Source organism: Colossoma macropomum, unplaced genomic scaffold (genome assembly GCF_904425465.1).
Source record: "Colossoma macropomum unplaced genomic scaffold, Colossoma_macropomum, whole genome shotgun sequence".
Classification (NCBI taxonomy): domain Eukaryota; kingdom Metazoa; phylum Chordata; class Actinopteri; order Characiformes; family Serrasalmidae; genus Colossoma; species Colossoma macropomum.
In genome coordinates, this window is record NW_023494789.1 from 43,380,414 (window position 1) to 43,452,502 (window position 72,089).

At 39.5% G+C, this 72,089-nt stretch overlaps 2 protein-coding genes across 2 annotated transcripts; one reads left to right on the plus strand and one right to left on the minus strand.

Annotated features, from left to right (window-relative positions):
- Positions 1 to 39,149: 39,149 nt before the first annotated feature.
- Positions 39,150 to 50,160, plus strand: prelid3b (PRELI domain containing 3). The gene is made up of 6 exons (XM_036571432.1): positions 39,150 to 39,328; positions 40,885 to 41,053; positions 41,767 to 41,856; positions 43,759 to 43,829; positions 45,022 to 45,124; positions 47,693 to 50,160. Exons 1-6 carry the CDS (start codon positions 39,297 to 39,299, stop codon positions 47,807 to 47,809), a joined length of 582 nt encoding a protein of 193 aa, XP_036427325.1. The 5' UTR covers positions 39,150 to 39,296; the 3' UTR covers positions 47,810 to 50,160.
- Positions 50,161 to 61,407: 11,247 nt separating this feature from the next.
- On the minus strand, positions 61,408 to 65,614 carry slc32a1 (solute carrier family 32 member 1). The gene is made up of 2 exons (XM_036571429.1): positions 64,709 to 65,614; positions 61,408 to 63,869 (listed from the first exon to the last, which is right to left on the minus strand). The coding sequence occupies exons 1-2, from the start codon at positions 65,111 to 65,113 to the stop codon at positions 62,682 to 62,684; spliced, it is 1,593 nt and encodes a 530-aa protein (XP_036427322.1). The 5' UTR covers positions 65,114 to 65,614; the 3' UTR covers positions 61,408 to 62,681.
- Between the last annotated feature and the right edge of the window lie 6,475 nt (positions 65,615 to 72,089).

The following is a 72,089-nucleotide window of genomic DNA, read 5'->3' on the forward strand; positions in this document are numbered from 1 at the left end:
TTGCCATTTCGTTGTCTGCACTGCTGTGTGACCAGCAGTCTGCGCGTCAGTCTTCAGTGTTGAGGTTGGTGAGTTAGCTTATTAGTTATGTTATTAGAATTAGTTATGCGTTAACTCCAGCGTTTGAGACCATTTATTGTGTTTGAACTGTGTGTTACAACAATTGTACAGTAAAGGAGGATTATGTTATTTTACCTAAAAATCTAGTTCTGCTGTGGAGCCACAACAGTACGACAGCAGTGGAGAGATTATTCAGCTGCACAGGCCTGATTCTCACCCCAAACAGAGCCAGGATAACTGATGAGAATTTTGAGGCTAAGGTGTTACTGAAGTTTAACAAAGGACTCTGAATGTCATGTTTGTATATATCCTGCTGAAATGTTTAAATTGGAGCAGTTTTATTTCAACAGTTGACAGTGCTTTGCACAAAATTGTTTGGTTTGTATACATTTATTTTTGTTGATTTTTTTTAGGAAAAACCTGGAATGATTGACTTTGCCTTTAGTCTAAATTTATGTTGGATATCACACCTTTGGTTGTGTAAGTTTGATTGTTGGTTACACTTAAACTTTCTTTCTGGTAATCCTTTTGTATATTTTCAACTTTTCAATTGTATGTTTCTTTCTGGCACATGATTAAATGCAGTGTCTTGTTCACACTTTCAGTTGGGCTTGTTTGGTGTGTCAGGTGGAGAGTCACAAACATTCTGACAATCGTGCTTTGAAAGTAGCTAAGAAGTAGTGCACTTGTAACCCAGGTTTCGAATAAATGACATAGAGACACTAATGAAGCTAAGAAATTGAATAAAATGGTTTAAAATGGTTTATTAAGTATAATTCATTATGCATAACCAACAGGCACTAGTGGAATGGAGTAATAAGTTGAAACTATTAGAGGCTAACAAACTTACGGTTTCCTGAAAAGTAAATAAAGGAGAAGTAAATAATAGATAAAGAATGTATATATACATATAAAATATAATAACAATTAAGGAAGAAATAAAACTCTTCTACTCACAGAAAGTCAATAGTATTCCTGGGAAAGCCCACTGCACAAAAATCTAACCAATAAGGTTTTTGGGAAAAGCCATTGCGCAAAATTTCGGCCGATTCCAGAAATTTCTCTCTGTGCCAGAAGAAAGAGAGAGAGACACGCAGAAAGTTCTCAGCTTGATAACTAAGGCTTAAAGTGAAACAAGAGTAAGTGTTTCTAATTAGAGAAACTTGCCATTAAAGAATTGTTTATAGCTGAAAGCAGAGTATTACAACTTTTGAAAACCTGCAACGAAGAGGAAAAGTAGTCACTTACCGTAAATAGTTGGGCTCTTCCAGCAGTCATTCCCGTAGAGTTGTTGTGAAGGGAGAATTTCATTTACACCTGCAATAAAAAACAAACATACTGGATTGGATTTGATTGATTTCTGAGAACATTCTTCACATCGTCCGACTGAGTGCTGCTGGTACACCGAAGAGGACGAGACGGCGAGCCAAGCCCTGTTAAGGACCACACCAGTTTGAGTTTGAGTATTCCTTTTTGCTGGACTTTGTTCCACTGATCATTCTTATTTACGCGTTCACTGACTTTTGATATTTGATATTTGAACTTTGATATTTGAGACTGAACTTTGATGCTTGAGTGAATACATTTTGAAAAAAAAAAAAACTTCATTTACCTTTAAAGCAAAGGGAGAAGATTTTGTTTCACTTGAAAGTAACTGTTTACTTATTCTTTGCTATTTAACTTGAAAGTAACAGTTTACTTATTCTTTGCTATTTAATAGTTGTTTGATATTTCTTTTCTTTGTTTTCCACTGTTAATGTCATTGACAATTGTTGGAATGTGTTTGTTGATGGTTAAATCTACAATTTCAAGGTAAGTTGATTTTGAGCTAAATAACCTAAAGGGTATTTCAAAGAAAGGCTAAAGTTAAACCAATAGCCAAGATAAACCAATAATAAGTATTAGTTTCTATCTTTAAATAGGAAATAAAATCCTAAACTCTAAAAATAAATTACAAAATAGTATTAAAAAAAAAATACCTCAAACCGCCGAGCCAAACGTAAACTGAACCTAGAACAAAAGCAATTAGTTATTAAAATAGCAAATAATTTATTTTATTTTAAATCAAGTACAAAATATACAACACAGACAATATATAAACACAAACAAAACACAAAATTTTAAGTATAGTTTGATTGCTCCATGTTTGTCTGTTCCGTCCTTTCTGGAAGCGCATGCAGTGATGTCACTTTAAAATCTGTAAAAGACTTGTAGGTACCATACACTGGTAATCTTCCACTCAAACAAAGATTATTATATTATGTATCTACATTATTATTATTATTATTATTATTAATAGGTAAAACAAGATGGTGCATGCCTATTCAAGTGAATAGAGTGAAAAGGGATTTAGAATGAAACTTAGACAATGTTCAGTGTTGTCCCACCCCCATCTCCTGGGGTAATGGCTGGAGCCTGTGCTGAAAGTCTGAGCAGTACGCTGAACAAACCTGAAACAAAGCAGTTGTTGGCACGATTAGACTTCCAACATCTGGCACTTCCAATCAGACCATCTCAACACCTGCCTCACTCTCCTTAACGTTCCAATCAGTGCTTAGCAAATATTGCTAGCCGCTTTTGGTCAAGAGATGGGCCTGTGTCACTTTTAAAATACACCCCATAACATTACAGAGAACAGGATGTTGTTTTTACCCATCTACAAACTTTAAAAATGTCAGTTTAATTGGTCTGTGTGGTAACATATGGGCACGTGCAATTTCAAAACACTGTGCACAGTTTTGCTTCGGTTTCCAGTTTGAAAGACACATTTTGCTGAAACATTGTGAAATTATATGCAATGGCCTTTGAGGTGCGTCAGAGGGGTTACTCAATCAGCAGCAATGTGTATATAAACTCCATCATATTAGTAAGTCAGTGCACAGAACAGTCCTCTATAAATGCAGCGGCTGCAGCTTAGTGTGCGCAACAACCGAACACGGTAGAAGATGTTTGTCGAAAGTATTTTAGTGTTCATTTTTTTTTAAAAAGAATAAGCTGGAGTGACACCAAGAATGGCTTTCTCAGCTGCCATAGTTGCAATGCTTGCGTAACACAACAGAGTGTTTAATGCACCACCATTTCATTTTATGTTTTGTTGAGGTGAACGCAGTCTTTTCCTGCATTTGTGAGTCATTTTATGTTCATTAAATTGGTACAGTAGTTGGTAATATGCCTGACTGAAAACTAAAGTGTGACTCCACACATGTGCCACACATGAGCCTGGAAAGCCAATGCTAAGTGGATTATTTAATTGAGACCTACTTTAGTAAGTTATATTTTAACAATGCTTTATTCACAGCTTTTGTAATTTCTTTCATTTTGACATTATAAAAAAAATATAGAAAGGTTGAATTCATAGCTATTTAAAATATTCAGGTGGTTATGTCAGTGGTCACCTCCTCCTAAAATGATCATGTTGCATTTTGGGATGCGGTATATCACTGAAATAGCTCTGGATGCATACTGACATATTTGGTTGGAGCAGTATGTCATCCAGGTACCTTTGGCATACTGGAGAAATTAATGTTGGTCACAGACTGAGTACTTTTGGTCACAAGCAGTATGCAAGCAGCATGTAGTTTCGAACGCAGTCTCTGACTTAAAGATGATTTGGTTGGTGTCTGGACAAGTTTCTCTCATCTCTTTTGGTTTTCGGATAGCTGGAAAGATAGTGCCAGGAAATCGGTTTTCAGGTCACGGAGGAGAAGAGGAGGATCAGCAGGAAAAAGGAGCAGGAAAAACTGTCAGGATTTCTGGATGCAGCCGAAGATAACTACACTGAAACTGCTATGAGCAGATCTTTGAATACTAAATTTAATCAATACCAGATTTCTAGATAGCATTGCATATTGGTGTGTATGCATGATTGATGATTTATTCATGATGGATGTTTATCAACATCCAGCAAATAGCAAACCTGTGCCCTAAGTTACATATTTTGCTCTTTATTTACAACCCCAATTCCAAAAAAGTTGGGACGCTGTGTAAAATGTAAATATATGTAAATAAAAACATAATGCAATGACTTGCAAATCTCATAGACCTTTATTTTATTATGAAAAAAATATTAAATCATTTAGAACTTGATGGCAGCGAAGCATCTCAGAAATGTTGGGACAGGGGCAACAAAACGCTGGAAAAGTAAGTGGTACTAATAAAAAACAGCCGGAGGAGCAATTTGCAACTAACTCACATGACTGGGTATAAAAAGAGCATTTTAGAGCCGCAGAGTCTCTCAGAAGCAAAGATGAGCAGAGGTTCACCAATCTGCGAAAAACTGGAACAATTTAAGAAAAATGCTCCTCAACGTAAAGTTGCAAAGACTTTGAATATCCCACATTCTACAGTACATAATATCATCAAAAGATTCTCCAGAGAATCTGGAGAAATCCCTGTATGCAAGGGACAAGGCCGACGGTCAATCGGTCAATATTGGATGCTCATGATCTTCGGGGCCTCAGACGGCACTGCATTAAAAACAGGCATGATTCTGCGCTGGAAATCACTGAATGGGCTCAGGAACACTTCCAGAAATCATTGTCTTTGAACACAGTTTGCCACACAATCCACAAATGCAAGTTTAAACCGTATAATGCAAAGAAGAAGCCATATGTCAACACCGCAATCTTCTCTGGGCCAAAGCTCATTTAAAATGGACTGAGACAGAATGGAAAACTGTTCTGTGGTCAGATGAATCAAAATTTTAAATTCTTTTTGGAATCCGCAGAAGCTGTGTCCTGTGGACTCAACAGGAGAGGGACCATCCAACTTGTCTTCAGCGCACAGTTCAAAAACCTGCATCTTTTTCAGGGAAGGCCTTGCATATTTCAGCAAGACAATGGTAAACCACATACTGCATGACTTCGCAGAAGAAGAGTCCAGGTGCTGAACTGGCCTGCCTGCAGTCCAGACCTTTCACCAATTAAAAACATTTGGCGCATCATGAAACAAAAATCCATCAAAGACCCAGGACTGTTGAGCAGCTAGAATCCTATATCATACAAGAGGGGAGAAACGTTCGTCTCTGAAAACTCCAGCAATTGGTCTCCTCACTTTCAACATCTTATCTTTTATGTTCTACTGTGAATAAAATACGGATCTCTGAGATTTGCAAATCATTGCATTCTGTTTTTATTTACATTTATTGACATTTTACACAGCATCCCAACTTTTTTGGAATTGGCATTGTATTATTATTTGCATAAATGTCTTCTTCTGTAAGTTGTGCATTTGTGTGCATGAATGTAGTGGCCCACATGCAACACACCATGTAAAATGTTTGTACGGCATTAACATTTTGGGACAAAACTGGCTCAATTGTAAACAGTTTGTCATGGCATTCAGTCTCTGGGTCACAAGTGGCCTGCATGCAGCCTACCATGTAAAATGTTTGCTTCACAAGTGGCCAGATGCGGCTGCCCAAAATTTTAAATCTGAGTGATTATATTAGTGATTGAGAGATGGGTCAGTTCTGACAGTGGTGGCTTAAAGGTGGTTGAGATGCTGACCTCTCAGACAGCTGTATTATTAAATATTGTAGATTAATATTTATTTTTATTATTCTTGTTAGAATAATAATAATATTTTATTATTGTTGTTATTATCTTTAACGGCACAGTTTAGATAAATAAAGTATTGTATTTTTTATTCAGCAGGAGTGTATAAATATCTCCACTTCTGGACCGCCATTTCATGTGATATGTTGGCCACTAATGCCGGATGTGGCCTAGGTTCATTTCAACGTTGCTATAGTTCAAGGTCACAGAGTCAAGCGTCCAAGCTAAAAAAGTTAACTAGAACCTCTAGGTAGGATATTTTGATGGGCTAAAACTCCTTATCAAAAATACTACGAGTTAAAACTACAAAGCTGAATTTAGCTTCTTTTTCGACAGGTTCTTGTTTGAATGTTCCGGTTCCACCTTAAATGGTGTAAAAGTTGTGATGAGCTATCACAAACATTAGCAAACTTGACAAAATACTGACCTGTTGGTTCTGTGAAACAGCAAAAACAAGTTAATGTTACTCAGTTGTCAAGCAACCTGCTCATATCATGCCTTTTAACTATCAATGAAGAAGAAGTCAGCTTTTTTTCACCAGATGCTTGATCGCATTTTCAATGGCTGCACCATTTAAAGTGGAACAGAAAAAGTCGAGCAAGAAGCTGTTGAATATCCTCAGAAAACGTCCTCAGAAAATATTACCAGTCTGTACTGAATTAGCCTTAGTGCGGGTACGTTTGCAGAGCTTTTCAAATCAATCTTAAAGAAAAGATCTATCATGTTTCAGTGAGTATCAGATGAAGAGCAGAGAACTGCAGGGAAACCTACTTTTTTTGTTCTGACTTCTTTTCATCTGCCCTCAGTCTGTACATGGAAATACACTATCATACTGACAAAGCGTGCTTAAGGAAGCTGCCAGTCTAATGATGTCAATTCAGTGTGCAGTAGCATTAGCTTACATGTACCAAAATTCATATTTCAATTATTTAATGACCTCCTAATTCAGAGGATGCAGTTGTATTTGAGAGAAGAATGTTTACTGGACAACTGAACATATCGGGTTCTGAACATTTTGATCTACCACAGGGTTCGATAGAGGCGATTTTTCAAAAACCCTGTTCATTCTGGTCATAGAGAAATTGAGCTTTGACCTGGAGTTCCTAATATGGGCATAAGAGCATGGCACCGACCACAAAATGACAACACGACTACAATGGTCTGTGTTTATTGATCAATTAAATTATTTTGCCAGAACCATGTTTATAATGCCTGTAACTGCAGTGCACTTCACTCGGGGGGAGAAAACAGAATTGTACACTTGATAATAATGTCGTATTAACCCTGCTAGAAAAAAAAAGCAGCAAAACCATATGTTGTGTTTTGGATGCTGTTATACTGGTCAAAGTGCATAATCATGCAGGGTGACCAGCTAAACCAGCACAAGACCAGCATGGAATGCATGCTGATTGTTATCTTGCTAGTTTGAAGAGATTATTTGGCTAGCAGACAACTCCAAGGATCTGTTTTCCTCTGGCACATCCTAACAATCAGCTCTATTTAGCTGATTCGGCCCAGATCCAGTACAAGTTTGGTCATGCAGTGGATTCACATCACTGCCGTAATATGAGATCACACAAATTAGTGAACCTCTATGCGCTATTGTTCTATACAGAATGTCATTACTGTTTCTACAACAACTCAGCAGTCAGCTCACGTACTAGGCGGCATGCTCTCTTCGTCCAAAAATATAGACCAAAAGAAAAAAAACAGTTTTGTGTTTAAATAAGGGAAATGTCTCTGTAAACAATACTTCTTATTAGGTGTCATAAAAGCAGTCATGTTTTAATTTCTGATTACAACAAAACAAAATGTTCCTGTCATAGCACACAAATGTCTTAAGTGACAGTGATGTTAGGCATCTTTTAAGCTGAAGGAGAAAACAGAAGTGAGAAAGTGAGCTGCTCAGGGCCAGGTAAACTGTTTCAACTTTTAATATATATACTTGTCACGCCTTGTAGAGACTTGTCTAGTGCTACAGACTACATTTCCCAAGACAACTTGGGAGATCATGTGACTTCCCTGTCGAATCGGAGTCCCTTGTGGACTCTATTACCCAGCAGCCATGTGCCTATCTGTGCTCACAGTCACTGGAATTCTGAATGCTTTCACCTGTGTGTGACGAGTTTAGTTTAGTATAATAGCCCGGGCTTTAGCACAGGATCTTTGTGAGGTATTGTTTCATTCTTGAACTTACTGAGCGTTTATTCTATTTTGCCATACTCTGTTTGTGACCCCGATCTTGTTAATTTTGACTCTGTTTTTGCCTTCTCCTTTTGTACCTTTGGGTGATTCTTGGATTTTTGATTTTGAACCTTTTGCCTGCCTTTTTCGACTCTGTCTTTTGTAACACATTCTCTAGAATCCCTCGCACAACAACAAGCTGAACAGCAGGCTCAGTTAACTGGTGGCTAGCATGGCGGGACTGACCGGGCAGATCCAAGCTTTGAACTTCACGGGAACCACCACTGCCACCGATATCCAAGCTGCTGCTGAGGACAATGCTCAGGCTGTTTTAAGTTCTCGGGTGACCCTGACAAAATTCAGGGGTTTTCTGTTGCAATGTTCAGTGTATTTTGACAACTCACCTGCTAGCATAGACCAAGCTAAGATCTCATACATAATATCACGACTAGCTGATAAAGCTTTAGAATGGGCTACGGCTAGCTGGGGTCACGTACACCGTCTTTCATATGTACAATTTTTGAAAGAATTCAAGACGGTGTTTGATCACCCTTATGAAGGTAAAATTAGTGGGGAGATTTTATCCAAGTTACGTCAAGGCAATCGCTCAGTGGTTGATTACTCTTTAGAGTTTAGAACATTAGCGGCTAGTAGTGGATGGAACGAGGCCGCTCTGTTGGTGATTTTCAGACAAGAACTTAATCCAGAGATACTGACTGAATTAGCCAGCAAGGATGACGAATTGTTGCTGGATCAGTTAATTCTGTTAGCCATTAAACTTCTCCTGTATCATCGAACAAGAACCAAGAATGAAAGAGCCAACAGAAGGTCACTCCCTAGAGTGAAAGCCAGTCTAGAGGTTTCAGATCTGCCAGAACCCATGCAATGTGATTCGTCATATTTGTCCCAGGAAGAAAGACAGTGCCGCATAGCCAATCAGTTGTGCCTGTACTGTGGAAAGGCGGGACATCAAGTACGTGAATGCAGAACTCGGCCACAACAAAACAAGGCGCTGACCCCTGGAAAGCATGTGAAGTGTACCTAATGTGGTGTGTGTTCCCATAAAGGGGTTGGTTTCAAAATCAGTTTTGTTGCCTGTCATTGTTTACTGTCATCCCCACTCTCTTGTAATTTCAGCCCTGATCGATTCCGGAGCCGAAGGGAACTTCATCCATGCCAGACTGGTGGAACAACTACAGATCCCCGTTCAGAAGCTCCCGACGGTGTTGAAAGTAGCGGCGCTAGACGGAGGACCAGTAGGAGTGGGCACCATTTCCAGAACCACGAAACCCATTGAAGTGCAGACCAGTGCCCTTCACAAGGAAAACATTTCCCTTTTAGTTTTGGAACAGTCAGAGTTCAATTTGATCTTAGGCCTACGTTGGTTAGAGAAACATAACCCCACTATCTCTTGGACCGATCATACTATATCATGTCTAAACACCCCTGTTTCCATTGCTTCCACTTCTATTGAGAGTCCCAATGCTGATGCTGAGCCTCGACTTGAAAGAAGTGTTTAATAAACAAAAAGATCTTATAGTCTAAGCAAGCAGAGGCAGCATTTCAGAAACTCAAAGAAGCCTTCACCACAGCCCCCATCTTACACCATCCTGATCCTAACCGGCCATTTCAAGTTTCAAATTTCAAGTTTCAAGTTTCAAGTTTATTTGTCATCTGCACAACATGCCAGTACATTTATGCATTGAAATGCTTGTGGTGAGGCTCGGACAAACACTCTACAGAAAGTAAATAAGTAAAAATAAAATTACAAGAAAAACTAACTGAAATATATTAAATATACACAAAATATAGAGAAAATACAGATAAAAATATACACAAATATAAAGAAATGTACACAAATATACAGACAATATACATTTTAAAGTGACTAAGTGACTGTTATTGTTCTTAAAGTGGCTTAGTGTTAAGGTGTTATTGTCCATAGCAGAGATGACATGATGTAATAATAATACTGACAAAAAAGACTGAGTGAAATGGTATTTAGTGAAGGACCCACAGCTTCACAGCTTGTTCAGAAGCCTGACAGCCTGTGGGTAGAAACTGTTCATTAACCGGGTTGTCCTAGCCTGTATGCTACGAAATCTCCTGCCTGATGGCAGAATGGTGAACAGGCTGTGTGCTGGGTGGCTGCTGTCTGACCAGATCTTTTTGGTCTTCCTGAGGCAGCGGGACTGGTAGACATCCTCTAAGGCTGGTAGTTTGCTGCCTATGATGGATTCTGCTGTCCTCACCGCTCCTTTAAGGGCCTTGCAGTCACAGGCAGTGCAGCTGCTGTACCAGACAGTAATGCAGCCTGTGAGGATGCTCTCTATGGTGCATCTGTAGAAGTTGGTGAGGATCTGAGGAGGCAGACCAAACTTCCTGAGCCTGCACAGAAAGAAGAGACGCTGACGGGCAGATCTTACGATAGTGTTGGTGTGGAGGGACCAGGTGAGGTCATCAGTGAGGTGTACGCAGAGGAACTTCACACTGCTGACTCTCTCCACTTCGGCTCCATTGATGAACAGGGGAGAGTGACCACCCCTCTGCCACTTCCTGTAGTCCATGATCATCTCCTTTGTTTTGCTAAAGTTGAGACAGAGATTGCTGTCATGACACCACTCTGACAGAGCGCTGACCTCGTCTCTGTAGGCTGTTTCATCTCCATCAGTGATGAGGCCTAGGATGGTAGTGTCATCAGCAAACTTGAAGATGATGTTAGACGTGTGTTTGGCTACACAGTCATGTGTATACAGGGAGTACAGGAGGGGGCTGAGCACACATCCCTGGGGAGCCCCTGTGCTCAGAGTCAGTGTGGAAGAGAAGCTGTTCCCAACTTTCACCACCTGAGGTCTGCTCGTCAAGAAGTCCAGTATCCAGTTGCACAGATGAGAGTTCAGACCCAAGTCTGTGAGCTTAGGAATGAGTTTGGCAGGGATGATTGTGTTGAATGCTGAGCTGTAATCTATGAACAGCATTCTTACATATGTATTCTTTCTGTCCAAGTGTGTCAGAGCAGTGTGTACTGTTAGTGCAATGGCGTCGCCTGTGGATCTGTTGGAGCGGTATGCTCCAGGTATGTAGTCGAAGTTGGTGCCTCCAAAACTGGAGTGGGGGCTGTCCTGTCACAGAGAGCCAGGACTCCCCAAAAACTCTACCCCATCGCGTTTCACTCCCACAAGCTGTCTCCTGCAGAAAGAAACTATGGGATAAGAGATCAAGAAGTATTAGCAGTAAAGTTAGCTTTGGAAGAGAAGAGACATTGGCTTGAAGGAGCCAAATTTCCATTCACGGTTTTGACCAATCATAAAAACCTGGAGTATCTGCGTACAGCAAAGAGACTTAACTCCCGTCAAGCCCAATGGTCTCTGTTCTTTTCACGCTTTTGTTTCAGCATTACTTATAGACCAGGATCCCAGAACACTAAGGCAGATGTGCTCTCTAGGGTTTTTCAGGAAGAAAACAACCCCAATTAGTCTAAGGTCCCAGAACACGTTCTGCCTCCTGAAGTAAACATATCCTCCATAAGTTGGGAGGTGGACGAAGAAATCAAAAAGGCTTTGCAGACCATCCAAATACCTAGCCAATATCATCCATAGAAACTGCATGTACCCATGCCCTTCCATACTCGGCTAGTCACTTGGGCTCACTCCTCGTTAACGTCAGGCCACCCTGGTGAAACTAGGACTCATAAACTTTTAGCACAAAGATATTGGTGGAAGTCCATGATGAAGGATGTTTATTCTTTTGTAGCATCATGTTCTGTCTGTTCCCAGTGCCAAACGCCTAAGACTTCAGGAAAGCTAATGCCTTTACCTGTACCAAACAGGCCCTGGTCCCATATTGCAATAGATTTTGTAGCAGATTTGCCCGTATCACAGGACTTTAATACGATACTCATAGTAGTAGTGTTTTCTAGGGGGGTAAGATTTGTGTGCATCTGTTCCCAGTGCCTTCCAGACAGCCCAAGCTCTGTTCCAGCATGTCTTTTGGGTATTTGGAATACCCGAGGATATAGTTTCAGACAGGGGACCACAGTTCACATCACAGGTTTGGGCCGCTTTCTTCGAACACTTATGAGTTTCTATCAGCTTGACATCAGGTCCCAGGACATCAGACCCTCAGTCTAACGGACAGTGTGAATGGGTAAACCAAGCACTTGGAAAGTTTTTAAGGATATTCTGTCATGGGAGCCTGTCTGACTGGTCTAAGTATCTGGTCTGGGCTGAATTGGCCCAAAATTCCCTGACTAGCTCTACCACTGGAATGACCCCTTGCCAGTGCATCCTCGGATATCAGCCGCCTCTAGCCCCATGGACTGGTGTACAGACAGACGTTGCCGTGGTGGACGAGTGGATGAACAGGAGCAAACAGGTGTGGGAAGAGACCCACCAATGGATCGAAACTGCTGTCCAGCGCCACAAGGACCAGGCTGATCGTCATAGGGGACCAATGCCAGTCTATCAACATGGGGATCGGGTGTCGCTAGCCACGAGGAACTTCCGCAACACAGAGGGAAGTTGTTGTAAGCTGCAGCCCAAATATATTGGGCCTTTCAAAGTGATTAAGAGAATTAATGATGTGAAATATAGACTTGACTTACCCCCACATTTCCGGGTCTCTCGCTCATTTCATGTCTCACTTCTCAAACCTGTCATTTCCTGTCCACCTACCTTTGGACGAGGCCACGCCGGACGTCACCCATCCGCCACCAGAGGAGATAGATGGGGCTCCGGTTTATGCTGTCCTTAGGTTGCTGGACTCCAGAAGACGCGGCAGGCTTCTACAATACCTGGTGGACTGGGAAGGGTATGGCCCAGAGGAGCAATGTTGGGTGTTGGCAAAAGATGAAGAGAACCCAGAGAAGCCAGCTCCTCGCCCTAGGGGCCACCCCTGTGGTCGGTTGACCAGTTCCCTTCCAGCCCGCCTGCGATGTTCTCAAGAGGTGGATTTAGCCCCTGTTCGCAGATCCGGTGGTGGAGGTAGGGGTCGTCCCGGTCGCCCTTGTTCCGAGGTCCGCCCAGACTCTTTGGGGGGTTACTGTCACGCCTTGCAGAAACTTGTCTAGTGCTATGGATTATATTTCCCAAGACAACTTGGGAGATCACGTCACGGCAGACTTCCCTGTCGAATTGGAGTCCCTCGTGGACTCCATTACCCAGCAGCCATGTGGAGATCATGTGATCAGTGATGTTCAGCCTCGCACCTATCAGCGCTCACAGTCACCGGAATTCTGAATGCTTTCACCTGTGTGTTTGTATCATGTGACTAGTTAAGTTTAGTATAATAGCCTGGGCTTTAGCACAGGATCTTTGCAAGGTATTGTTTCATTCTTGAACTTACTGAGCGTTTATTCTATTTTGCCATACTCTGTTTGTGACCCCGATCTTGTTAATTTTGACTCCATTTTTGCCTTCTCCTTTTGTACCTTTGCTTGATTCTTGGATTTTTGATTTTGAACCTTTTTGCCTGCCTTTTTCGACTCTGTCTTTTGACTTGCACTCTGGATTTGTTTGCCTGTTGTGATGATCACATTCGTGATCATATATCGCTTCTTGGTTTCGACTACGACTCTGCTTAGTGTTAATAAAGCCTGTCTTTTTTTACTTTTATCCGCACGCATCTGAACTTCGCTGACTGGTTACAATACTCCTCTGTGATAGAAATATGGGGTATATGATACTTAGCTAGCTGTATCCTTTTTCACTTTTTAAAATGCTGTGAAATATAATACAAGCAAGTTGTTGCACACTTACTTAGCTAATGTTAGCTAACTTATCCTAGCTAGGCTAGCTAGCTAGATAGGATAACTAACCTGATATTAAAGTGTGAGTGACAGGAAACGTTAAATTCTTATGTACCATTAGTGTACAGAACCACACTACCAATGAAATGCTGAAATATGTGCAAAATTTTATCAAACTAAAATAAGCTGTATTCTAGCTAGCTAGCTATTAATAATTACCAATGTTTACCACTCATAGGTAATGTTTTTTGCGGTGAGCCTATGTAGCTATATGGACATTTTCTCAAGTATATTATACTCATAAAAAAGTGTTAAGCATATTAATGATCTGTTTAGAAAAAAAATGTTCATTAGATTTGACCACGAATGTTACATGTACACAGCTCAAGTCAGGCTAGGGGGGATAGAGTAAAGGAGACAGTGGGATGGTGAGCAGCAAGAGCAGCACTACACAGGTAGCTAACTTTCAAAGATGTCCTGGCTGAACTTGCTTTCTCTTAGTTTAAAAGAATGCCTGGTTTGGTGATATGTGCTGTGTGCATTAACCATGTATGTGATAAGAATATCTACTATGATACCCATTGTCCAAGAAAAGCATCCAGGGTGTAGAGTAACAAGTAGGGTAGCTCACTCACCTAAGTAAGTTTGCTTAGGTGAGCAAGCTAATAAAGGGAGAGTAACTCCCATAACTCTGTTGGAGTGAGATTGTGCCATGGTGTCAGAAGTCTGGCATACCCACTGAAGAACTAGGACACAGCAAAATCAGGAGTGTGAATTGGTGTTAATTCTCTAGTGTAAATTATTTTGTGTTGATTGGTGTTAATTTGGGTGTTAACTGAGCACCTGCAGTGCTGAATCAGCTCTAATTCCACACCTGGTTTTAACACATTTTTTTCTTGAACTCACTATGAAGTCTGAGAAAACCCAGCATCTTGAATAAACTATTTACTTATACAGGATGTTATTCGTTTCATAAATAATGGGTTTGCGTCAAGTGGGGTGTGAGGCAATTTGATATGTGTGATGGCAGCTGGTAGATAGCAGAGCCATGTAGAGAGAGAGAGCTGCATCAAGAGAATTTCAAAATGCTTGATGGTCACATGATTCACATAGACTTCAGATGGTTCCAGGACGTTCCTGGTGGGCAATTTAAATCCATAAACACAGAGCAATAGAACTGCGTCTTTTGGTAATTAGCAGTCAATAAATGCATTGGTTTACAATATTTATATGGAACACCAACATGTGTATGTAGTTACATTAGTATGATATATTTTAGAGTAAAATTCGCTACTATTTGAGGATTAAACAGCTATTGTTACTTGCGTTCTTGACAGGTTAACATCAACATGGTTACAAAGTGTGTTGCCGTTGTTTATTGCTTTGAGGTTTTAGTATTATAGATATTATGTTTTTTAAGTTGGATGGTAGTTAAGATCAATCATATCCTAATGTTTATTGATATATTTAGAGGGAGGGGAAGGGAAAGAATGTTTCAAATTGAAATCAGATTAATTTTCTAACACATAATTCAAGGGGGTTTCAGTAATCCCAGGGCCTAGATAATCTTAATGACCTGATGACTAATGTAAACTTTATGAATTTCAGAAAGGACAGAAGCAGAAGGAGCCAAAGAAATTTGTTTGGCTTGCATATGCAAAAATCTGCTATTAAAAAGGGTACATTAAAACACATCACATCCAGACAGGACAGGGCATAATAAAACACATCTATTTATATTTGTTTGTACACATATTTTATTTGTATCTTGTCTTTTTACTATGCAATTATTTACTGCAATGAATTGATTAAATAAAGCTATAACAAACTCGAATATGAAAAGCACGGCAAGCAGTTTGTCTGTGCCCTTTTCTCCATGTTGTCCTTGCATATAGTCCCCAGCATGGTTTGCTCTGTTGCATCGAGATGAAAACAGAGAAAGGAGTACAAATGTATGGTTTCTCCATTGACACAGAGAGAAGAAAAAAATGCTGGCTCAAGTCAGCAGGAGCAATTACTAAATTACATACCATTACTAAAGGGTACAACAGCAAAAAGTGTGACAATGCATTGTGACACGTTTCACAAACAAAGGCCAAACCACTGGGAAGCTTAATGTTTTGTTTATTAAAAATAAAGAACAGGTAAAGAATTGCAAAACCCAGGGTGTTGAGACTCAGTGTGCAGGGTGAGTTGAATCCCCCCGTGGTTCTTGCCATTAATCCAAAATCAACTAAACTTAATGGAACTGCCTCACAAACTAAACGCGCTCAGAAAAAAAGTTGTCAGACCAAACAACCTCCCAATCCTACAATTGTACCGGCCCCGCCCCCCACGGTTAACAACAGCTTACAACACAGCCTCTAGCTTGGGGTAGATGTGCTGTGGAGAGAGGTGAGCCATATCCGATTTTAATTAACCTTAATACACTTGGCAAATGTTATATTGCCTTTTTATATTGAGAATAAACAATTGATATGTAAGTTATGTGACCCACGGTATGCTCGACCGAACTTGCAGCTGAAATTACCAGAGAACGAGGCGAGTTAGCAAAACATACATGGTAATAGGACTGTAACTACCCATGAAATAAGAAAATGCTAGACGAATACATCTCTAAAACTAATGGTCGTCTATGTGTGTGTCGTGGTGCCAGTGAAGATGGACTCAGAGAGAAGTATCCACAAAAATCTGTTTTCTGTTATCTAGTTAGTCAGCTTACTACATTTTGTGACATAGCTAGCCAACTACTGTAGGGATGGAATAAAATTTGCAGCTTGTCTAAGGCTGCTTTGTACTAACTTCGGGACTGAACTAGAACTTTTTTGTTCTAGTTCAGTCCCAACTGTGGTTCAGTACATTTTAGTGGTTTACCTGCTCCAAACGCATCTTATTCCAGTTAATAAACTAATACAGACAAAACTAAAATGTGCAGGACTTCAAGACCAGTGTTGATAATGTGTTTAATTAAACATCTAAATACGTAAATGTGTCAGTTAATTTGATTCAGATTTAATAAATCTGCACAATCCATCTAAATTTCAACCTTATCTTATTAATTGTACTATACATTAACTAATTACTTTGCTTTTTGCCTGTGGTTTTAAACAACGTGAAATACGCTCTCTTTTTGGCATTTGTGGATACAGCATCAGGAATGATGTTACTTTATCGCTGTCGTAGTTTGTGGATTTACTACAAGCAAGACAGACATTTTATTTGAAATCATAATATGAAAAAGATACTGTTTCACCATGTAAGTCACACAAGTAAGGCTACACTGCAAGCATAATTTTCTCATTTTGGAAAAGAAAATAACCTCTTAGTTTATGATGTTGTTTTCAACTAATATTAGAAGACACGAAGGGGTGCTAAGAGGCTGCTTAGTGAAATTCGGCAAGCTGTGCAGGTATGACTTAAAGCAACTTGCATTTGCAACATCATGGAACGTTGTGGTTCTCATTGTTTATAATGTCTTTATTTTCAGAGTGAGCTGAGACACTGGTCTCCTGGACAGGGGATCCGTGCAATGCTCAAAAGAGTCTGTGACATCAAAGGAGTCCAGCATTGTTACAGGTTCCTAAACTTTTTTCCATTGATGAAATAAGCATGTCACTGAACAATTCATACTTTTACATGTATGTCCATACCTTAAGTCAAAAAGCCAGTACTTGACTTAATGTCTGCAATCTGTTTTGCCTGTGTAGGAATGATGTGGGTCAAATAATGAATTAAATTGTTGGCAGTGGTCTAAACAGGAGAGATCCAGGAAAAAAAGTAGAACGCAGGAACTACTTCAGTCGTAGACCACGTGACATTTGACATATTGATGGTAAAAATACAAATACTATCTCTTGTTTTTATTTAAATAATAGAGCACAATCATTTTAGCATTCACAGTAAACACTACACATTACTACTGCTATTATAATTTGACGCAGGGAATGATAAACTGAAATTCTTTGGAATCTGGGTTCATCTGGCTGTTTATGGGTATGTACTGTGTATGTTACAACATTCAAGTCTCTCTCTCTCTCTCTCTCTCTCTCTCTCTCTCTCTCTCTCTTTTTTTAACATCCAGCAGTCATTTTTAGATAAATGCATGCATTGTTTTGCTATGTTGTAGCTATGATATGTTCAAACAGATAACCGGAAGCGAAGGTTTATCGCAAGGTACTTCTACGATGCTGTCCAGGAGCACAATGGTATGTATTTATATTTATTTGATTGGCTGCAATAACTATAAAAAGGCGCATAGATTTAAAATTTGCATTGTCTTATAGGTATGTAGTGTTTTTATGATGAATATGTTTTTACAGGTTGCCCATGTCTCATGAGAGCAGACAAAGGAAAGGAGAACATTGTTGTAGGTCAAATGCAGGTGGCATTTTACTTCTGGCAGGAAAATGACCAGGCACAGGACTGCTTCAGAATGGGGACATCAGTGCATAATCAGGCATGCTAACTTCCAGGACCTTTTATATGTGCTGTTTAATATCACAGTAATGTTTTTTTTAAACTGGTGGAATAAAAGCATAATATCCATACATGAGATAGTAATATCATGAGTTCACTTTTTACAATTGATTTGATTAATCATTTTGTGAAAGACGCATTAAAAGGGAAGAGTAAAACATGTGATGTAGCATTAAATAATAGTGATTCCATGCCAACTCATCTAGGCTATCAGGTCAGGTTGTGAATTTTAAAGAAAACATTTCGGCAAAAATGTTATTTTAATTCACGCAACCATGCTGAATTTGAAAGCAGTGTTTCAGTTAGTTTTGTAATTGACAATGGTGATATATTTGTAATTTTAGCATGCTTATGGCCAGGGAATTTATTTTGATGGCTTATAAGATGAGATAATTGATACTTTTACGAAAAATGTACATGCATAACACATGGCTCAACAACATCAAACAGAAAATCATATTCTCTCTCAAAACAGCATGAAGACTTTCTCAAGCATTAGTAAAGTTATTCTGGCAGTTTATTATTTTTTTATTTACAGTTTTTTTTCTTCTTAGTCAAATACTTCATGATCAAAATAAGCATATCATAAGCCATAGCACATATATAATTTTTAAAAATGGTACAATATGGTTTTAAATATGGTATGACAGATAAGTACAGTTTTTCATAAATAATTTTGAAAACTTCAATATTACATTTTAAAGATGAAATTTGCACAAAGTATATCCTCCAATAAATTGGACTGTTATGGGCATTTAATGACAAGAACCCAGTTGACATATTCTTCTTAGTGTTGTATTTATACCCATTTAATTATGGTCAGGTCAGTCATTCTGCAAGCAGTGAAAGTCAGTATTTAAGATGTAGTTTAGAACCTGATAGGGCAAAGTTTACAAAATTATAACAGAAAAATATAATTGGAGCACAGCTCTGAAATTTTGGATAACTGCAAAACTTTGTGATATGACTGAACAGGCTCAAAGTGAGTTGGCATAGAATGACTTAATAGTTACAGGACAGTCATGATTCAAAACACATTAATCTGCAGTATTGGATAAATGTAATATCAAGGCAATCTAGAGAGCATTTCTTCTTTAGAAATAAAATCAATTAGTATCTTGGACTGTTTTTCATATTTATTTTATTAGAGAGCTGAATGTATCAATAGCACATTGAAGAAAACCTGGATCATGAAATGGCAAGCAGCATTTGAGGTAAAAAGTAAGATGTTATTCTAGTTTTATCAGTTTTTTTGTCAGTACACTTGAAATATATGTTGACTAGTTTTATTGATTCATTACAATAACAAATTTGAATATTGATAGCACCTTAATCAAATTTATAGGCCATCCATGATGTCTGGCTTGCTGGACTTGGACAATCCTGTACACATTTAAGTTAATGCTTTTAGAAAGACAAGAAAGATGATTCTTGGGCAAGATACTTAGCTTTCTGATTTCATTTTGATCTACAGAAACTGCTTGCAATACAGACACCTTCCATTGCTCCAAAAAGAATTAATCATGGAGCAGACGATGTGAAACACGCATGACATTTACCAGCAACGCAATGTTCCAGGTCCTTTTGGGTAGCCAGATGTCCTGTTTATTTCACCACCACCTGGTATTTCTCACATTATAAATAGTTAAACAAGTACTCTAACAGACTAACATCTTTTTTTCGTCTTACAGGCTTTGCTGACATGCTTTGCCAATTAGAGAATGATCTTCTGCAGCAAGCAGAACAACTTGTGTGTTTTGTGGGTGAACCATCTTTGGTGGCAAATGAGAGACCTGGCCTCAGAGCTCCTATTCCAAATTGTATACTTTAGAGTCCAAATGGCCGGCTCATGCTACTGGACATTTGCCTGGGTGTTAGGGCTTTCATTTCAACATTATTGTTCTTGTCTTAAGGTTTGGTTCACTGTTGGTGGGCTACGGACCAAAGCCTTAGAACACAAATCCTAGACTTTAATGTTTCAAGGCTAAATGAATGAAGCTTGAGAACAAGACCCTGGGCCTGAGCTTCAGAGAACCCAACAAAATTTCTTGGTACTATTCTAAGGTTTTTATGGTGGGGGAGATGATGTTAGGATTTGGCTCCTGTTAAAATTTTCAATCTTTAGAGTCTAAATGTCTGGGTCATGGGTACTTCTTTTCCTGGGCTTTAGTAATTTCATCACACCTTCTTATCAGCCATGGAGAATAGTCCGTGATTTATTAGATTCTCTATCCTTTCATTTTTTCAAGGCAAAATGGCTGGGTATTGAGTATAAGACCAGGGCCTAGGCCTGGGCCTGGGCCTCAGCCATCCCAAACAAATTAGTTTGCTATATTCTAAGGTGTTTTGTGTTGGCAAGAAGACACAGGCCCACCCATTCCACATTACAGAATTCCTCGCCTAACATGCAGACGGTGGACCCGGAAGCTTTTCAAAAAGCTCTGAATGAACAAGGACAACTCCTTGACATCAACAGGTTTTGTCAGGAGTGACCCATTCACTAGAGTCACTAGCCCACCAGCAATCGGAACAACAAGCTCAGTTGGCTCAACTAGTTGCTAGTGTTAAGGGGTTGAGTAGTCAACTTCAGAGTATGAACCTGGCTGAACCAAAAATAAGCACGGCTACCCGACTAGCTCCAGCAGAGACCTCACATGTGGTATTCCTGGTTAGTAAACCTGATAAATTTGAGGGTGATCCTGACAAATGTTGTGGGTTCCTACTCCAGTGTTCAGTTTTTTTTTTTATTCCCCAGCCAGCTCTGACCAAGCCAAGATATCTTTTATTGTGTCTTGTTTAGCGGATAAAGTTCTTGTATGGGCTACAGCCAGCTGGGATCACATTCAGTGCCTATCTCATGTGCAGTTCATTAACAAAATCAAGACAGTATTTGGTCACCCGTACGAAGGCAAGGTTAGTGGAGAATTACTGTCCAAGTTACGTCAGGGGAATCACTCAGTAGTGGAACATTCACTTGAGTTTAGGACTGCAGCTAGCAGTGGGTGGAATGAGGCAGCTCTCTTAGTTATGTTCCATCAAGGGTTGAATGCGGATATCTTGAATGAGCTTGCTTGTAAAGATGACGAACTGACCCTGGATCAGCTCATCAATCTAGCTATCAGGCTGGATCATCTCTTGCACCACCTCAACAAACCCAAGACCGAACATAGCACCAGAAGAACACTTATTAGAGTCAGAGTCACTCAAGAACCGGCCGAGACAACCGAACCCATGCATTGTGACTCATCTCGACTATCACAAGAAGAGAGACTGCGTCAGATAAGAAACCATCTCTGCCTGTATTGTGGTAATGCTGGACATCAACTTCGTGAATGTCGAGCCAGACCACAAAAAAGCAAAGCGCCGACCCCTGGACAGCACATGCTAATGTGGTGAGTGTTCCCACAAAGGGGTTGGTTTCAAAGTCATTTCTGTTGCCTGTCACTATATACTGTCATCCCCAGTCTGTTGTCCTTTCAGCCCTGATAGATTCCGGTGCGGAGGGAAACTGCATTCATGCCCGGCTAGTGGAGCAGCTACAGATTCCGGTGGAGAACCTGAAGATAGTATTGAAGGTGGCTGCCTTGGATGGAGGACCAGTAGGCATGGGGACAATATCCAAGATGACAACACCATTGTCATTACAGACTAGCGCTCTTCCCAAAGAGACTTTGTCCTTTTTAGTTCTTGAGCAGGCTGAATTTGAGCTGATATTGGGTCTCCCCTGGCTAGAAAAACATAATCCTTCCATTTCCTGGTCCGAGCACACTATCATAAAATGGTCAGACCTCTGTATCCAGTCTTGTATTACACCACCCTCAGTCTCAGTCTTCTCAACCTCAGTGGAGAGCCCTAATGCTGATTCTATCTTTCAAATCCCTTCAGGAGGTCTTTAACAAGAAAAATGCCACCAAGCTGCCCCCTCATTGAACAGACTGTGCTATAGAGCTCGTAGAAAACCCAGTTTTTCCCAAATCTAGAGTATATCCGTTGACCCAAGAAGAACAAAAAGCCATGGATGTATATATCCAAGAAGCCCTAGAACAAGAATTTATCAGACCCTCAACATCTCCCCTAGCTTCTAGCTTTTTCTTTATCAAGAAAACAGATGGCGGTTTACGCTCATGTATAGACTATCGTGCCCTCAACCAGATCACCAAAGCTTACCCTTATCCTCTTCCCCTGGTTCCAGTAGCAAGGGGCCAAGTTCTTCACAAAATTAGATCTTAGGAGTGCCTACAATCTTATCAGAATCAAAGAAGGAGATGAATGGAAGACTGCCTTTTTGACCACTAGGGGACACTATGAATACTTGGTGATGCCTTTCAGCCTCTCTGTCGCCCCCTCTGTCTTTCAAGCTTTCATAAATGAAGTGCTCAGAGACATGTTTGGGAAATATGTCATCACCTATCTCAATGACATTCTCATTTACTCACCTGACAAGGATTCCCACGTGCAACACATCCGAGCCGTGTTACAACGCCTACTAGAAAACAACATGTGTTTGAAAGGAGAGAAATGTGAATTTCACCTTCAGTCCATGTCATTCCTAGGCGTGAGCAATCATTAGTGAGCAAGAAGTAGTAATGGATGATCAGAAAGTTGAGGCAGTTGTTCAATGGCCCTCTCCCGCTTCTGTCAAGGAACTACAGAGATTCTAAGGCTTTGCTAACTTCTGACGTCGATTTATAAGAAATTTCAGTGGTATTGCGGCACCTCTACGTGGTCCCAAGAAACTAAGATGGACAGAGCAGGCAGAAAATGCGTTCCAAAGATTAAAAGGAGCCTTTACCCCAGCCCCCATTCTCAAACACCCCGATCCTACACAGCCTTTCATAGTCAAAGTGGATGCTTCGGAGACCAGCGTAGGGGCAGTGTTATCACAGCCATCCGGTTCCCCTCAGAAGTTATAGCCTGTTGCTTTTTATTCCCATAAGTTATCTCCTGAAAGAAATTATGGTATTGGCGATCAAGAATTACTAGCTGTCAAATTAGCATTGTAAGAGTGGCAGCCTGAGGACATTGTTTCAGACAGGGGACCCCAATTCACTTCACAGGTTTGGGCAGCATTTTTTGAGCACACTGGTGTCTCCATAAGTCTTACTTCAGGATATCATCCACAATCGAACGGACAGTGCAAAAAGATGAATCAGGAACTAGGCAAGTTCTTGAGGATTTTTTTGTCATGAAAACCCTCCTGACTGGTCTCACTTTTTAGCCTGGGCAGAAATAGCACTAAACTCTTTAACCAGCTCTGCCAGGGGGATGACCCCATTTCAGTGTAGGATACCAACCACATTTAGCACCTTGGACCGGGTCTTCTACAGAGGTTCCTGCGGTAGACGCCTGGATGAAGAGGAGTGAACAGGTCTGGGAGGACACACATCAACGTATCGAAACGGCATTGCAAAAGAACAATGAACAAGCAGACCGGTACAGGAGTCAAACCCTAGTGTTTCAACCTGGAGACCTCGTGTGGTTGGCCACCAGGGACTTCCGCAGTGCTGAGGGAAATAGAAAACTCCATCCCAAATATATTGGGCCTTTTAGAATTGTGAAAAGAATAAATGACGTGACTTATAGATTAGATTTACCCCCACGTTTTCGAGTCTCACGTTCATTTCATGTATCTCTTGTTAAACCCGTTGTTGCAGGGCCTTTGGACGAGGCTTTGCCAGACATCATGCTATCCCCACTGGAGGAGATACACAAACTCCAGATTTACAAATAATTTGGAATCTGCAAATATGAAACCAAAAATAATAATAATAATAATAATAATAATAATAATAATACTACATCAAATTCACAAATGTATAGAAAGGATTTTTGAATGTGTCAAAAAGATTGGCATTTGTAAATGAAATGTTGTGAATGCCTGAATCAGTACTACTCAAATGCTTTACATTTACAAGTTCCAGGTGTGACAGCAGGCATTTTTCTGTGTGGTAGTACAAATCCGCGAACACATCTCCATTTCTGTTTATATGAACTTCTTTTTGCAACTGCAGATTTTTGACCCTGTTTTGACAGCAAATTGATAGACCAATAGGACAGCTTGAACTGGTCCAATCAGAAAGCGAGTTTGACTTATCCAATCACAACCCTGATTGGTTGCTGTCACTCAAAGCTTTGGTAAGCTGTTGGTACCCGCCTCTAATGGCGCTTTGACCGAGGGCATATCAGTATCTGATTCTAGCAGTATGTATACATAATTCACGCATTCACATTTCATTTACAAATGCCAATCATTTTTATGCATTCAAAAATCTTTTCTACATATTAAAAATATTCTTACGCATTTGTGAATTTGATTTAGAGGATACTTTCTTAGAGGATACTTTTCGATCTACTCTAGATAATGTGGCTCCATTAAAAAAGTAAAATAATAAGGCAGAAAAAGCTTGCCCCATGGTATAATGATCATACTCATGCTTTAAAACAGACTGTCAGACAACTACAGAGAAAGTGGCACCTGACCAGTGGCGGGAAGGGGGGCAATTGTTGTGATGATGGCCAAGGTGACCAGCTAGCTAACCAATTGAAATATAAATATATATAAATATTTCTCTTTACATTACATACTGTACAGTATTTGTGCACTGATATATCCTGGAGTTTACTGTAAATATCATCTTGAATAAAACTACAATGACTGAACAATCAACTGTGGTCATCTCTCAGTTTGCCCTCACAAACAACTTTGAACATGGAGAGAGACCAGATTTACAATTAATCAATAAATTGAATCTTTCACACTCTTTAATTCAGTCTTCATCAGAGAGTATTTTATTTTAGGTGCTGCAGTTCTAGAATAAAGATTGGCAGAGGCACTAGGGCTGATGTGCAATGAATAAAAACACTAACAATTAAACAATTGAGGAGATATAATAAGTGCAATTACCAATTACATTTGTCACTTGTACTGAAATTTTGCTCGTCTCTCTTTAAAAGCAGCAAAGTGATCAGTTACCCTCTCATTGAAGTCAGGCATGTTCCTGACCAGTTCTCTTTCCATTGAAAGCATGGCCAGTGCATTCAGACGTTCCTGTCCCATTGCATTTCGCAGAAATGTCTTTATCCTTTTTAAGGTTGAGAAACACCTTTCAGCTTCAGCTGTTGTCATGGAGTGGTTATGAGGATGTTCAACAGAGCCATAGTCTCAGAAAAAGTCTCCTGGAGGTTGTACCTCAGTAGAACCTGATATAGTGCCAGTGCACCACAGCAGCCTTTGAATTCAGGACTCTCATAGATGAGTGACAGCTAGGTCTTGAGCTTTGCCTTATTCAGCATGGGGTACGCCATGACGGTGGTGTTCAGAGCCTCAACAGGGAATGTATGCCAATGCTGTTCAAACATCTCTCCTTGTAGCAGTGTGGCACTGACAAGGTGGTCAGTGAAGAAGAACCTTTCCTTAGCATGAACCAGGATTGTGTCACAGACCTGTCAAAAAACAAAACAAAACAAAAAAAAAACACTGTCTCGGTTTGTGATTTACTTTGACAGATTCTTTTCCTCTATCATTGAAAGAATGATGGATCCAGATAGATGTAGTGGAAAACTACCAAATTACTACTACTACCATCCATTCCTGAATGTTACTATGTAAGGACAGGGTGATTTTACAACAGTGGGTTCTGACAGGCAGTACTTGAGTAGGCCTTCTTAAACAGTCAGTAATACATGCCTATACCTCTTTAGTCGACCTCAGTTTCTCTTCTTCTCCCAAGGACTTCCTTGATCTTGTGGTTCCTTTTGCAACTTGCTGCTTCTCATGAGATGGATCTTGGTCCCTGAAGGAAGACAGACCAATAGTGTTAATGTAATTGACAATTCCTATCTGTATTTTGTTTTTGTGCATTTGAAGTGCAAGTGTGTGTGCTGTGAGGGCGTGAGAATTAAAAATAGAAGTGTAAAAATACAAAACTAATATGTTTTATGATGTACATGTGCATCTAACTAAGCAAGACAAATATTACACAAAGGTTATTTACACACAAATATATGAGATCAAAAATGGTGGCTAGAAAAATAAGTGGCTAGTATAATTTAGAATTTAGGAGAAAAAGTTGATTTCACTGATACAGACTTACACTGAATCATGTACATCTGCTTATGACCAGGTTCTTTATGAAGACGGAATGAATAACAGTATTTGATCTTACCTTATGGCCTGCAAACTGCTTGTGAATCTCTGGAGGGCTCGTTTGATGAACACTGCATCAGTGTCCTTCTTCTGCAGCTGCTGGTACAACACGTCAACATGAGGCATGATTTGACGAAACAGCTAAAGGAAAAACTGGAAGTCATCATCCTGTAGCATCCTCAAAAAGCCAGAAGCGTCCCTCACTGTAGTGCTATCAAATGAGCTGGTTGTCCTGATTGATTCAAAACACTGTATGAGGTCATCTAGGTTTTCATAGACAGTGTTCACAATTCTGTTGTTGAAGTTCCACCTTGTGGAAGATGCTCTTGGCAGCCTTCGCGCAACAATCTGGTCAAGAATGCTAGTGCGTTTGGGCGACCGGCTAAAAAAACTGGTAATGCCGTCCAAATCAGAAAAGAAAACTTTCACTCCTGTGATGTGAGACGTGGCTTGCTGCATAATCAAATTCAACTGGTGTGCATAACAATGCACATGATGGGCATTTGTGTAATGCTCCCGCACTTTTTGCTGCACACCAGCCCGCTCTCCCCTCATCACACTGGCCTCGTCGTATGCTTGCGCAATAAGTTTTCCTTTGTCATTTTCAGAAAAAAGACTGCTTAGTCTTTCTAAAATCGCACTGGCAATCGAATTGGACGTTGCACCCAAGACAGGGATGAATTCAAAGAAACGTTCTTGCATAGCATGGTTGCCGTCAATGTATCGAAACACAAGCACCAATCGAGTCTGCGTGGAAACGTCTGTGGTCTCACCTGCTTGGACTGCTACGAATCGAGCTGACTTCACCTCCTCCATGATGCGTTCCCTGATGACTGATAGCATGCAATCCAACAGCTCATTTTGCACCGTCTTTGACGTGCCCTTGAAGACTGTGGCAGTTTTCAAGTGCTCCTGAAACACCTCGTCTAGCGACGCCACTAAATCCACCAGTCCACGAAAAATCCCAGGGTTGCTAGAGCCCTCAGTTTCATCTTTGCCTCGCAGTGCTAACTCGAACACTCCGCAGAACTTCACACAGTCAATAAGACGAGCCAGAATGTGGCGGTTCTTGCTCACCTCATCGTTGTGCCGACGAACAGCAATCCTGTAGCTCTCGTCCAACTGTGTGGCAATGTTGACCTTCCCGAAAGCTGAAAATTTCAGGCAGCTGTCCATATGCAGCTTCGAAGTTTCATGCTTTTTCACCTTCTCCGAGAGATGATGCATGTCGGTGACACCTGTAGTAGTCCATGCGGTGTCTGTGCCAGTGCCACTATCAGGATGGAACAGAATGAAGGGATAGCAGAACAGGGCGCTAGCTACTTCACATCCTGCTAGCCATGTTTTCCGTTCATACCAACTTCGCGAAAATCCCCGGTTATATGATTTCCCCCCCTTTGTAGACACTTGCTTGATGTTTAAATTTGGTCTGGGCGGCCCTAATTCCTTAGTTGCTAGTTTATCCTGATTATTACGACGACTGAATGGCACTTCTCTTAATGACACGACTGAGTTGTTCCGAATTGAGGGAACGCCACCCATGTCGACCAGATCGCTAGCTGCACAATTTTTTTGCTGCCCTAATTTTCCCTAGGTTACGTGTGACGCAAGCACGTAAGTGCGAGCCCTCCCGGGACCCGCAGAGATTGCGCTGCAGTGCCTACAATTAAAAAAAAAAACATTAATATGAGAGTCTATCAGAGCAATCAGGGCGATTTTCAGTAAGACTAAAATCACCCAAAATGGGTGATACTACAGGGAATACACCACGACGCTGATTGGACAATGACATTCGGAGGCAAGAGAAACTGTCCAGAAGAGTCATAGCTAGTTGAAGGCTGTGGTAGAAAGTGATAGAAAAAAAATCTTCCCTTTCGTCTTTTGGTGGTGCGTCGCCCGATCGCCCTAATTAACAAACCGCCCATGCACCTGACTAAACTAGAAGTGTTCCAATCCGCCTGGAAGGAGAGCCTTATAGACTATAGAAGAGCACTTGCTGCAGCACGCTCAACCTATCTCTCTTCTCTCATAGAAAACAATAAGAATAATCCTAAATTATTATTTAATACAATTTTTAAATTAATTTCGACAAGGTGGCACAATTTGTCAGAACACCCTGTTAGCTTTAGCCTTTGCTAGCTTGCATTGGCCTTTCCTTGCTAGCTTTAGTCTTATTAGCATTTGCTAGCTGTGTTTGTCTCTTCCTGTTTCATTACAGAGTGATTCTTTGTCAGTCTACAAGTGTTTGTCTGGGTGTACTGGCTTTAGATTCTCTTAAACTGGTGCTTAAGAAGGGCAGGTTAGACTGTGTGCACACCATTTACATCAGTAGGTGTTTGTCTAAACCATAGATATACATACCTAGATACCGCGTTGGGTCCAGTCAGGCACGTCAAAGGCGCCGCCATTTTAGGGTGGTCAACATCACTGATGGACTGCATTCAGTACCATTACAGACAGTTTAAGTAAAATACCGTCAAAAAGTATACTATTTCAGGAATGTTGCACTTAGAAAGCGAGATAGGACGCAGCGATCCACGCTCATGTTTGTGTGATGCGTATAGTTTGTGTGATGTTTATGTGTAGATATGGCCATGTGGTTGGTGAGGCACAGAGAACCTGTTGATGTGATTGTTTTTCCTCTGGTTTTATATTAAGCTTATTTCATTTAATAGTCTATTCAGGTGATCTTAACTTTATGTAGTAGTTATTTAATTACAGTGATGGTCAATGCTCATTCCTTAATCCGTGCAGATATTCATAATAGATTAATGTTAGCACCTTACACGAGCCTGAAGTTGTCTTATTTGCCAGCTTCTTGTTTGAACTTCCACATTAAATTATGCATCAGCCAGCATCTTTTTCGAATTCTCCCGTTCCACCTTAAATGGTACAGCTTCAGGCACCAGAAAGAAGCTGGCAAATAGGAAGCCAATTTTTGCTTCGTCCTTCTCACTGTCTTTGTTTTTTTTTTCTTAATGTGTTTTAAGATGAGAAGTGATTCACATATTAATGGATTTGCTGATTGTGAGATTGTGTTTCTACTGAAGCTCATGCTAAACTCGATTTTTAACGTCAGGTGCAGATTGAATACTATCCTGCTGGCCCGGACGGCTAATTATCACGATCAGTTATTAAATAAATAAAAGCTACTGATAGCAGCCTGTGCAGTCTTGATTAATCTGTGTCTGCGGATTAGAACAAAACAAATTTGGTGAAAATCGGTTGAGTAATAAGGAAGTTGTGGCCGATTTAATCCTGAGACTCATCATCTCTCAATACAAGTGAATTTGTTCACAAGTGGAACTTGAACGCTCCAACATGGCAGACGCGCAGACGTATCACCTTAGATAGGCAACAACAGGCAACGCAGCATCTAGGTATGTATATCTATAGTCTAAACACACTAGATTAGAGGCAGGTATCAATCCCTCCATGTTTTGTTAGCGAATAGGATGGCAGGTAAAACTCTTTAGCTCTTAGCTTAGAATAGTTTGTTTTGTTGATTTTTTTTTTTCTTTGGTACCGTCTGTAGACTGGGTAGAGTGCCCAGTCTGCCTGTACAACTTTAACAACTTTACTACAGTACACTGTTGTTCATACCAAACAGTTTCCTGCTGATGTACAGTATTGGCATCAGCTTGTCATCTTCACCCTGGAGTAGTACTGCTCTCAGTCCATTCTCTGATGCATCAGTTTGTAGTACAAAAGGCTTGCTGAAATCTGGGCTATGTAAAACTGGGTCTGAACACAAGCAGTCTCTGAGGTCTTAAAAAGCTGCATCACATTCATCTCAACATGCTGTAGGTGGTCTTGCCATGTTTGCTGTAGCGTCGTCCAGATACACCACCACAAACTCTTCTGTGCCTTTCAACACTTCGTCTATGAGGCGCTGGAATGTTGCTCCCGCCCCATGCAACCCAAATGGCATTACCACAAAATTAGGTGCTCAAAAAGCAGTCAATCCCTTGGCCGATGGGCACAGTGGGACATGCCAGTAGCCTTTGCATAAGTCCAGAGTAGACAAAAACTTCGCCTTTCTGAGCCTCTCTATCAGTTCGTCTGCTCTAGGCATCGGATAGGGGTCAAATGCTGAAACAGAGTTGACCTTTGAGAAATCCACGCAGAACCTCAACTCACCATCCTTTTTTGGTACAAGTACAAGTACAACATTTTCTCAGTGTATGTTTTGGAGCTTCTGCCTGCTCCGTTCTCTAGTTTGCTCGTTCTCCTCACCGCGTTCAGCTCGTCTCTCCATCTGGCTTCTCTGCACTTGTTCCTGGAGCAAGCTGAATTGGTGCTGCATTGAAAGCCAGCGTTGTTCCTGCCTCGCTGTTTCGCGCTGCCACCGTTCGTCTTTGCTCCGCTGTTAAAAGCATGAAAGCCTAAAGCATGTTGCACACCTTGTCCATGCTTGCATCGGGTGAAGCCACTGCTCCACCGTTTGAGGCAAGTTGTCCTTCCTTGTCGCTAAACTCTTCCTGCTGCAGCTCCTAAACTTGAGCTTGAACTTGTCTATTTGGAGCCATCTTCGTTTGCCGTCAATCACTGCTGCTGCCACCATATGTTAGATGATGATACCCCCTGGATGGAGGATTTCGGTTTTATGTGGGCTTCGTGGTTAAGCTCTGTGTGGGTGGGCCGGCGCTTACTAACGTGATTGACACCAAACCCCAACCCCGAGGTACATAACTAATACACACACACACACACACACACACACACACACAACACATACTGTACAGGAACAACATACATCTGGTTGCAACCCATGACAGTCTTACCGGTAAGTATATACAAATATTACACATAAAGATCATGATCCCTCTAACCTATTTCCTTTTCTTTACAGGACCCGCACAAGAGTGGACCACCCCACCGTCCCAAAGGAAAACAGGTAAGTAACTAATTTTATATAGTAATTTTATTTCACTTAAATGTCCATACTCCTGATGGTTATACTACCAGTCTCTAGGATGTATCAGGGCTGGTGGTGGGGTGTAAAACTCACAACTTTTTTTTGTTTAAAAAATATGTTGATGAAGGAGAAAGGGAAGGTGTGCCCACATGAATAATATGTGTTGTGACATATGTAGACTGATAATGATAATGATGTGATAATGATGACTGATGATGTAGACTACTAGATAACTTTGTTGACAGGTAACATAGTTGACAATTTCCCTATTTTCACCCTTAATTTACGGGGTGGGCCTTGACCTACTGACCACGTCATTTTCTTAAACAGGTTAATAACTAATTTGAACATATAATTAAATTATTATCATTTATAAAATTGTAACCAATAAAGTATGTAACATAGTTGATGGTCAATTAATATACTTATTGACAATGTGCTATTATAGATAAAATATTGAAAAAATGAGAAGACATTCACCACAGTGTGTTCAACATATCCACCACAGATGAAATGACATCATGTGATGCTGGTCGCATGGCATTGGGACAAATTGTGTTTGAGTTGCAGGAGGGAATTCTGCTAGTAACATAGTTGACAGAACTTTTGTGGACACTAATAAATGAATATATTTAAATTATTTTATTAAGAAAATCAAACTAAAAAATATTATTTTAGTATTCAAACTTTTGATAATAAATAAAAAATAGTTATTGTTGACATTATTTTAAAACCAAGACACCCTCAACTGAAAAACGGACATAGCAAATACTGTCAATTTAGGAACATTGTGACAATTTGCAAGCTAAATTAAATCCTGCACTTCAAGTAAAACTACATTTTAGGGGCTCTTGGGTCTATTCTGCCATATATACAATGATGTTTTAAAAATGATTTTAAAAATTGATTTTTTTTCAGATATACATGTGATATTTTCAGTACTGTCATTAATGACAGAAATAGTTTTATTATAAAACTATCATACAGGTCATTTTATTAGTTAAAACTCATAAAAATGTATGTCAAAAGATATCAGAAGCACCATTTAATTATTGTAAATTTGAAAAAATTAGATGTAACAAGTGGGGTTTTCTTACAGACTCCTACAAAGAGGTGAGATCAACAGGTCTTATGTCAATGTAATAAAAATATGACCATTTTTTAAACTAACAACCTTGAAGATTTGGTTCTTAGTTACTGCATCTTTTTATACTTTGGTGTATATATTTTGGATTATTTAAACTAAGATATTTTGAAGGTAATGTTTTTAAATCTTAGTTTATCAAGCCCAACTACATCTTGCCTTGCAAGACAGTTTAGGGTGTGTGCTGGGTTACATCCTTTACAAAACACACTCATAACAAGTTTCGAGTTTATTTGTTACTTGTTTACAGAAAATAAACAAGTAAAAATAAAAATACAAATAAAATACTGAAACTGAAATCTATGAAGAATATATACATTTTAAAGTGACTTAAGTGACTTAGTGTTATTGTTATTTAAAGTGACAGTGTTATTGTCCATAGCAGTAATATGACATAATAATAATACTGACAAAGTGACCCAGTGAAATGGTAATTGGGGAAGGACCCACAGCTTCACAGCTTGTTCAGAAGCCTGACAGCCTGTGGGTAGAAACTGTTCATTAACCAGGTTGTTCTAGCCTGTATGCTGTGAAATCTCCTGCCTGATGGCAGAATGGTGAACAGGCTGTGTGCTGGGTGACTGCTGTCTGACCGGATCTTTTTGATTTTGCTAAGGCAGCAGGACTGATAGATGTCCTGTAAGGCTGGTAGTTTGCTGCCTATGATGGATTCTGCCATCCTCACTCCCTTAAGGGCCTTACGGTTGCAGGCGGTGCAGCTGCTGTAACAGATAGTGATGCAGCCTGTGAGGATGCTCTCTATGGTGCATCTGTAGAAGTTGGTGAGGATCTGAGGAGGCTTCCTGAGCCTATGCAGGAAGAAGAGACGCTGACAGGCAGATCTCACAATAGTGTTGGTGTGGAGGATCCAGGTGAGGTCATTAGGAGGATCCAGGTGAGGTGTACGCCGAGAAACTTCACACTGCTGACTCTCTCCACTTCGGCTCCATTGATGTATAGGGGAGAGTGACCACCCCTCTGCAGCTTCCTGTAGTCCACGATCATCTCCTTTGTTTTGCTGATATTGAGACAGAGATTGCTGTCACGGCACCACTCTGACAGAGCGCTGACCTCGTCTCTGTAGGCTGTTTCATCTCCATCAGTGATGAGGCCTAGGATGGTAGTGTCATCAGCAAACTTGAAGATGATGTTAGACGTGTGTCTGGCTACACAGTCATGTGTATACAGGGAGTACAAGAGGGGGCTGAGTACACATTCCTGGGGAGCCCCTGTGCTCAGAGTCAATAAGAAGCCTGAAGACAAGACGGAGTGTGTGAAGTCAGCACAACTTCCATAATCCATTGAAAAATATAATTTAAATGGATTATGGTACAATTATGTTCCCAGACTAAAGGTACTGAGATGTACCCTTGAGTGACAAGAGGGGTACTGCCCCAGTAACAGTTTCATACCTTTTTTTTCTGAGAGTGTAGAAGTGGGACAGAGTAACATCTGTCTTTGCTACTTAAATAACCTCAGCCTTCATTGTAAGACCTTTTTCTTTTGATTAAGAAGAGAAGTTTTTTTCCACTTAAACAGAATGAAGTGCCTCGAGAAGTCACTGTTGCTGAAACAAAAGCTTACAGGCTGTTTCCACAGTAACCAGCTTTTGTAGTGAAGCCACTGTAAAACAAAGGCAGCACTGAGACTCTCTTTCAATTTGCATGAACATTTGCATGAATTCTCTGAGCCCACTGGGGCTGAAATGGTTTTGTGTTTGGCTCAGTGACATCACAGACATTGATGTAGCCAAGAATTGCAATTAAAGAATTGAATTTGGGAAGCCAGTGCCAGGGACTGTCTTTTTCCAGTACGTGTCACAATGGCAGGTGTGGCATGAATTTGGCAAAGTAGTAGGGTGCATTGATTCATCTCAGGTGCCACAGAGAATGGCAGTTTAACCCCTTAACATCCCAGGCTTGTTACATATAAAGGCTTATTATTCAGTGACTACAGGGACTTCACTGCTATTCTTAGGTTATAGAAGTGTGTAAAAAAACCTGAAACAGATCAGTATTCAGTTGATTGTGAATGGTGATAGGTGGATTGCAGAGGTTCTACAGTCATGTGATCTCCCAGGGGATTCTGGGAAATCCCTGGGAAGTGAGTCCTGGGGTGAGTCGGAGACAGAGGGATGCATGACAGTGGGCATGATGTATTTGGAGTGTTTAAAGTTTTTGTTGAAGAACTTCGGCTATTCTTAGGTTGTCTTACTTTTTTAATAATGACCATATTACTCATCTACAATATAGCTGTCAGCCTGATACAGCTGGGCTTTAACATATGCTTTCATTGAGATGGGTCCAGCTATAAATATACTTCCCCAGGCATTGGTTCCACAGGTGAGTTGAATACATCACTGTATTCATCATGATCTGTGTGAGCAAATGAACAAATGAAGCTTGACAAGAAACAATTTGGGCTTATCTTCACTTTTTCAAATGACAGTTTGTACTCCTTGCTCTGAACCACATATTTGGTGTTTACCTCCATCACATTAATATGAATGGCAGTCTGATTGGCTCTCACAGTGGGTCTTATAACTGTGTTAAGGCTATCACTAGGCTATATGGCTAGGCTAATGCTAGACTACATGTAACATGATTGACAGTCAGGTACAATGCCTCCTTGTCCTTAATTTTGTCCTTCAACACTGTCCTGCTGTTCTCAAGCTCCATTGTGTTATCCAGATGTCCATTCCCTTTTCCTGCAAGCCATGGTCTATTGGGCCTTTATAGCAGCCATAGGTCAACTATTGTACCTCAGCAAATGATGGCTCTTCGAGGGTTCTCTACTGAAGACAGTGGTTCTGTATAGAACTATGAACACTCAAAGAATGACTTGCATGCTTAAACGTTTCTTTGCATCATAAGATGGTTCTTCAGACTGATGGAAAATGTGTTGTACGTGGTTCTATATATAGCTTATATACAGAAGATTTGTTATGATGTCAGGCTTGTAATAGAAGAACCTTTCTGGTACTATTTTGTACCCTTCCCAAAAGGTTTTCAATGCAGAGAACCCTTTAAACATGCAAAGGGTTCTCTGAGTATTCATAGTTCCTTATAGAACCACTGTCTTTATGAAAGAAGAACTTGAAGAACTATCTTTTTTAAGAGTATAGGCATACCAGCTGCTACATCCTGTAGTTGTTACTGCTGCAAGAAAATATTTTCAAAAAGGTATTACATAAGAGAAGATTTTTTTTAACTACGTCATAATTAATTTCATAGAACTCTTTCTGTGCTATGAAGCAGTTAAGCAGGACAAAGAGACATATTCTTCAGTAGCACTTAATCTATTACCTTACTTTACATTGTGTGAATAAAATGCCAGTCATAACAGTTTCTGAAAACAGATATTATTACACACACACACACATTTTCTAAGCCACTTGTCCTCCTGTATCGGGTGGGGGCGGTACTGGAGCTTATCGCAAAGCTCATTGGGTGGAAGGCAGGAAACACCCTGGACAGGTCACCAGTCCATCACAGCGGAGACAAACAGACATACACATTCGCACACACAATATAGCATTTCCAGTTCACCTGACCTCATGTCATGCAGATGCTGGGAGAACATGCATACTCCATACAAAGGACCCTGGTCTTTTTGTAGACTATAGGAGAGTAAAAGAAAGATTCAGTAAGATTTAGTAAAAGAAAGACTCAATGGTGAACCAAGAGCTTCCTCAGTATCTGAAAACACGCCCACTTACTCCACCGGAGAAATACATACAGGTTATCTTAATTTCAAGATAATGATCTCACTTGGTGTTGCACTAAATTATGAAGATTAATTATTAGAGGCAGTATAGTGTCTAGGAAGAATAAACCAGTGGCAGAACATAATTCAGAAAGCAAACATTAATCCATAAGTAATTCAAAGACAATTTGCCAAATCAAAGTACAGAAGTGTAACCTATGTATTTCTTGAAGGTGGAACCTTCTCCCCCATTCCACAGACTACTCAGACTCTGATTGGCTGGCATTCTGCAGTACCAGAATTGCACTTGGAGCGCTTTGGCAAGATACACTGCGGAAAGAAGAGTTTTTAAAAGAGCTAGGTTGGGCTTTTTAAGCATACAGCTGAATCAAAAGAAACAACTAAACCTGAACCACCCCCCATTCACAACTTATCTAATGAACAATCTTAAAGATATTTCACAGCAATGTTTATAATTGGGTCTTCCTTGTTTATTAATAACATACTGTGAAAAATTACAATAACAAATAAATAAACAATATTGTGAGTATAAAATTATATATAGTTTTCAATAGTCCGTGGAAACAGCAGTTCCACTCTTATAGGACTAAAGTGCCTACTTGAGTCATCATCTTTTAAACCCTTGCACTTAAATGCAAGAGCCCATACGTCTTGACACTAGTTCTCATTTATCATCCCCATAAATATAATGTATAATATAATCTCAGATATAGGAGCTTTTTACATTTCTGTGCACTACATCTACTAAAGTTATCATTTTAGGAGATTTTAATCTTTATATTGATTACTTCTATTGTCACTTTGCAGAGTTTCTGAATTTGACAGAATGCCTTTGTATTAAGCAATACATTGATGTTCCCACACACAATGGAGGACAGACCCTTGATCTTGTCTTTACAGACTCTACTCTGGTTAACAATTTGCAGGTCTATGATCTTGAGGTCTCTGATGGTAAGGTGATAACCAAAACACTTCAGTGTCTCTCCAGTAAACCCAAGATCAAGTGTCTCATGAGTTACTACAATTGGCCAGGCATTGACCCAATTATCATGAAAAAAGATCTCCAAAATATCTCCCATCACAGCTTTACATCAGTAGCTGAATCAGTGCAATTCTACATCTCCAGGCTGTTTTTAATCATTATGCCCCAGTCCAGACAAGAAAAGGGTCTTTTTCACATTCAGCCCCATGGCTCACACCTGAATTACAGAAAATGAAAACCACTGGATGTGCTCTAGAGAGATATTTTACACACTCTGGGCTTACTGTCCACAAAATGGCTTACTGTGAGCACCAAAAGGCATACTCAAGATCTTTTAAAAAGGCAAAGTCAATTTTTTTTTCAGAACTCATTAATACACAACCTTCAAAAAGGTTGTTCACTACTATAAATCAGCTTCTCCAGCCACAGCAGTCTTCTACTACAGATATAACAAATGAGAAGTCTAATAACTTTATGGACTTCTTTGATCTGAAGTAAATAATATTCAGGGACGGATTTCCAGCTCTTCTTCCCATCCTTTGTCAGCTACAGAAGTGCCAACTGTTAGGTTTCAGCCTCTTCTTTCTTTTACCAGTGTCACCCAAAAAATGTGGAGGAAATTATAATAAAAATGAAACACTCTATGTGTGCTCTGAATCCTATGCCTGCAGCCCTAGTGAAATGATGTGTGCCTGCTCTTAGCCCTTTGATAACACAGGTTATAAATTGTTTCCTTCAAACTGGGAATGTTCCACCTGTAATTAAAACTGCCATTACCCAACCTATCCTTAAGAGGCCTACACTGGAGCTGGATGTTTTGGCTAATTACAGGCCTATCTCTAATTTGCTGTTTTTATCAAAAGTGCTGGAGAAAGTTGTAGCCGTTCATCTTCAAGAACACCTCCCTCATAACCATCTCTATGAAAAGTTTCAGTCTGGATACTATGCCTTCCACGGTACTGAAACATCCCTCGTGAAAGTGACAAATCACCTTTTGATGGTAGCAGATTCTGGATTTCCCTCTGTATTGATCCTGCTGAAACTGAGCTTTGCATTTGATACAGTGGATCATGACGTTCTTCATGCTATTGGGCTTTCTAAGACTGCTTTCAACTGGCTCCAATCTTATCTGTCTAATAGGCTTTAGGTATCAAATACCAAGGAGTTCTGCAGGGATCGGTCCTTGGCCCCATTCTTATTACTATTTATATGCTTCCCCTTGGAGATATCATTGGTTGGCATGGCATGTCATTTCACTGTTGCTGATGATACACAGCTGTATAAGAAGGTCCCTTCTACTCACTCTATAGCCATATCCAAGCTTAATACCTGTTTGGAGGACATTAACTTTTTTAGAGAAAACTTTTCTCAGATTAATCACTAATTTACAATTATCAGCATTACATATAAAAACTCAGCAGACACATGTATGTTCACGGTCATTTTGGATAGCAAGTAAAATGACTATATTGGCATTATCACCTCCACTGTAAAGAAAAAGTTTGTAGATTATATTTCTCAAAAATGAACTGAACCTACTCTGAATTACTGGTTACATCTAAACAACTGAATGATGCATACCTTTTTTTAAAATTGTGAAATTCCCCTTTAACTTTTAGGTTTAGGATTATATTTGGAGTGATATGACATCTTGAATATAATGCTAAAGAGTGATAGATGTTTAACTTTTTTTACATTGTTGTGTGCTGGGATAATCTTGATAACAGCTACTCACAGTATATTCCCACCACTTCAGTCTAGCATAAACCACTACTGAATAACAGCACAATGTACTCATATACAGTCAGCCACTTTATTAACAGCACAGGACGTATCAGAAATATAAAGTAAATAATAGTCTTGTGCACAAATTCACAGTATAAGATTGAATACAACAATTACATTTTACATGTCCTTCACTTGGTTAAAAAGAAACAAGTCAAAGACAGAGGACGTCTCTTACAAACAGTTTGCCAGAGCGAAAGCATAGAGTACAGAGTGTACCAGGCTCCACTCTCCGCTTCTGTTTTTCTTAACTCAGGACACTATGGAAACTTTCACATGTCATTGTGCCCTACAAATTGGCTCTTGGGTACAGCACTTTCTAAAGACAGGAAAGTAAAATACCTTCTCTGATGTAAGACAGCATGTGATGGGCGGAGGATTCGTTCCGTAGAACATTCTCGTCTGAAAGCACGCAGTGTCACAAGTTGCTGTGGAAGGATGGGCGGAGCATGAATGCTGTACGAGGAAGTTGTTGAAAGCGGTAACCGCAGCACTTGCCGGTCAAGTCTGTCCTGGCGGTCACCAGTCATAGTTTAGCAAAAAAAAAGAAACAACAAGACAAACAAACAAAACCATGAAGATCTGGACGTCGGAGCATATTTTCAAGTGAGTATTGAATATTTAGCGGTTTCTTCTCGACGCCAAATCATGCCGGACGACATCGTTTGGAATACTACTTGTTAGCTGACCTAGCTAGCTGTTAGAACGATGATAGTCACGTGTAACTTAAAGCCAGCTATCCTAACTTGGATCTTGAATGAATAGCCCAGTTGAAGCATTAACAGGGTAAACCGTTGGATCCCTTTGTTGGAAGTTTGTACGGTCCAATTAATTAGCTAAAAATCTTATTTTGTTAGCCAGGGAGACATGCTGATTAGCTAGCTGGCTAACCTAGCTGGAAAACCTCGACCTTTGCTGCCCCTATGGCTAGTGACTCAAGAGGATAGCGCTACATAGTTAGTTTAGCATAGTTAGCTAACGCTAACTGGGGAGGGAAATAAAGGATACACTTAAGCTGATGATGAAATATAAATGGTGAAGTCCTAATTTGAGGGTGTATTTTTGCTGGAGATTAGCTACGATAACTCATTTCATTAACTGAGTGGCTAGCTAGCTTAGCTAACTACCTTGCTAACGTAAACTAGCTAGAGGACCATGTTAGGTCGTCTAAGATCAAGTATGTTTATAATTACATTTATGATCTTGTGTTGACCCTTAAACAGAAATACTTGAACGAAAGAACCTTGAAACGTATGGTACGCTAACTATGGAACTCCTAAACTATTCTGAAGATGGAGGCCGTGCTGTAACTAAGTTGTAAAGCCTCTCAATTGGTGGACTAGAGATTAGTTTGTTCTCTAGTACAACTACTGAACCTGGAAATTGAGTTCAACTAAGTGATTATGGTTTTATGAACTAGGAGGTCTGTAAAACGGTGTTTTCAGGGGTTAGGGCATTGGTCAGAATAGCCATCATTTATATGTCTGTAACGCGTTTGCGGTTGTCTGTCTTTCTTTATTTCTACACTGATACAATCTGCATGCCGATCAAATATACGTATTTCAACAGTGTACCATAAACGGTGCGTGTTAGAGTTGATCTCTCAGCTGTGGACCCGCGTCTACAGCACGCCGTAGTAGGCTATTGTGTTTCAGTGCTATTACGCTGCATTGCATAACTATCCTTGACAGTAGTGTGACCCTTCCCCTACATGGTGACGCAGTACGACGTCACTCACCACGCGCGTTGAATATCTGCCGCAACCACTGAAACTGGGCTTGGAGGAATGTCGACGACTTTTATACAGCACACAGTTTAAACGCTAAATATTCAGAGATGTCAATTTGTTTTGTATCTGCTTGTTATTTTATTTTCTTAATATTCTGTACTTGATTCTTGTGTTACATTTAAGTAATTGCTCTAAGCTGATACTAGGCAAGTGATGGGCAGATGAAATGTTACCAGGTTTTTGCACATACGTCCTGAAATGTCCATTGTGTGTGAACAGAGCTAGGTCTTACTTATATTAGTCCTGTTTCACGTCAGACCTCTTACTCTGCTCATGTGAGCAGTGGAGAATTGAATTACTTTAAGTGAAGTCATGCTTCTTGTGGAACAAAGACAGTGTCTTTTTTGTGTTCTGTTTTTTCCTTAAAATAAAGCCATCCATGGGAGACTGTGACCAAAGCAGCCATGCAGAAGTATCCAAACCCCATGAACCCCAGTGTATTTGGGGTAGATGTGCTAGACCGCAGCGTGGACCAGCAAGGCCGCCTTCACAGCAAACGCCTGCTCAGCACAGAATGGGGCCTCCCATCTATTGTTAAATCAGTAAGAGAGCCTGTTTCTGAATGTTTTTTATTTTTTTTTTGTATTATCTTGTCCTTTCTGTTTGCTGATGAGAGAAATGGCACTAGAACGAAAATTGTTTTGTTAGGTTTCAAAAATAGTGTGGCTGCATTGTGCACATGGGGATGTGTAAACTCAATCATTAAGACTGACACATTTCACATTTTTGCACGTGTACATGCACTTATCTGATGTGGCATTTTAATCTCTGGTTGCTCCCTGCTACCCAGCCAAGTCCATCAAATTTTTACCAACCTTACAGATCTCATTGTCACCTGACATGTATTCTTTCCAGGGTGATTTCGTTAATCCTTGGGAAGTCTACAAGTTAAAAATTTTTTTTAGCAAGCTAACAAAAGTAAAGTTAACCAGAGACTGGATAACTAGTGTGAGCTTTACTTTTGTAACAAATATTTGTAGAAAACTGTGTTCAAAATGGCCAGCTGAAGTTTCCTGGTATGATGTAGCTGCCCCTCTCTCTTTCTCATCATTGCAAGAGTTCAGCTCCAGTCCTATTCCCTTGCACGTTCTCACACTCACATGATAGAATTGGAAGAACGGAAGCCCTGTTTTGATACTCTTGACTTTTTGAAGTGGTTCTTCAGCTGCCAGCCTTTTTTCTGTGAATTTTTTTTCTTTATCTGGTAATGGTTAATGATACATGATAAATCCCATTTGTTTCTTTTTTTTCACAGATAATTGGTAATGCACGAACATGTACATATGTTCAAGAGCACTCCGTTGTGGATCCTAAAGAGAAAACTTTGGAACTTAAGTCAACAAATGTAAGATCTTTTTTTTTTTTTCCAAAAGCTAAACAAAAAGGAAATAATCTGTTTGTATAATATTTTGTGATGTTGAAACAAAAGTGAAGTGTTTTACATTTAGTATCCTTTTCTCTGATGTTGTGCTCTTTTTAAGCTGGCATGCCTTTTCCCTTTGTGCAAGCTTTACCCCAGATTTGTGTTTTTTGGCAGTGGTTCAGTTTTCTCTTAAAGAAAACATACATTAGTTTCTTTACAAAGGTATTTTAGTTTCCTTAGAAACAAATTTTAAAACTTTGTAAAGCACAATGCATCATTTAAAAGCAGTGCCATAGGTACTACATATGTTTATTAAAACGATACCAAATAGCTACCAACATTTAACCACTCAAAGCTGTGCATATGTGTTTTTAAGTCTGTCTTTAGTGACTTTTTGTTTTGCTTGATTAAAGCTATAAAAGTGCTTTGGCACTGAGCCTGAAGTTGCTGTCTAAGGCCCATGTGTCAAACACAAGGCCCATGCAATCCTATCCGGTTCACAAAAGTATTTTAATTTCCTGTTAATATTAACCCATTTCACAATGTGCTGCACTACAGTCCCCAGCATGCACTAATGTAATGTGCACTCTGACTTTCCTAAAAGGATGCCAGGTTTAAAAAGCTGTGCTTCTTGGGACATTTAAATTTTGAATATTTCAAGTATTCATGTAATATTTTAAGGTCTACTACAAGTATCTGTATTTTACTGTTGAAGTTTTTTGCATATTTTGAGTAAACAATGGCCAGTTGCGGTTATAGCACAACATTAATTAAAAATTAAATTAAAAACATTTTTTTTTCTCTGGTCCACAGATTTGATGAGATTTTTTTAATATGGCCCTTTTACCGGTTGTGTTTGACACGCCTGGTCTAAGAGACAACACAGTTTCTATTGTTTGCCTAACACCGTTCAGGCATAACATTATGACCACTTCCTTCCACTTCCACATCCTTGTTTCTATGCTCATGGTCCATTTTATCAGCTCCACTTATTATATAGATGCGAGTGGATCAGACACAGCAGTGCTGCTGGAGTTTTTAAACATTGTGTCCACTCGCTGTGCACTCTATTAGACGTTCCAACCTTGTCAGTCCACCTTGTAGATGTAAAGTCAGAGATGATAGCTCATCTGCTGCTGCACAGTTTGTGTTGGTCATCCTCTAGTCCTTCATCTGTGGTCACAGGACGCTGTCCACAGGACACTGTTGGCTGAATATTTTTGGTTGGTGGACTATTCTTAGTCCAGCAGTGACAGTGAGGTGTTTAAAAACTCCAGCAGCACTGCTGTGTCTGATCCACTCAGACCAGCGCAACACACACTAACACACCACCACTACGTCAGTGTTATTGCAGTGCTGAGAATGATCCACCACCTAAATAGTACCTGCTCTGTGAGGGTCCATGGGGGTCCTGACCACTGAAGAACAGGGTAAAAGGGGGCTAACAAAGTATGCAGAGAAACAGATGGACTACAGTCTGTAATTGTAGAACTACAAAGTGCACCTGTTTAGTAAGTGGAGCTGATAAAATGGACAATGAGCATAGAAACAAGGTCATAATGTTATGCCTGATCGGTGTAGTGTTGAAGTTCACTAGTAAGCAGTTCCATGTTAATATTTGCATAGTAATTTAAATTGGCCAATTATTTCTTTACTCCATTATAAAACAGGTTGCACACTAGGTGCCTTTACTCCTTGTAACTGTTACTTGTGATGTATGTGTTGATGTCATAAAGACTAAGTGTTTTAAGTCAAAAGTGATTTGAGATGAGACAGAACCTGTTTGCACAAGCACAGTGCCTTGGTTTAGTTTAAATTGTAGAATATTCTTGCACAGATATTTGACGCACACTTAATTTCATGCAAACACTTGTATGTTCACAGATCACGTTTACCAACATGGTCTCTGTGGATGAAAGGCTCATCTACAGACCGCATCCTGAAGACCCAGAAAAGTAAGCCCTGCATTATTCCTGTTGTATTCTGCGAGAAGACAGTGTGTAAACCTGTTTCTCCAAAATGACTAGCCACTTCATTAAGTACACCTCCTTGTTTCCTACACTGATTGTCCATTTTACCAGTTCCACTTATCATATGGTGCAGTTTGCAGTTGTGCAGTTATAGATTGTTGTGCATCTCTTTCTCTCCATAATTTTGTAGGCCTCTTTTATCCTGTTTATGAATGGCCAGGATCCCCCAAAAAGCAGGTGTTATTTGGGTGGTGGATCATTCTCAGTGCTGCAGAGACTACGCCTATTGCATAATTGCCTAAATACAGTTACTTAAGCTGACTATAGTGTTTAGATTTTGCAGTTGTTATGCCACAATGCGCAAAATGTAAAATAGGCTAGTAAATGTAAATAAAAGAAAGCGGTAAATGAATAATTGAAGTATCATGGAGCTTGATGCTGTAATGTTTTTTGAAGGAAGCACAAGTGATGGTTGTTTATTTGTAGCTAAGCCTAACATTTTAGTATATATGCTAGCATAGTGAGTGATGTTGTTTTTCTTTTTCTTTGTCCTTAAGAAAAAAATTTAGCATTGCTTGCCTCTACACCCAATTCTATGTAACAACACATTTGGTTGAGTGTTAGAGCGCATACAACAGTGTGTTATTTAATTTTTAAACACTGTGTCCAGTTACAGTTACTGTAGACATGCTCAGTCTTTTAGACATGCTCAGTCCAGCAGTGACACTGAGGTGTTTCAAGACTGCAGCACTGCTGTGTCTGATCCACTTAGAGCAGCACAACACACACCAACACACCACCACATCAGTGCAGTGCTAATAGTGATCTACCACCCAATTTATACCTGCTTTGTGGTGTTCTTGTGGGGGTCGTGACCATTCAAGAACAGTTTACAAAGGGGCTAACTTATAATGCAGCAGAAGAAATGGACTATAGTCTGTAATTGTAGAGCTACAAAGTACATCTGTATGGTAAGTGGAGCTGATAAAATGGACAATGAGTGTAGATACAAGTTTGTGCAAGAATAACCTAATTCTTCAGCTTAATAAACTTAATAAACTACTTCTTCATCTTTTGGTCATTTTAGTTAAAAAGAACATTTTGTAACCATGTACATGTATGCTTAAATCTTTGGGTTCTGATGACATGAGTGTGAATATTGTTGATGGTGTCACAGGACTGTGCTGACACAGGAAGCTATTATCTCTGTGAAGAGAGTCAGTTTGAGCAGCTACCTGGAGGGGCTTATGGCAAACACCATCTCAACCAATGCAGGAAAGGTGGGATCATTGAAACTATTCTTCTGCTGGTCCATTAATTAGTGCAACACCTGCTGTTTCACTGTGTGGTAGAAAGTTAGGGCAGGTAATTTTGAAGTAGTCTCCTGTTCAACTAGTAATTTAATACCTAAATTTTGCAGATTGACTTTTTATTACTGTTGAAGTAAAGAAAAAAAACCATGCATCTTTCCTGAATCTGAAGGGATGGGTATGGACGATGATTGGCTTCTTGTTGAACACTGGTGAATGTGTGAATGCCTCTGTTAAGTCAGTACTTGGTCTGTTCTGATACAGTGCAGTGAAAATTATTTGTCCCTCACCTGATTTCTTCTATTTTTACCAATTTGTCACATTAAAAAAATGTAGATTATCCAACTCATTTTAATCAAAGACAACACAAGTATGCAGCTTTTAAACAATCATTCCATTTATTGAAGACAAAGATTTATTTAAAACTTGTATCACCCATGGGAAAAGGAATTGCCCCCTAAACCTAATAACTGGTTGTGCTAGTAACAATTGCAGTCAAACGTTTGCATTAACTAGTGGTTAATTTTTTACATCACTGTGGAGTAAGGTAGGCCCATGGAATCTGGTGTTAGCAGAGTTCCACCTTTGACTCATCATCGCACAGGGTATTATCCCAAAAGGCTTGGGGGATCATGTAGATGTTTTTTGGCAAATGCGAGATGAGCCTTTGTTTTCTTTTTGGTCAGCAGTGGTTCGTGTCTTGCATCTCTTTCATGGATGCCATTTTTGCCGTGTGTCTTTCTTAATGTGGATCAGTGTATGTTGACCTTAACTGAGGCAAGTGAAGCCTGCATTTCCTTAGATGTTTATCTGGCTTCTTTTGCGACCTCCTGAATGAGTCGTCAGTATGCTCTTTTGAATCGTCAGTATGGAAATATTGGTAGGCCAGCCTCTCCTGGGAAGGTTCACCACTGTTCTGAGTTTTGTCCATTTGTGAATAATGGCTCTCACTGTGATTTGCTGGAGTCCCAGGGCCTTAGCAATGGCTTTGTAACCCCTTCCAGACTGGTAGATGTCAGCGACTTTCAAATCAATTCACATTTATTGTCACATCTCAGATTATATAAGATATGGATAGATGTACAAGATGTCAATCTGTATGTGCAGGTATAGATTTGCTAGATAGAAGTTACAGTAAGACCCGAGTGAGTCTGTTTGAGGTGTGGATTGTCCGTGGAAATCATGATGATGCTGATGATGATGATTCAGAGGTGTAGTGACGGGCCCTTAGACCGATACACCAGCACCACTGGCTGTGCAGCAGCCTGATGGCCCGTGGGAAGAAACTGTCTCGGAACCAGCTACTTCTGTACCTCCTCCCGCTCAGCAGCTGTGAGAACAAACAGTGGCTTGGGTGGGTGGTGTCCCTTAGAATCCTCCTGCTCTTCGTCAGGCAGCGCCTGGTATATCCAGGAGGTTTGGGAGCTGGACCCCGGTGATGTGCTGGGCTGTCCCCACTATCCTCTGCAGAGCTTTCTGCTCAATGGCAGTGTAGTTCCTGTATCAGGTGGTGATGGAGCCTGTTAACATGCTCTCCACAGTACTTGTGTAAAATGTTCTAAGGATGTGGGGTTTCATGCCAGAAGTCCTTAGCCGCCTGAGATAGAAGAGGTGCTTTTGTGTCTTCTTCACCAACCGTGTGGTGTGTTTGGTCCGTGTTTATTCCTCTGTGATGTGAACACAGAGGAACTTGAAGCTGCTTACCCTCTCTAAGGTGGCTCCATTGATAGTGATGGGAGTGTGCACTTTCTTTTGCTTCCTGAAGTCCACTAGGAGTTCCTTGGTCTTGTCAACACGGAGTGAGAGGTTGTTCCTCTGGCACCAGTGTGTGAGGAAACTGACCTCTCTGTAGGCCTCCTCGTTGTCATTGGAGATCAGGCCCACAATCGTGGTGTCCCCTTCGAATTTGATGATGACATTGGAGCTGTGTCTGGCTGAACAATCTGTATTTAAATCTCTTTGGAACGTGGCATCACGTGCTGCTTTTGAGACCTTTTAACCTGCTTCACATTGTCAGACAGGTTCAATTTCAGTAGTGTTTAGATTAAGCAGGTCCAGCAGTAATCATGCCTGGGTGTGTCTAGTGAAATTGAACCAATAGTCTATTGAACTAGAAGACCCCACCTCAACATCATGGGGTCTGCTCCACTGTAAGTTACATACCCTTACATTCTTACTGAGTGTATGTAATAGATGTCTAATTTCACCAGACAGCAAGGAATTTATTTTTTTCACTTTCTTTTAAAGAAAAAGTTAAACTGCAGAAATGTAAACTTTAGGGTTTCGAGTCATAGGGTGTACGCTCGACATAGGAGCATTTGGAAAAAACCTTCAGAGGAACGACTGAAAGGGAAGCCCATTGACACCTGATAGCATAAACAATAATGAATTAATAACTTGCACTTACTCTTGGTAACGTAAATAGAGAACAGCACTTTATTTTTATCATGTCATTTACAATGATGCAGTGATGAACCCTCAAACCCCTCCACAAATTCTGGTGCTCATGTATCTTTTTGTTTTTCTGCCTGTCTTCAGGGTCGTGAAGCAATGGAGTGGGTTATCAGGCGTCTGAATGCAGAGATTGAAGAGCTGGCCATCACAGCAAGAGGAACCATACGGACACCCATGGCTGCAGCAGTCACAGACAAATGACCTTTGCACATGTCTGCATTCCTTGCTTTATCACTGAGGATCTCCTAAATATCATGCTATTTCTCCCTTGCTCTGTTTAGAGTATCCCTCTCTGTCACTGTGCTTTCCTTTTACATAATTTTTTTCCAGTTTGTGGAAAAATGTTCCCTCCAGCTCCCTCATGATACAGCATCTATATTAGAGGCTAGAGGGATGGTAAATGACAGAGGGAGTTTCTGCTTTTTAAAAAACAGAGAAAAAAAAACAACACAACATTGGTGGTAAGGCTGACTAAGACTGTTTAGTGAGGAACAACCAGCTGAACAAGCAGGATGTGTGAACATCAACCAGTATAGTATTCACAACAGTGAGATCATTCCCTGTAAAAGACCCCACCTCAACATCATGTGGTCTGCTCCACTGTAGGTTACATACCCTTACGTTCTTACTGAGTGTATATAACAGATGTCTGATTTCACCAGACAGCAAGCAATTTATTTTTTTCACTTTCTTTTAAAGAAAAAGTTCAACTGCAGATATGTAAACTTGGCTAAACACTTAATGAAAACTATTATCCACCAGCCAGTGTGTATTTCGTACCAGGTTGTGCATGGCTTTTAGCTTTAATTCAGTCTAAAAGATAGCAATTTGGTGCAAAGACTTCCTTTCAGCTTTTGAACGTGTTCAAAGGATATTTGTGTGACATGCAGTGCAATGAAGGTCAGCTGGTCGTGGCTGGATGTGGTGGTGGTTGTTATATTTTTATAATGATAAATGATCCTCGGTTAATCTAAAGTGGCACACATTGTACTGTCGGTTGTTCAGCATGGACTGTTCTGTTTAGTGGAGTCTCATCAGCACCCACACTTGAATACTGAGCTAGACATCAGTATTATTATTACTATTATTAACCTTTATGGGCTCAATACAGTTTATGCAGTTAAGTACAATAAAGGGAACAAACTAATTTAGATGATCTGATGTCATGTGAGGAAGTTTCTCTGTTGTAGGTTCAGAGAGCACCTGTGAGCTAATTACACTGATTATGACAGTCTGCATCACTTTGTTTGACTGCTTACCTGTATTGAAGGCAATTCATTTTGAACGGAATAACTTGGTCAAACTTGCATTGACAAATTATTGAAATAGCATCGCTCAGAATGCAGTGCTGGTTCCTCTGCAGTTAATGCAGGTGGAGCCTTTCACCGGAAAATAATATTCTGGTATATCCCATCACAGTGTTGAAATTAGCTCAGTCCAAGGTATAAAAAGATTTCTGAGATGAGTGTTTCTAGAATTTTTAAATAGTTCAGCTCGATCTCAGCAGAGACGAGTTGAGAAAATGAAGCTGAACTTTGCACTAATCTGCAGACTGTTGCTGTATGTTCATAGCCTAAAACGTCAACTTATTTTTGCTTTACTATGTTTCAGTAAAGTGTTGTTTTTAAGCAACATGATGAGCATTGTGAAAGATGTTACTGTGTCTCTACAGTCATATCAGTGACTTTTGGCTAGTTTCCCAGATATGGACTAAGCCTGGATTTGGACTAAATTGAAGTACCAGTAGTGAATCACCATTGGAAATTCTTTTTAGTCTATGATCAGCTTTTATCTGGCTTTGAGAAATTAGCCATAGAGTTTAACATAAAATAGTCACGTCATAGAGTAATTGCTTTTTAAGGTACTATTGTGGAATGGAAAATTAAATCACAGGGGGGAGTCCTAACGTTAGACAATTTTTTTTTTTCTCTGTGAGGCCAAACAAGTAGAACAGGAAGTGGGAGGTGTTAAGGAACAGTGCATTGCTTTTGCTTACTTATTGGCTAATCCAACCAAGCTTTGGTAGTGGAGGGTAAAATACAATCTATTTATTTATTTATAATTGTTATTTCTTATAGTGGTCGTTTATGCATCAGTTTAAAAATGCAGCTTTATGCTGTTAAGTTGTAGGTGGTTTCTAAAAGTGCAAAATCTAGTTTACATTTTTAGTGGATTAAAATTTACCTCATCTTGCACTTGATGCTAGTATCTTTTAACAGTTGGCCATTAAGTGTTACAGCACACCTTTAATATATACCTGCTGATAACATTATAATTACTGTTAATATAATTACAAAACATATGGGGTATATAATGGGTATTTTGTCTAAAATAAGAAAGCAAAACAAATTTTCAGATTGTTGAGGAATGTATGTATAAGGTATAATACATTATTTTGTATATAAGTTTATTTGAACATATGTCTTGTCTTCTCATGCCGATGATAAGTATTGGAAACCAGTCAGGCTCAGGTCCTTTCTGTATTTGCTCCAAGAAACAGAACTTTACTGTTGCTGTTTATAGGCATTACTGAAATAAAATCTTGAGTTTGATGTATTGTTATGTCCTTACATTTATGGTTTAGCGTAGCTGCAATTCTTTTTATTTATTTATTTATTTTTTTTTGGTGATTATTTATTTATTTTTCATTTAAAGAAATCCCAGACAATCCACCCTCACCATCCCCTGGCCACACTTACATGGAATATTCCAACAGAACCTAAACACATTTGAAACTTGGCCAATCACAACATTAATGCATTAAGCAAGCAAAGGGTGCTTGACTGGTTATTCAGTCATTCCATGAGTGAAGAGTTCTATGGGCCATGTTGTTAGTTTTTGCAGATAACAGTCCCAGCTACAGAATGTCCAGTACTGCATGAAGTTAATGATGGCAGATGGGTTCCTCACAAGGTTTAGGGGAGTTTTTTCTTGCCACTGTCACCCTTGGCTTGCTCATCATTATAAAAAGCCCTCTATAAATAAAATTTGACTTGATAACCAACGTATATAACCAGTAACCAACACTGGCAATGACTTTTTGCTGCTATTATGCCAGCCAGCCATACATTTCCAGTCCTTTTGTGATGAACTCTTAAGTTATCATTAAGCAGGTCTAGGTCAGGGTCCCTAGGGAATTGTCTGTCAGTCAACGAAGAGATAGAATGAACTACCTCCTCCCAAAAGACTTTTGGGCAGTCCCACATGATATGTGTAAATGTCCCCAGTGTTCCATGTGGACAGGTAATACAGCGAGGGTAAGGACTTAAACCCATTAAGTGTTTTGCTTTGGTTTTTCAGTTACGCTCTGTGGCAGATTTTCAGTACAGCTGCAGTTCTATTAAAAGGTAATCTAAACCCATTACCTTTTATAGTAACATATTTATAGAGTCAAGATAGAAACCATTTATAAACACACGTGTGAGTGTGTGTGCATTCACACAGACAGAAACATGCATATGCATGTGCTCATCTTATTTGCTGTGAACTTGTCATTTGTGCATCTAATTAGATATGAATGCTTCTATCGATTTTAGACTTCATGTTCCAAACAATTGTTCAATTGTTCTTCCACAGTTCCAAATTACTTGTTTAGATTAATTTAAAGATTCAAATTACAACACCATTTACAAAAAAGTTGGGACACTGCAAAATGTATATAAAATAGAATGCAATTATCTGTAAATGATAACCATTGTTAGTGAACGCAGTTATTGCTGCATCCACAAATGCAAGTAAAAACTGTACCATTTTGGAAATCATGCCATGCAGCGTCCTCCAGGATAATAAGAAGAGGGACCACCTGGCTTGTTATCAGCGCACAGTTCAAAAGCCAGCCACCGTGATGGTAAGGGGATGCATTAGTGCACACGGCATGGGTGACTTGCACATCTTTGAAGGCACCATTAATGTTTAATGATATATGCTGGTTTTGGAGCAACATACGCTGCCATCCAGATGATGTCTTTTTCAGGGAAGGCCTTGCTTATTCCAGCAAGACAATGCCAAACCATATTCTGCATGTATTACAAAAACAGCCCTGTAGTAAAAGAGTCTGGGTGCTAAACTAGCCTGCCTAAAGTTCAGACCCATCACCCATTGAACACATTTGGCACAGTATGAAATGAAAAATATGATAAAGGAGACCCTAAACTGTTGAGCAGCTGAAATCCTATATCAAACAAGAATGGGAGAACATTTAATTTTTAAAACTACAGCAACTGCTCTCCTCAGTTCCCAAATGCTAACAGAGTGATGCTCTGAAGAGGTGATACAACACAGTGGTAAACATGCCCCTGACCCAGCTTTTTTGAAATGTGTTCCTAGCAACAAATGGCCATATACTTTTAAAAAAAACAATCAAACTTCTTAGTTACATGTGATATGTTGTCTTTGTACTGTTTTCATTTATATACAGTTTAAATGATTTGCACATCATTGTATTCTGCTTTCATTTACATTTTGCACAGTGTCCAAACTTTTTTGGAAATAAATAAACTGAAGAAGGTAAGATGAATCTTTGTCATTTTTGTTGGTTGTAGCATGGAAATTTAAGAAAAATAAGTAGGTATCCTTCTGTTGGAAGGTGGAGGAATTAAAGAAAGTTTAAGAAAGAAACAGTAAAAAGCAAGAGAAACAGGTAGCAGGATGCATGCTCTGAATTAATTTATTTGGGCTAACCCAGTAATTGACATCATTACATGAAGTAGGAGTGATAACAGAGGTAGGCATAGTTATAATGGACAAATCCATATTCATAGTCAGAAAATCAGCAATGGCAAGGAAACTAGTGATATGAAGTAATAACACAAGAAACAAGGTCTACATAGCATATTAATGCAGAATAGTCTATGCAAGACTTTACAAAGCACTGTGACAACAAGGGCGGTATGTTTAGGGCATTGTGAAAGTATTAAACATTTTGTAAAAACCTTTTGTGGGAGAAAAAACATATTTACACATACACATTTTTTAAAGACAAAATAATCCATTATAAATTTACTAATGTTTTTAAAAAATCGAAAACATACACTGCTTGCATATGTATTCAGAAGCCACATAATCATAGGCTATAGTCACCTTTTGCTGCAGTATCAGCTTTGCACGGTTGTTTTTCTTTTATCATCTTGGCAGATTTGCAGAAGCCTGTACTGGTTCGTTGAATGACCCTTGTGGATTGCACTTTTCAAATACTGCCACAGATTCTCAATGGGATTGAGGTCAGGACTTTCACTGGGACAACGTAGGACATTCACCATTTTGTTTTTGAGCCAATCCATTGTTGCACTGTTGTTTTGGCCTTGCGCATGGGATGATTGTGCTGCTGATAGGTAAACTTTATCCTAAGCTTGAATTTCTGAATAGGCTGAAACAGGTGTAGTATTTCCAGTAGTGGACAAAGTACACAAATAATATACTAGAGTGAATATATAGATACCCTGTATAAAACAAGAATTCATCTGCTGATATTTCTAACCAGGTTTGACGTTAAAGTGTGTGAAATGTGAAAGTGCTACTAGAAATACACATAAATATCAAAAGTAAAGGCATAGTGTGTCATTATACTACTCTAGTACTAGTAAACCTACATTTTATTTTGATGAACAGTTCCTATAATGTATAACTACAGACATGAAGACATACACCGATCGGGCATAACATTATGACCACCTCCTTGTTTCTATGCTCATTTTCCATTTTATCAGCTCCACTTACTATATAGGTGCACTTTATAGTTCTACAATTACAGACTGTAGTCCATCTGTTTCTCTGCATACTTTGTTAGCCCCCTTTTACCTTGTTCTTCAGTGGTCAGGACCCCCATGGACCCTCACAGAGCAGGTACTATTTGAATCATTCTCAGCACTGCAGTAACACTGACGCGGTGGTGGTGTGTTAGTGTGTGTTGCGCTGGTCTGAGTGGCTCAGACATAGCAGTGCTGCTGAAGTTTTTAACACAACTTTAACGTGTCAACACTCATGTCTTCTCAGTATGATAATCTTAGTTAAGAATTGTGGAATAAATGTTGGCATATTAGTTTAGGCTGTAAAGGCAGCTAGCAACTTGGAAAAAAAAAAAACAAAACTCCAGTGTCCAAGAGATGCTTACGATGGGAAAACATTAAATTTTTGGACATCAATTTCCTCAGGTTTTATGTCCACATATGCTAGTTAGTTACAGGAACAGTGCCCCCAGAGTAACTTAAGGTTAAATGCCTTGCTCAAAGGCACTCTAGTGATGGTGTTCCCAAGTGGGATATGAACTGATGACCTTTTGGTCTCCAGGCAGTGGTCCTACTCACTGTCCACTATGCCACTCACCAGTTGTATTATTATTTTGAGAAAAATTACAAGTTATGTGGAGAAAAACAACAAAGAAAAATATTTTAACTAGAAAAAATCCTGAGACATATTAACATAATATGTTTTCTTTGATATTCCAGTCAGCCGTTGGAAGGACAACTACTGGAAGAATTCTGGAACCTACATATAGTTCAAATTTATGTCTTTAAATAATTTATTAGTTCGTTTTCTTAGTCTGTTGTGATCTCAGTCATTTTATTAATGCCTGACACCCCTACTGGTGTATAGGCCATTGACAAGGAACCTCCAGAGTTCATTAGTTTATTTTGATGCCAGATACATCCTCTCTTAATGTCTGTCAGGAGATCCTGTTGTCAGGTGTTCTTTGGCCAGCCTCTCTTCCTCTTGTCAAAACTTGTCTGATCTTAGTTACTTCTTGGTAAAATATTTGTAAATACTTGATCAGTTTTTTAAATATGAAATATGTTACCAGCTGAACTACATGCATTGATGTTTTTTTGCCTAAAAACATTGGTTATATATAGTTAATGTTAAAAATAAATATATAAAATAAAGAATTTTGAAATTGAATTTTTCAAAAATAGTGTCGAGTCAAAACAAAAATGTACATAATGCATTTTATTACTTAACTCACCATCATTGCATACTTAGGGACATTTTTGTCTTGTTAAATTGATCAAATTAAAATAGCATGCTTTTTTTTGGTGTGTCTGATGGAGTTGACACAACTCAAGTTAAGAAGTGAATGAATGTAAATGTTAATAAAAAGTATTTTATTAATAAACTTCTCCCCTTACATGGTTTGTTAGCTTTGTTAGACCTTTGTCTATAAATATATAGCCCAAATAAATTTATTCAGAGCATGCATCCTGCTTTCTATCCCTGTTGTTTGTTACTATTTCTTTCACACACTTTCTTTCATTCCTCCCAACAGGACACCTGTTGATTTTCTTTAAATTTTCAAACTACAACCAAACAAAAATAACAGAAATATTCATTTTACACCTTTGTTCATCTTTCTACTATTTACTTTTTTCAAAAAAGTTGTAACACTGTGCAAAATGTAAATAAAAACAGAGTGAAATAATGTGCAAATTATTTTAACCTTATATTTAATTCAAAATAGCACAAAGGCAATATATCAAATGTTGAAACTAAGAAAAATCTTATTGTTTTTTGAAAAATATATGTCCATTTTGAAACTGATGCCAGCAACACATTTTTATTGTTTCTTTTTTTTTATGTTGTCTGGATGGCAGCATATGTTGCTCCAAAACCTGTATATATCATTCAGTATTAATGGTGCCCTCACAGATGCGCAAGTCCCTCGTGCCATATACACTAATGCACCCCCGTCAAGAATGCTGGCGTTTTTCCACTTTGCCTCAGCCTATCATAAATGATCCCAGGATCCTGTTTATATATGGTTCCTTCTTTGCATGTTAAAGTTTTAATTTAATTTGTGGATGCAGCGATGAACTGTGTTCACAGACAGCAGTTTTCAGAAGTGTTCCTGAGCCTGTGCAGTGATTTCCACTGCAGACTTGTGTGTTTTTAATGCAGTGCCACCTGAGGACCCAAAGATTATGGCCAGCCAGTATTGGTTTTCAGCCTTGTCCATTACACACAGAGATTTCTTGGGATTCTCTGAATATTTTAGTGATATTTTGCATCGTAGATGATGAAATGCCCAAGTTCTTCTCTATTTTATGCTAGGAAACGTTATGCTTTAACTGTTGCACTATTTGCCCCTGTCATGTTTCACAGAGGTTTTTCTGGATGACTCAGCTGCTCGGGGATGCTCTTTTTATACCCAGTGACGTCACTGACACGTTTGCCAGTTAACCTAAATAGGTGTGAGATATTCCACCAGGTGTTTTTTTAGCATTACAGAATTTTACCAGTCCTTGGTTTCTCCTGATCCCAGCTTTTTTGAAATGTGCTCCTGGCATCAAATTCAAAATGGTCATATATTTTTCAAAAAACAGTAACCCCATTTCCAAAAAAAGTCGGGATGCTGTGCAAAATGTACATAAAACAAAATGCAATGATGTGCAGATCATTTAAACCCTATATTTGATTGAAAATAGTATAAAGACAACATTTTAGTGTCTATTGAATTTTGAATTTGACGTCAACAACACATTCCAAAAAGTTTGGGTTGGGGGCAAGAAAAGGCTGGTAAAGTTGTGTAATGCAAAAAAAAACACCTGGTGGTTGATTGGCAACAGGTCAGTAACATGATTGTGTATAAAAAGAGCATTCTAGAGAGGCTGAGTCTTTCAAAAATAAAGATGAAGAGGGATTCACCAATCTGTGAAAGACTGCACGAGCAAATAGTGCAACAATTCAAGAATAGCATTTCTCAACGTAAAACAGCAAAGAACTTTTGCTTTTCATCATCTACGGTACATAATAACATTAAAAGATTCACTGTATGCAACGGACAAGGCCAAAAACCAGTATTGGCTGGCTATGATCTTTGGGCCCTCAGGTGGCAAAGCATTAAAAACAGATATGATTCTGTAGTGGAAATCACTGCATGGGCTCAATAACACTTCTGTAAACCACTGTCTGTGAAAACAGTACATCGCTGCATCCACAAATGCAAGGTAAAACTAAAATGCAAAGAAGAAACTGTACATAAAAAGGATCCAGGAATGCTGCCACCTTCTCTGGGCCCGAGCTCATTTAAAATGGACTGAGGGGAAGTGGAGAATGTCCTGTGGCCCGATGAATCAACATTTGAAATTCTTTTTGGAAATCATGGACACTGTGCCCTCCGGGCTAAAGACCACTCAGCTTGTTATCAATAAACAGTTGAAAAGCCAGCATCTGTGATGGTATAGGGGTGCATTAGTGCACATGGCATGGGTGACATCTGTGAAGGCACCATTAATGCTGAACAATATATACATGTTTTGGCAACATATGCTGCCATCCAGACAACCTCTTTTATAGGGAAGGCCTTGTTTATTTCAGCAAGACAATGTCAAACCACACTCTGCATGTATTACAACAGCATTGCTCCGCATTAAAAGAGTCAGGGTGCTAAGCTGGCCTGCCTGCAGTGTAGACCTGTCACCCACTGAAAACATTTGGAGGGTAAAATGAAAAATACCACAAATGAACCCCCGAACTGTTGAGCAGCTGAAATACTGTATCAAACAAGAACGGGAAAACAATTCACTTTCAAAACTACAGCAGTTGGTTTCCTCAGTTCCCAAACGCTTACAGAGTGTTGTTAAAAGAAGAGGTGATGAAACACAGTGGTAAACATGTCCCTGTCCAAACTTTTTTAGAACGTGTTGTTGGCATCAAATTCAAAATAGGCATATATTTTTCTAAAAACAATCAAATTTCTTTGTAGTATTTTCCTTAATAAATATGGTTTACATGATTTGCATATCATTGCATTCTGTTTTTATTCACATTTTGCACAGCACAGTGTCCCAACTTTTTTGGAAATAGGGTTATACTATTTTCAGTTAAATATAGGGTTTAAATGTTTTGTACATCATTGCATTCCATTTTTGTTAACATTTTTGCAAAGCATCCCAATTTTTTGGAAAAGGGGTTATAAATCAGAGGTGCCGAAAAGAAAGCAGGGATAAACAGATGATATATGAGTAGTTGTACACTTGGTGAAAAGCAGATAAGTAGAGTAGACTAAGTACAATTACTCATCAGGAATGAGCATTACTCACCAGCAATGAGTGAAACCCATTGCCAGAACTAAGCCGGCCCAGACATGGGACTGTGAATCAGATTATACGTCAAAGGGAACAGGCAACTCACATTGCAGTTGGGCCAAATTAGAAATGCCATAACATACAGCATTCAGTGATATGAATTCACCCTGTACACCTCCTATGTTTAGTTATAATTACTTATGTCCATTTATAGCCCTACATATTTATACACTGAATTGTTTTCTTTTTATATCAGGGAGAGCTAATATATATATATATATATATATATATATATATATATATATATATATATATATATATATATATATATATATAATTTAAATAATTTACGTATAAAAACAATCTGATGACACTGTATAATCAACCAGGATCTGTGAGCAGGTCTTTCTCTCTTATTCATTGAAAATAAAAAAATAATTGTAATTTTTTATAATTAATTAATAATACTAGAATACCAAATTTGTTCATTATTAGTTATTCATGAGGTAATAATATACATGTGTGCATGCATATCTTATAGAGTTGTCTGTTGCATTTATGCTGCTTTTTAAAGTGGGAAAGTGGGCTAACAAAGTATACAGTGAAACAGATGGACCACAGTCTGTAATTGTAGAACTACAAAGTGCTTCTACATGGTAAGGGGAGCTGATAAAATGGACCAATTGAATAGATACAAGGAGGTGGTTTTAATTAAGTGGCTGGTTGGTGTATTTAAAGTAAATATAAATATACATTAAAAAACAACATAACTATTTTAAGTCCTCCAGCCAACTCTGTCATTCCCATTAGCTTAGACAAACAGGCCTACCAGCTTTGACCAAAAGGCCAAGCTGGCCTACCAGCTCTGACAACTTAGTCAAACTTGTCTACCAGCTCTGATTAGCTGGCCAAACTGGTCATCCAGCTCTGGTGAGGTGAACTAAACAGGTCTGCCAGTTCTAACCAACTGGCCAAGCTGGTCATCCATGACCGGAAAGTCACTGGTTCAATCCCCTGAGCTGGCCCTTGAGCAAGGCACTTAAGACCCAACTGCTCCCTGGGCGCTGTGGATAGTGCTGCCTAAGTGTGCTCACTGCCCCTAGTGTGTGTGCGTTCACTAATGTGTAAGTGGTGTTTCACTGCATGGATGGATCAAAATGCACAGGTGACATTTCCATGTTGTGGGACTAATAATGGTCACTTAATGCTAAACCAGCCTCAGACCAGCTTGACCAAGGTGGTCAACCAGCATAGAATTTGAGCTGTTTTTTCCAACAGGGGTCCAATGTAATTAATAATAATAACACAACCAATCAATCATTAAATAAATAACATACATACATATATACATACAGACATGTATACAAACATACGGACAACATATCCCAGAGTATTCTTTGTAATTTCGTGACCTCTGGCTCCCTTTTTATTTGTGGTCTACACGTCAAAACGCAAAATCCTGATTGTAAATAGTGGCTTAAAAGCGTCGAGACACCATCAAGTGCCTTCTTTCGTTATTTCTGTAAGCATGCGCACATTTCTTCCGAGAATCAGACCAAGGCCGTTTCTCGAGGCTGATGTTGGCTTCTTATTTTATTCAAATGTCCCGTTCCACCTTAAATAGTTCTGCAGTTACATCTCCACGCCTGTAGATGGCGCGTCTTTACACTGAGAATCGGATATATAAATAAAATGCTTTGTAAACGCCCTGGATAAAAGGAAAAACAAATGCACAGCGACTGTCCACGTTAAAATTTTAATTAAATATATTTCAGGATATCCATAACGTATTTTATATCTCAGTACTGTGTAAAACACAGTAAGTAAGTGATGGAAAAGCGAAGAAGTTGTAGCGAAGTTGTAGGTTTCTAATTTGCTATGATTTATTATTCAATTATTAAAAGTCTTAAAATTATGAATTATGAGAAAGTTTGCAATAGCCTTATTGTTTTTATACACAGTGAGTAGTAATCACATTGTCTTCTTAACTGTCTCTTGTGGTTTCAAGCATACTAAGAAACTTCACCATATTCTGATTGTATTTATCGTGGCATTATTTACTATCCTCAAAGTATATATTTGCTATACTTTGAGATTGTCAAAAAAATGGCATTTATGTGTGAGAAATACAATGACATATCAGATAATCTACATAACCTAATTTTTAACAGAGATGTCACCTGGATCCCTAAACACTTCACGAATGTAAAAATAAGAAGGCAGCTTAGGCCTCGTGTTCGTCTAAAATAGCGAGACTGAGCGTCTGGGTAACTCAAATCTCTGTAACATAAGAAAAAACTTCTGGGTAGAACTGGTGGGTTTCTGAGAGGCAAAATGCAACCCAGTTCATGTTTAATATGCAAAATAATGGAAACCAGATGAGAGGTAAATTTAGACTAGCTTGTGTTTGTGGATATGTGGTGTTCTAGTCGCTAGATGTCGCATTAGCCTTGCTCCTATGTGTCTAATGTTTTTCCTTCTTGCAGTTGTAAAATGGCTCCTCTTTTTTGTACTCCACTTCCCTTACACTTCTTTGAGTGCACGCTTGAGGGCACCTGATAGATATATAGTAGTGCAACATGGTGTAAATTACGTATTTTAATTTGAAGGATGTTGGTAGGTGATATGCAATAAAATGTCGCAGTGAATAACTTGTTATATATATATATATATATATATATATATATATATATATATATATATATATATATATACATATTATCAGTCCAAAAATGTTTTAAGCATCAGAAGATTGTGCCGTTTTCAAATCTTCTTTGTGTTGTAAAAAACACATTACTGGATATATAATTAGGTTTTGTTAGTATTCAAACACAACTTTGGCTCCTAAGAGTGGACGTTGACGTGCATGACATGTGTGTGCATGTGAGAATTGGAGGTGAGGAAAAATGGCTGATCCATGTTCTTTTGTTTCTTGCTGGCCCGTGATTGCTTTTTGTCTTCATACAATTGCTTTGTGAATTAAAAATCCTTAACAAATTAACTAATTAATGAATTTTTACCAAGCGGCCCAGATGTTTCCAGTGTTCATCAAGTTCAGACATGGCACAGGTTTTACTTGCGGAATTCGAGCCTACAGCAAAAATATGCCCCTCACCGTCTGTTTTCTGGGAAAGTTTACTTCATAAGCTATATGTCATTTGTACCTTCAACGCCCAGCTCAACGAGCCCCCTATTCGTATCCGTTCACTACATGGACTGTTCACTACATGGACTGTGTGTATATGATAATTCGTGTAATCTAATTGTCCAACTACTTATTTTATCGACGAATCAAATGTTATCTTAATAGCTGACTATTGAAGAGTTGTTTACCTAAGCACTGCGCAGTCTTATATGCAGTTTTGTCCTACATATGATTCACTGAATTCAGATGACAAAGCTGACTGAATTGTCGGCAACCTAAATCAGGTGTGTTGGAGCTGGGGGGAAAAAGATTCTGAACTGTGCAGAATAGAAGGATTCACACTACCTACAGGAGGAAATACATTAATTGCTGTGCTATCAGGATATCTATTTTGAAATTATTTCTAATAAGCCTTACTCAAATTTGTGCATTGCAGGCTATTTAAAAAAAATCTGAATCCGCTTGCCTCTAAAATATGCACTTTAAGAGCCATGCAGTATTTACATAGCTATAAACTGGTTTTCAAGAAAGTTCTGAGATGGTGATTTTTCTTCTTTTCGTCAGATTTTATTCTGTCTTGGAGGAAAATGTATTTTTCTTTTTGTTTTCACTCAGAGAAAGTCAAACACAATTATACATTAAAGTTCACGTGTTTATTTTTTCAATATATTCATTTTCACGATATATGATAAAGACTTTGTGATATACATTCCATCTTTTGAACCACAATAACACTACACATACGGTTTTATAACATTTCCACAGCACCGATTGGATTGCACAAAATGAAATATGCCTTATGCAAGTCTTTAGAATAGATATTCGCACACCTTAATTTCTTTCAAATAACATTTAAAAGGTTCTCTGAAAGGGACATGACAATTTGTATAATGCGACGCTTTCCAATTGACAGGGGAAGCAATGGTCAAATTACATCTGATATACATAGTATAATATTTATAATAGTATATGTAATATTTCCAGCCGTTCAACAGTTTGTTTGTTTTTTATGACCAAGGTAAATCTTTTTCTTTCTTTCTTTCTTTCTTTCTTTTTATTTTCAAATGAATACTCATCGTGACTCATAAGTCTATTTTTCATCGGAGTGTTTGTGGTGCGAGGGTTATTGTCTGCAACCCCTGGTCGTTGACACAACCCTTCCCTTTGATTTCTAAATATATAGTCAATGCTGCAAGAACGTCATACATTCAGAATGCATAGCTAAAGTAGTCCTGTATTTACCTACTTGCTGTCCAATAGGCTAAGCTATCTTGGAAACCTATTCCTACATTCTGTCTCCTTAATTTTGTTATTACAATATGTAAAATACAAGTGTAGTTTTAGAATTATTTCTCCTAGAATTAGGTCTTTATCGATATCATTTTGGGTCCCCAAGTCATAGATAATATTACTTACATTTTTATCAAGCAAATTTCCACCACTAAGATGTGCAACATATTGATCAGAACACGTATGAAATCATCACAATTTATTCTTCCATAGCAAACAATGTCACAAATTGTGATATCAATCGAATTCTTGTCTGATTTATAACTAGGCCAATCCATAACTACCTTCCTTTAGATATGTTTCCTGTAAACATTTACCTACTGAAAAAATATGTAAATGCATCTTTGTTCTTATATTTCTAACTGTATAAACGCGCCTAGTTGTCCAAGGCATTTGTTTTGTAAGCCGCTATGTCTGTTTTTATTAGTAATATTTATTTCTTTTTTGGTGAATATGTTTATTGGTTTCAACATCAAGTTGATGCGCACAAGCAATGCATGTGCTTTGTTTGTCATTTGGACTTGGGTGAAAAATGAGGATGGTACATTAGGGGGAATTCGGTTGTTTAAGATGTGGGGTGCGTTGAAACATATCACCATACGGCCGCTGCCATTTCTATGGACTAATCTTGTATGTTGTATTTGAAGGCTTCAATAAGGCCCTCCATAGAGTGAATGAAACCAGAAATACTGCATATACCCCCAATCACAAATATAGAGACATCAAAAAAAACTTGGTGCCAAAGCAGCTTCCTCCACAGCAGCTTGAGATGAAAGAGGCTAGGCAGGAGAAAGCACAAGCCCGCACCCGTCAAGCTCCCCGTTAAACCCATGAGGAGCGCGAAGTGCGGCACGTATATGGCCATTAACATTGTGAACACTACGAGGCCACATCGGAGAGAGAGACCCCACGATTTGAGGCGCCCGTCGCCCCCGTAACAGTCTGGGAAAAACGCGCGCCCTCCGTCCTGGAAAAAAGTCTTCTCCAGCACTTCCACAGCAGCGAAAAACGGCAACGGATATGACAGCAGCGCCTTGGCCACAAGGAAAATATTGACAACAGCCCTGATACCGGGCGGCAAGTTGTCTGTGATGACCTCCTTGGTTTCGTCTGCCCACGTCAGATATGCCACCAGAGCGAAGAGGCCTTTGAGGATGCAAGCAGCAATGTGAGTCCAGTTCATCATGCAGTGGAACTCGCTGGGTTTCTGCATGTTACCCTCCAAAGACGGCAAGAAAATCTGCGAGGTGTAGCTGAAGACGATGATGCCAATAGAAATGGGGAACTTCTTCACATCAATATAGAACTTTACTTTGTCCCAGGCCCAATCTCGTGCCCTGGACAGGCAGTAGGCAATCACAAGGATGTTGATGACGAAGTGAGCGAGGGTGCAGAGCAAGCTGAACTTGGATACGGCTTTTAGGTTTTTCAAAAAGGCGCAAGGCAATAGAACGGCGGTGGCAATGATGGCCCATGACCTCTGGGACACGGGAAGGTTTGGGAAGCTGTTGTACATTAGGTTACCACTAACCACAACGTATAAAATGCAGGTCATCACAAGCTCAATGATCTGGGCAACATTCACTACGTGGCCTCCGAGCGCAGGAAATCTGGGCGCGCAGCAAGCGTTGGCAATGTCAACATAAGAGTCTCTCACTCGCACGAGCTGTCCGTCTTCGTTTTCTTCGTAGAGGCAAGCAATGAGGATTTTTCCCGTGTAGCAGCACACCACTGCAGCGAAAATTATGAGGAAAAGTCCGAGATATCCACCGTGGAGAATGGCATATGGCAACCCTAGTACAAACATTCCCTGTGAAAATATAAGTGGTTCAGCGTCATTATAATAACGGTAAAATGCATGCAAATATCTGTGATGCTTGGTTTATACTATTATGTTGAGTCCATATTTGCTACTGCTGGTTATACATAAGTTGGTTTGGTATTTATGTTGATACTGCGTCAGTTGCCATTTCTCTGGGGTTGAAATTAGTGGGCATTCCATTTAGCTGTGAGCACAGCCACTCTCCTTCGTGCTGTAGTCATCAGAATAGATCACAGAAACAGAGAGTGACGTAACGGACGGCGACTTTAAGGAGATTCATTACGCATGGTTAAATGTGTGTGTGTGTGTGTGTGTGTGCATCCCTGCGTGCGTGTGTATATGTTGAACAATTATAAAAAGGATACTGTCGAGGATATTTCATCAGCAATGCACTGTCCAATAGAGTAAAAATGTAGTTACAGCATGAATGAATTCACGACCCCAACGCCTCCTCCCAAAAAAAGAGGAAAAAAACGAGGAATTTTACGCACGACTGACGGAGATATAGAAAACATATCGTGCAAGACATTAACTGGATATATTTTATATTTAAAACATGTAAATATGAGATGCTTAAAACTGTCGTATGGGGACTGCCCTGTGCCCCAGCAAATTCCCCTGACGGTGTTCAGATTAAGCGTTGACACGACATTGTCTCGGTGGTTACAAGAATGTCCACAATTAAATATTTATGTTGTCCTTCGGGACATCACATTATGTTTACCGCAACCTATTGACTGTTCAAATGTATATAACAAGCGTATATATATATATATATATATATATATATATATATATACCCACAAAAACGTTCGAATCGTTCTTACCTGGATGGCATTGGTGACGTTCCAGCCTGCCTCCCAAGCAGTGATTTTGGGCTTATCCTGCGAGGCAAGTTCGTTACATATGCCACCGTCTTTTGACGCGGAGGGCGGAGGACCGGTACCGTCTCTCTGGTAGTGACTGTCCCCTTCCATAGTGCCATCTCCCACCATGTCCCCTCCGCCTTCTGCCGCCATTTCCTCATTTTTAAGAATGTCCATCTGCAGCCCTTGCCTGTGGTCATAGTCCAAATCATCACAGGCTGCGAAGCCCAACGCTTCCTCGTCAGTGGCGGCCTGGAAGCCCATTCTGGCGAACATCCCACTCACCTTCGCCTGTGATTTATTGGTAACTGTCGTAGCAGCGTTAGACAGCTTGTTAGAGATCTTGCTACGGATTAATGTTGCCATAGTTGTTTTCTTAGATCAGTTCTCCACACACCTTTATGAGTATATTTTAGGTACAGTAGCCTTAGTTAAGGACAAAGTGTCTTTGTTTGCGCATTAAAAGAAAGCGTGCAAAAATTCTTCTTCTTCTGAGGTTTAGTCGTTATCTTCCGTTCTCTTTGAGAGTGCGGGCGGTACTGTCGATAACCCCGTGGACCATGTCACCTTCAGAGGTCGGTACCTGGTACCTGCATCGTGCTTGCGCGCGTCTCTTTTTTTCTGAGAACCGTGGCGCGTTTAGCAAGAGAAATCAGCTCTCTCCAGTCTGTCCGTGCGTAAAAAGCAATCGACGCACTTTCCTGCTGTGGTTTCGCCGCGCCACTGTTTCCACAGTCGTGTTTTTCTGTGGCCGTTACTGATGCCAATGCAGTAAGCAGGAGCCTAGGGGTGGTGAGAAGGAGGCACGTGTCATCCTCCGCTTGCCAATGCGAAGACGTGGCCGCGTAAAGCTCGTGTCTGGGACTCCAGCGCGTGCCGCCACCCCGCAATAGGGGGAAAAAAGGAAAAAGAGATTTGGTGCATTTCTGAGGGAGGCGCTTGCGGTATTCCAACCTCCACCCCCTCCTCACCATACACAATGTACCTTATTGCAATACCCAATGACAGCTCAGATCTTCAAGTCTTGCATAAGTTACACACACACACACACATACACACACACACACACACACACACACACACACACACACACATATATATATATATATATATATATATATATATATATATATATATAACAGAATCCGCAGAATTAGTTCGTGCCATTCTTAACTCTATGCACATACAAGAAGGAACCGATTTTAAACTGAGATTAAACACTAGTTTTGGATCTATTCTGTTTTAGAAATATTCACTAACGAGTTTTTGGCTTTTTTTTCTCTTCAGGGCAAGACTTTGCGCACTTTACTCTGAACCAACAGAAGGACTTCTGCAAAACCTAAGGTTGCGCTTGGAATCTTTCAGCAATTTTGGAATCGGATTGTTCTCCCCTCCTACTTCGAAAGGAAATTAATGGCTGATAAACGTCATCGTCTTAAACGTTTGTGGAGCACGTTGCGCGCCGAGCTGCAAGGACTAAAACGCAGTTTTTGAAATTTGTAGTTGGATGCAAGATAAACAGTCAATGAACCTGATACATTTTCCGCGTTGTGTAAATAAAGATGCCCATCAGCTTTGAATGTGCCGAAATGCATTGTATTGAATAAGAAAGGATCAAGTCAGAAATATTTCACAGCAGCCGCTAAGTGACATTCTTTCTTTTACTGATACAATGTTTCATCGCAAATATACGCATTTATTCACATTTTAACGTAACGACATTTGCTTCTGCTATTGGCTATACATTTTCAGACATTGACTAAATCTGGCCTTGGACTTACAATTCGATGGTGCTTCATTATTAAAATCTCACGTTAGGCTTATGCTTAATCTGGAAAGGGAAACCGGCGGATATAGTGTAAAGATTCAGGTAACTTTTTGCGAGGACTTTTTAATTACATATTTTTTCTGCTACTGCGCGCGCATGTACGTGCACACCCATACACCCACAATTTCATCAGTACTGAGGTTCCACTATTTATCACCAAAATATCCCTTTTATTGCTTGAGAAAAACACTCCAGTGACAAACATAAACAAACAAAACGTAGCCCTAAGAGTAAAACTCGGAACTTGACTTGGAGTGCCTAGTGTGAAAACTTTGAAAAATCTTCCCGCTGCCTGTACTAAACAAGTTAGATTAGAGCTCAAACAAATAAATAGAACGAAGTTATTTTAGCTGTGCGTTTTTCTGTGGTAATAAGGTTTTTTAAGGAAAGCGTCAAAACAATTTTTGTTAATGGCAGGAGGCCTGTGGAATTAAGGAGGAAAGAGGACAGGCCGAGGAGCACACACGCCTGTAGATAAAACTTCACGTAGTGTCCGCATTTGCCTTTAACATCATGTAAAAGCACAAAAGGACAAAGACTGTCTGTACAGTAACAGAAACGATGAAAACTACAAGTGGAGCACATTTCTCGACTAGCAGAAATTAAGGAAAACTGGTACACCACCGTCCAATTCAGAAATAGTTTGCTATGAATTCTGAAAGAATAGCCAGAAGCATTCTAAGGCTTACATTTTTTTTTTTGCAGGCCACGTTTGTTCGCATTAAACAGTCTCAAATATCACTTTTCGTGAGCTGTATGATGGAGCACATACTATTTTCAGTCTTTAAAATACATCAACGCATTTTACTTACACATTTACTTATATACGTTGGTTATTATATGTAGTTGTGCTCTAATCTCTTTCAAAGCTGTTGCTTTTTTCCCCAATGAGTCTCGTATTTGTTTCTCAGGACTGAAAACGGCCTGCGGGGTCTTTCCCCTTGGGATCAGAGGGGTTAATCGTAGCGGTGTTATCAGCTTGGTGCAGACCTTCTCTGATATGTACTTGCGCCACTCTGATTTAACACTCTGTCGAGGAAATACACTGCGATAGGGAAGGGTGAAGGTCAGTTCATATCAAACGGCAGGCGACAATCACATGGGTAACATAATAATAGCAATAATAATATTAATATTAACAATAATACTAATAATAATAATAATTATTATTGTTGTTGTTGTTGTTGTTGTTGTTGTTGTTGTTGTTGTTGTTGATGATGATGATGTTGTTGTTGTTGTTGTTATCTGTTGCATGTTATGAACTAAATTTCTAGTTTCATAATAAACGCACCCGGCATTTTAATCCTGTTATGCTAAGTTCTGAATTACGACAGGCTGTGCCATTTTTACCAGCTCTTTGTGATGGTTCTAGTTCGGAATTTCAAGAGCGTCATACCAGCATCGTTAGCCTATACGTAGTACAGCCCCTTTTTAATAATATAGCGTGGCTTCTCCAGAAAGATTTGGGGAAATCACAGGACTCTCTTTACACCCTTTCCACTGTCTTGAAATGTCGCATTGTCGTAACGCTATCTTCGCCAAGATTATGGCCAAATGTAAGCTGCTAGAAAAATCGCACGTTCGTCTTTTTCGTTATTCGATCAAATCTATGCCTGTAACTGTAATATTAGAAGAGCCTTCTCTATTTATTCGTTTAAAAGACAGCATGACATTGCGATCTGAGAACAGAGGGTCTCGAAGGCTTGAGAGTGGGAGAGACAGAGAGGGGGTGACGGAGGGGGGTGACGGTGGGGGTGACGGGGGAGCTTGCCTGTGCATTAAGCGTGGCGCTGAGCTGACAATGCAGTTCAGTAGGGTAGAACTGATGTCCTCGCCACTCTTCGCAGTCAGTTTATTAGCCATCAGAGAGATTATGGAGGACAACGAGGGTTCAGGGTATTTCTCCCAAGAGGCCTTTCTGCAAGTAATATCTTATCTGCTGTAAACACCGATCGCAGCGCCTCTTTCAGAACACAAAGCCAAAAAAAAGACGTGTTGTCCCCCAGAGACTGATTTCAAATCAGTTATGGCTGTCACTGCGCTGCTGCCTGAATATAATCTTTCGACATTTAATGTTGTTCCCAGATCAATTGTCTCTCAATTACTTCGCTAAATTATGAATAAAACTCGAATAACTGGAGTCCAAAATCTCAATCGAATTCCAGGCCTTGATGCAGACGGACCCCACCCCTCCCACACACACAAACACACACATGCACACACACACACACACACACACACACACACACAATCATTATCCCTGCAGCTCCTGCAGTCTGCTTTTTCCCATTACACACATGACTGAGTTGGCCTATAGTCAATTTGAGCTAAGCTAGCGTTGTGTGGCCCCTCCTGCCTATATTAAAGGTAATCCATGAATTAGCCTCGGCCATATAATGCCACGCAGAAAGGATATCTGACGTTTATCACAATATTATTTGTGAAAATATAAAATGTCGTTTTGGCATGCATGCGAAGAATATACTTTTTCATGTATGTATTTCACTTACCAGGTAATTGCACTATTTATTATAACATTTCTGTATAATGGTTGCGATGTAAACAAAGTCATTCAGATTGGATTGATGTGAAATGGTTCACTGTAGAGGAACTCAACGACTCGGATTCATTTACAGTGGTGGTGATAGGAACCAAGGGTCGCGATGTCGTAGCCATTATATTTACCATTAAAAACCACATAAACCTACATGTGTCTTCTGAGGTTTTATATTTAATGTTCTTTAGGGACTGTTTTGCCTCACAACGCCCTGCATGTACCTCTCTGACATGAAAAGATTTTTAAGAATACATTTTAGTCCAAAATTTTCTCAAAACTATTGTAAAGCAATGTTCCAGGCATATTCTCAAACATAATTCTGAATGACAACTATTTATTTATGCAGAAATTCCCCTTTAATACCGCCATGACAGGACATAAAATACAAAATTATATACATATAAACCTTCTCAGAGCTGTGCATTTGCAAAATGGTTAATATCATTATAAAGTTATATTGTCTTTTTACGAGAGACATCAAATATCTTTTTCGCTGCTTCTGTTCTGGGAAATTCATTTCACCCCTCAATGAAACCAAGAGCCGACTGCAATGGCTTCCTCCTCAACAGTGCAGCAGAGCAGAAAATAACACATAACACGCTTCAATTAGAGGGAGAAACTGAAAGGACACGTGTCCCGAGGGTCTACGGTGCCACTGAATTAGCCAATCACCACACATCGGTTGCTCTCTGAATTCATTACGATTTGCATTACAATAACATCTACATTATAGCGCTGATTAGCATGTAAAAATCTCAGTCCTCTTAGAAATTACAAGTGTGCTAGATTACATGACTTGTAAAAGATGTTTACCTCTGTTTTTTAATCTTATTTATTTATTTATTTTTAGAGAGCTATTTTTTATTCGTGTTGAACAGATCGACAGATATTTACCACCGGGGGTGGGGGTAGTCACGATTACTACTCTTTTTAAAAACTCTCAGTTTTTGTTGAGTTTTGAGTCTGTGCGTGAGAGAAAAGACATCTATTTTTTGCCTTGACAGGACAGTAAGAGATATACCCGCAGTGTGATTGTTAGTCTTAACATAAAGCGTAGCTGCTGACGAGACTGAAATAGAACATTCAAACCTCAAACCCTTTCAGACCGAGCTACCCCCTCAAGCCAAATTGTGCTTTGATACAGAGGAATACACACTCACTCAAAAACCCAGGAGATTGAAATCCAGGTGGTCTTGTGGTAACCACTTAAAAGCCTTTTCATTTATCCTAATGTGCCTGTTTAATAGCCTATTATGAGTTCCCAGGAGAAATGCAGCTTATATTAGCTTTCTCAAGCTGCTCTTGCTATGCTAGGAGTATTGCTCCTGAAACACACAGCTCTTGTAATATTATCTTTATGGGTACTGAATGTAATGCGGCAGCTGAATATTGATATGACTGCATCCAAACCTATGCCAAAACCTCAGTAACCAAAAAAAGTTTAACCTCACTATCCAAAGACATGCTTTGTAAAAGAAAAAAATGCATTTTCGGCTCCAAACTCAATCTCAAAATTCAAATCATCACTTGTCCCCTACTAACAGAGCAAACATGGTATGCATACACAAAAAAATTAATATCCTTCTTTCTCTCAATTTCTTCATCGTAACTGTAGTCTTTTTTTTCTTTTTCTTTTCTAGTGTGATCTATATGTAATCATACTTGTGCCTTGGCTTGTAGAGATTCTGTGTGCTATTCGTTTTCTCTGGCGATTATCATTCTCCAGACATCGTTACTTCAGCAGACCGGGCACTTCATCACCTTGTAGTTTCCCCCTGGATCACCTGACCGCTGGCCCCCCCTGCCTGGACACATTAACATTGTAATTGCCTTTTAGCCTTTTCCTTTGAACACACAGCAAACTGGACTGGTCCTCAGGGATCTGGAGCCTGAGGCCTACACAATCAACACACCAATCTGTTTCCATTACAAAGGCCTTACAGCTACAGCTTCCAAGCATAATAAACTGAAACTTGAACTGTAGTTTTTTCCACTTCCTTGCTGCATCTTATTTTTGTGAAGATTTTTTACATTGTTACATGCAAATCAAACAAGCATAGAGACTCTAATGTGTTACAGATTCAGAAAAATGTGTTTGGTCGAACAGTCATTGAGTTAAACCAATGGACAATGAATAGCTTGAAAAACAAAGCCTGCAACCTTGTGTGGGGAGCATGACTGTATGTGTTTCCTATTTGTCTGTAGGGGGTGTGCCTATATGTCTGTGAGTGTGCATGAAAAGTACAGGTATTACAGATCTTTTTGTACCTTGTAAAGAAAGTGCAGCTTCATTACTATTCTTTTGTTCTTCATCCTGAGCTCCCAAACCCATACTCAAGGAGATTCTGTAAATATTCATGACAGTCATTGTTGATGACATTTAATGGTTCAACTGAAGCAATTGGGAGTTGTGTACTTCCTGTTGAGATGCTTCTATGAGTCTATGTGGTGAAAGGGCTTTATTGTCAGGGCATTACAAAGAAAAACGTGGTTCAGTTCAGTGCTGTAATTACAGTAATTAAACGCAGCCCTGCTATCGTGGTGCTAAAGCCCTGTCTCTTAATAACATCAAGTATAAAATAGCTACAAAAGATGCAGAAATAAGAAATTAATGAAAAAAATAAATTCTATATTTTATTTGATTTTGTTGATCGTGTGTTTTAATTATACGTTTCCAATCAAGTTTTATTTTATAATTAAGTGTTTAATTAACAAGATCTTACAGTGTTTAAAGCCCCAACCAAAGAAAAAAGGCTTTGTCCTAGCAGCCTGTTTCTGGAATTAGTATCACTGCCCACTCTGTTTAGAAGGCTACTTTTGATTTGCATATGTTGTCTGATTGGAGCAGCCCCTTGAATGACTCATTGAAATTCAAAGCTCTCCTGTTCTCTATGCAGAATGACAAAGGTTTCTGCTCCACGTTACGATGTTCACTGGGTGCAGATATTAATGAAATC

Bases quoted from the DNA above. Each gene is read 5' to 3' on its own strand.
- prelid3b (XM_036571432.1), top strand. From the start codon at position 39,297: ATGAAGATCTGGACGTCGGAGCATATTTTCAA. The intron at 41,857-43,758 runs GTAAGATCTTTT...GTATGTTCACAG, and splicing joins TGGAACTTAAGTCAACAAAT to ATCACGTTTACCAACATGGT. The intron at 43,830-45,021 runs GTAAGCCCTGCA...ATGGTGTCACAG, and splicing joins CATCCTGAAGACCCAGAAAA to GACTGTGCTGACACAGGAAG.
- slc32a1 (XM_036571429.1), bottom strand. From the start codon at position 65,113: ATGGCAACATTAATCCGTAGCAAGATCTCTAACAAGCTGTCTAACGCT. The intron at 63,870-64,708 runs GTAAGAACGATT...ATATTTTCACAG, and splicing joins ACGTCACCAATGCCATCCAG to GGAATGTTTGTACTAGGGTT.